Genomic DNA, 72,089 nt, shown 5'->3' with positions numbered 1-72,089 from the left:
TCCTGTAGGCAAACAGCACTGCTGCAACACTAGGTCCCAATCATTGGAGTGTTCATTTACAAATTTACGTATCATGGCCCCCAAAGTCCCATTAAATGTCTCCACTAGGCCACTTGTTTGATGATGGTAAGGGGTGGCAACCAAGTGGTTCACTCCATGAGCTTCTCAAAGACGTTTCGTGGTCCCTGCCAGGAAGTTAGTTCCCGAATCTGTAAGGATGTTGGAGGGCCAACCTACCCTGGCAAAAATGTCTGCCAATGCCTGGCTTACACTTTTAGCTCTGGTGTTGCTTAGAGCTACTGCTTCCGGCCATCGGGTGGCAAAATACATGAAAGTCAGTATGTACAGCTTCTTTCTGGGTGTCTTCATAGGGAAAGGACCCAGAATATCCACAGCCACATACTGAAATAGAACTTCAATTATGGGGAGTGGCTGGAGAAGGGCCTTGACCTGGTCTTGGGGCTGTCCCACCCTCTGGCATACCTCACAAGACTGGACATAGGTAGAAATGTCCTTGCCCATTCCCTCCCAGTGAAATGACTTCTCCAAACGGTCTTCGGTCCTGTTCACCCCAACATAGTCACTAGGGTGATCATGGGCTAAGCTCAAGAGCTTTCCTCTATACTTAGGTGGAACTACCAACTGTCTCTGAGGATGCCAGTCCTCCTTGTACCCACCAGAAAGGGTCTCCTTGTATAAGAGTCCTTCTTCTACAACAAACCTGGACCTATTGGAAGAGCTGAGAGGTGGTGGGTCATTCTGTGCCGCCGTCCAACATCCCTTGAGGCTTTCATCTGCTTCCTGCTCTGCCTGGAACTGCTCCCTTGATGCTGGAGACATTAGTTCCTCACTGCGTCGTGGACTTGGGCTTGGTCCCACTGGAAGCAATGCAGGTGATGTGGTTGTCTCAGTCAATTGTGAACCGCTCTCCACTAGGTTGTATTTCAGGCTCCAGTTGAGCTTCTTTCACTGGTTTAGCTGCCGCTGCAGGTGCAGGCTTTGTGGCACCCTTTGCTGCTGTCTTCCCTGACTCTGGTGGGGTTGCAAGCACGGGCTCTGATTCTGACTGCTCCGCCAGTTCTGGTCCTTGGGCTGGTGGTGCCTGGGTTCCAGGAACTGGATCTACAACTGCTGCCATAGACTCTAGTTTGGGGTCTGGTTTCACCACCTCTGGCTGGGTCCCTGTAGGAGGCTCAAGAATGGAGTTAGGTGTGGAGAGCTGTTTAGCCTGGCTGTGGGTGACTATCCCCACCCATTTTGTTAGCCTCACGTGGCTGGCTAAGTTGTCTCCCAGCCTTATGGGAATGGGATAATCATCATAGACTGCAAAAGTTCATATTCCTGACCAGCCCTTGTACTGGGCAGGCAACTTGGCTGTAGGCAAGTTAAAAGAGTTGGCCTTAAAGGGTTGCTCTGTCACTTGGGCCTCTGTTAGAAGGACTGTTAGGATGACCTGGTGGACCCATCTTAGCCCTTTCCAGCTCTAAGCGCTTCAGCTCTATATCCAGCTCCAAGCACTTCTCCTATCTCCTCTCCTCCGCTTCCGCCTCCAAGCGCATCATTTCCAAGTGCTTTGCCTCTCTCCTCTTCTCCACTTCTGCCTGCCAGTGCTTCGCCTCCGCTTCCAAGCGCTTCATCTATAGGACGAAATTCATTTCTGCCTGAGTTAGAACTCGGCCTGAGCTAAGGACATTCCTCCATTCTGGCATCTGGATCTCGATTGGGGGAGGGCTGACCCTTACCTCCTGGGAAGTCCCCATTCCCCCATCCCTTCCCTGCATTTCCGTCATGGAGCTGGATGTCTGGGCTGGATCTGGGTCTGTCTTCTCTGTGGCGTGCCACTTTGGGAAGACTGGTTTCTCTAGGGTTTCAGTGCCTGACCTCAACCTCATGCACAGGCTGCCCAACTCTAGCCTAATTGTTTCATTTCCACGAAGCTAGACAACTCCCCCTCCCCAGTTTGTTGAACTCCCTGGCTTGCAGACCGAACCCTTTGTGTGCCTGTTCCCCCTCAGGCAGCAAAGAGAAGAAAGAAGAAACACCCCCCCACCTCCCTGGGTTTCAAGCAGCCAAAAGGAAAAAATGTGTTCTTTTAAAATCTCGAGGTCTTTGTTTCTGGTTCAAAATGATCCCACCGTTCTGTCACCATGTCAAGGCTGATTCCCCACTCTTGCACTTCGAATGCAGAAGGTGGGGGCTCGCAAGGATTTTAAAAATTAATACTGGCCATTCCAGGCTGGTATTAAACTCCCAACGTCACAGCTTCTCTCTGACCTTGGATGGGTAGATGCTGCCACCACGCAAATGCAAAAAACCCCTTTGAGCCCAGGAAGATGCACTTGGGAATTCCTTCCTGTGGGGTACCCTCAAGCCTTTCATCCCTCCTCCAGGGAAGAGCTGAGAAAGAAAGACAAAGGAAATCAGCTGTTGCCATCAGCTAATTAAACAACATATGCACAAACCTCTTAAGACACCAAAAATCCAATCCTGTTGTTAAAAAAAGGTAAATTTTGTTAAAAAAACAAAAAAAGAAAATACATCTGGAATGTAGACTATTGCTAGATTTTAAAATATAATAATTAAGCCTCAGGAATGGTTTTCTTGAGGTCCAGCTTAAAGGTTACAAGCAAAACAAAAAGCAATTGGAGGTAGCACTAAGGAGTCCATAAGCCAATACGAAATAAACAGAGATAAACCTAATCACATCTTTCTAGACATTCCCTGATCTATTTACATATCTGGAGTTTCAGATAAGTAGTTTTGAGGTATGATTTGATGGGTTTTCATACCTGGCTTTCAGCTTCTCACAGCAAACTGCTCCCTGTTCCCCCTTTTCCCAGAGTACAACAACACAGACAAGGGGAAGTTTTTTCCCAATTTTAAAAAGTTCTAGCCCTCCCATTGGCACTTTTGGTCAGGTGCCCACTCCTTTCCTTTTACCTCTGGGCTTGTTAACCTTTACAGGTAAAGCAAGTAGAGAACACCAAGAAGGATTCCACAGTCAACTGGCTGGCTGGATGCTCACAAAAGGGAGCTATTCCCCCTCATTTATCACAAACATCTTATAAATAGTTTAGAAATTAACAATGACAAACTAGTCAGAATACAGCCAGTTTATAGTAGATGAGGATTCAGTTTAAACAGACATAATAATTAGTTCCCATAAGATATGATGCAAAAATCTATACCAACAGATGCAATCAAAATACCTAAGGATGAGAACACAACACATTATTAGACAAAACAAAAGAACAGACTATAAACAAAACATTACCAATCTATTACTCAAAATGAGAGCTGACCCCAGGAATTTGAAGGGGAGGATTTGTTATTGTCCAAAGGGCATAGATAGATATATAAACTTAAGAAAGTAACTACTACCCTCGTAACTTTAGGGAATATATCAAGAAGTGATTGGTTAAAGAGAATCCAGGCTTCACTTAACAAGAGAATGAAGGATTTTTTTATATCTTTATTTCTTGATCTGAAAATGTATTTAATAAAATATCAAACTCTACTATTACATGCTGCATTCCCGAAATGAACAGGAGAAAGGGCACTTTATTTCATTACTGTACTAAAGTATACGAGACCCTCTTTCTGATTTGTCTTTCAGCTCAGGGTAATGTAAACTCCCTTTGATTATTGTCTTCCACTGGGTGTGTCATTACAAGTGCCTTCATCGCTCCCCACTTACATTTATAGTTGGTCTTTATCACTAGTATCATAAATCTTTCTTCCCTGCTATTTATCATTTTGTAAAATTTAACATGTAAAGTAAGATGGTTTTAAAAACAAATTTTCTTAAAACAAGGAATTCTGGGGGTAATGGAACCTGCCTTATGCTTCTGGCAGTGCTGTGCACTAGTGTGTGTGAAATCAACAGTGCATGCATACAATAAAACATATTAGATACAATCTAATCTGGTTATCACTAGAGATAAGAGGTCAGTGCATCTGTCAGTACAGATGCATGATATCCAGTAAAAAGAAAAGGAGTACTTGTGGCACCTTAGAGACTAACAAATTTATTAGAGCATAAGCTTTCGTGACAGCTCACGAAAGCTTATGCTCTAATAAATTTGTTAGTCTCTAAGGTGCCACAAGTACTCCTTTTCTTTTTGCGAATACAGACTAACACGGCTGCTACTCTGAAACATGATATCCAGTAGTTAGGGTGAGGAGTCAGCCAGGAGTATTACTATTTACCTGTGAGGGCAATCTGAAATGCACTTTAGTACTTCTGGAGGATATTATCTTCTGGATTTCTTCAGGAAAGGTAAACATCAGTAAGGGGGATATTAAAGTGTTGGCAGCTTAAAGAACGGAAAGAAGATAATGTGGTGCAGGTTTTTCTTATTTGCCAATTAACATCATTTTTAACATTACAGAAGACTTAAAGACTGAAACACAGCCTCAAAGAACAGCTTTACAGAAATCTAATAAGACAGCGATCAATGGAAAAAACAATTGGTCCGAATAATTTGTGACCGAAGCTAATACAATTTGTTATGGTACCAGTGAATTTTCTATAAAGATTGTTTACTTTTATTGTAAGGTGTAATTGTACTCTTGTTTCAGTTGTCTGGTGGAGGAAAGCAAGTTTTGATAATCTCATATTAATGTTCAGAGAATGAGTCAAAGGATAGGTTTAATCCACCTAGGATAACATTCTTCCTGTTAGTGATTTCATGGCTTTTTCTTGGTAATCTGCATGTAAACATTTGCCATACTTTGGGGATAAGAGCCTTGCACTGTGTGGAATAATATTCTACATCATAGTCCAAAATGTTTGTTTAAACCTCATGTTACAGGAGCAAGGCAGAATTGGTCTATTTCCTGGGGAAAGCCAGTCAGTTTTTTGTAGTAATTTCCTTTAGTGCATATCTATCAAGCTCAGGGCTAGTTTTCCTAAGAAATCTGTGTACCAAAAATGGGTTTACCACAAACCTGGTTTAAGAATAAAAGAGCACTGAAGAGAGAGAGCTATGTCAGATTATACAGGGCAATGACTTTCCCCACCATCTCCCCTCTTGTTAGTTACTAATGATACACATGAAGTGTCTGAGAGGTTCTGTGCGGTATCCTCGTCTTTCATGTCTTAAAAATGCTGGACTCAACTTTTTTTTCTCCATGCAATTAGCTTTTTGCTAAATGTTTGTCTTCTCCCAGCTGTCCCAAACATTATGGATGTGTAGTTTCCACTCCATAGTTAAAGCAGAAACTAGCTCCCTATTATGTACCTGCCAACATAAAATTTGCATTAATTGTCCTAAACCAAAATTAGTTTAATGAAGAGGGCTGGTGCTTGAGCTTCTCAGTGGGTTGCTCAATGACAGAAGGTAAAAGTCCTACCACAGTAAGTAAGAGGGAACTGGTGGTCCCTGCGTAATGAGCAAATATTCGTATGAGGATTTATGGAAGAATAATGGGTGTTGCTAGAAGTTGACTCCTGTCTCCCATGTCCTCTCCATCACTTTTAATTTTATCTTCCTTCCTATTGTAAAATGAGAAGGAAAGGGAGGGGAAATTGCCAGTGTAAGAGGAAAACAAAGGGGAGGGAGAAAGAGAGAAAGTGGAAAGTGTGTAAAGAATAGTCTAGATTTTAAGTGGGAGAAATTAAGAGGGTCAGAGAAGAGACTTCCTGTCACCTTTCCCTCATTCTCCCCACCCTAGCAAAACACAAACTGTATCAGTTCTGCTCCAAAGCCATCAGCAATTAATTCCATCACCCCAAAGACTAATCCTATAATTCCCATACACAGGCTTTCCCAATTAATTCGGTACACCGCCTACATGCAAAGGAAGGATCCCCCAATTGACTCGGGATCTCCTCCCAGGTACGCAGGTGGCTGAAACTAATTCTGTGATTCTCTCATACTCGATTACTTTAGACCTCAATAACAGTGTGATTTTTTTATCTCCAGGGGCTAGTCCAGGAGTGTCATTACCCACACAGGTCCTCTAATTCTATAATTCCTGAACATACATGCGCAGGCTACCTTGTTTAATTTTGCTCTTACATACACACAGGAATCCTCAATTAATCCCACAATTCTGCTAATCAGTTCTGCCACCCCACAGGCTCCCCCCAGTCAGACCTGCCCTCCAACATGCCTTTTCACAGGGGCAGAAATCAAGTGCCACTTCCCCCACCCTCTCTCCCTTCCCCCCAACTTGAGGGAGGCAGTAGCAACAGGGTCATCTTCTTCACATCCTCCTAGGATGGGGAAGAACAACAGCAATGGAGCCTTTTCTCTTCCCCTTCCCTGCCCTGTTGCCCAGGCCTTGCAGGAAGGGGAGGTGGCATATCACACCTCCTCCCATCATTCAGGCCTGTCAAGGAGCAGGACAGCAGCCTTTTTACCCTGCTTTCTAGAGCCCAAACCTTCAGGGATAGATAGCAACAACAGGAGGCTCTTCACTCTCCTGCCCACAGGCTCTGGGAAGGTGGTATTAATGGAGGCCTCTTCGTCCCCCTCTCACAACCCAGGCCTTGAGGCCAGTAGCAGGGAGGGTGGGGGTGTCTCCCGGGCACGGTGTGGGGCAGCAGTGGAGGATGCAGAGCTAGCAGGATCTGCTGGTCTTGGCTTGAACTGGGGAGAGGGTAGCAGCTCTGTCCTTCCCCAGGGAGTGAGGAATGGGAGTCGAGCAGCCAGTCAGAGGGGTTTTCCTTGAAGAGCTGTAGTGGGTTTGGAAAATCCATAGCCTGCAGGGAATATGAGATTTTCACCACCCCTTCACTGTACCACAGATCCCTCAAAATGAACCAGCCCCTCCAATATTCCAGGTTATGTGGGTGATCAGAGCCAAACATATGGGGCTAAGGGGAGAGAGAAAGGTGACACCTATATGGGATGGTCAGGAAATTGTGCGGGAAATACAGAGGAAGGAATTGGCAGGGAGAATAGAGGGGGCAGGGCCCTGAGAGGGCCATGGAAGGGGTAGATAATGATTAGGGTCACATGGAGCGGCTGCCTGAACTCATGCTTCCTAACTTTACAGTGTATAGGGAGGGAGGTGGCAAGGGAGGCAGGAGGAAAGGAAGCAAGCATCTCCTTTGGCATGATAGGGAACTAAAGTTAAAACATAAACTCTCCATGGTAGGCACAGTTATTTTATATGGGACCTTGATCCCCTAGGCACTACTGAAATACAAATAATAATTATTACAATGAAGGGTAAATCTTCCCAAGGTGTAAAAATGGAATGTAGCTGAAGTGAAGTTTTTATAGGGGTGTGGAAAAAGGAAAAGGGTCTCTTTTATGATAGGGAAAAGTAAGATAAGAAACAAGGTGTCTATTAGTGTGTTAAACCAAATAAAATAGTGAGAATTGGATTAACAATGAATTCTTACATAAAATATAAGCAGGACAAAAATACCAAGGAATCTGCTTGATAGTCCTTTTCCTTGTTTTTACATGCCGCAGCTAAACTTCTGGTGGCTTCTCTGTCTATAATATATTGTTTTCCCAGAGAAGACTAATCATTTAAATAAATCTGGACAAGATGCACTGCAAGATGGTATTCTCCTTTTGAGAAGCAGCCTTATATTTTCTTCCAAAATGGCTCTGTTCCTTAGCTTGATACTAGGACATAGACTACAGTTTGTTTCTTGAGGGCTAAAATAAGATGAAAGGAAAATGTGTTTTAGTCAATAAGAGACAGGAACAGAAAGGAGGGTGGAACAGACAATATACATTGGTGAGCTGCTGTTGCTAGATGGGAATATTATTCCTTGGACAAAATGTAGTTGTTGCATTTGATAGGCAGCAGATGACAGATGTAGAAAAACATGACACACATGGAATGCAGTAAAGAAGAGTGGATTTGAAACTATTTGATTACCAATACTGAGCAACAGACTGTCCATTTTGAGTAGGACAGAAATACTGTTTTAGCTAGGTAGCCCTATTCCTTCAGCAATAGGTTTCTCCGGCTGAAAGTTTTCTCTGGTTAAATTATGAGGTCATTGTGTTAAGTGGACACATGTCCATTAGAAGCCTGAATGAGAGTATAATTTTCATTTGCCTTGTCAATTAATTCTATTTGGAAACAAAGACCATGTTTTTAAAAAACTGAGTGCCTGTTTAGGCTCCTAAATCCATACTTAGCTACTGAACTACTGTAGAACCTCAAAGTTACGAACACCAGAGTTACAAACTGACCAGTCTGCCACACATCTCATTTGGAACCAGTTCACAATAAGGAAACAGCAGAGACACCTCGCTCCCTCCCACCCCCCAAAGCAAATATAGTACAGTACTGAGTTAAATATAAACTACTTTCAAAAAAAAAAAGGAAATAGCATTTTTTTTTCTGCATAGTAAAGTTTCAAAGCTGTATTAAGTCAATCTTGAGTTGTAAACTTTTGAAAGAACAACCATAACATTTAGTTTGGAGTTACAAACATTTCAGAGTTACGAACAACCTCCATTCCCCATGTGTTCGTAACTCTGAGGTTCTACTGCAAGTGGCCTGATTTTAAGAAAGGGCAGAATTTCCAGTAGGTCCTACTGAAATCATGTTCCGTGCTCAGTCATGATGCCAACTGCTAAACTTAAGGCTGCTGGATGGTCAGTGCTTCTGAGAATAAGGACAATTAATTAGGTGCTGGATTTAGGAGCCTTATTTTTGGCACATATTTTTGAAGATATTGTCCTGCATCTCCACAAGTATAAAAAACCAAGCCATTATCACTTGACAGCTGTCTCATTAAACTAGTGCATTATATCCTATGTCTTATCCTCTGTTTAGAAAACAAAAATGGGCCTGAGCTGTGGAGTTTTGATCTGGATCTGTACTACCTCGAAATTCAAGTGGAGTTAGGTCAGGATTCTGCTTTGGGATCATCTCTCATTTAGAATTCAGCTACAGTCATTGGTAGGCCCTGTGTTTGTTTTCCATTTTTGATCGGTAGAGAGGCACTGACCTTGTGATTACCAATGTTCAACCACTTAGGGAAATGACAGACAGTTGTTCTCCTACCACAGACATAGAGTATGGACAGAAAAGTTCTCTCTTTGTTTAACAAAGCCAGTGTGATGGCTTTCAAGTTTTTCGTTTGCTAGCTAAAGGGCTATAACTCATGGCTTTTGCAAATGCACATTTAACAATGCAAAAAGCATTCATTTAAAAAGGGAAGTTGCATTTGCAAATGAAAAAAAAGACATTGTTCTTTTTGACATTGCAGGATTAAAAAGACAGCTATGATTACTTCATTACACCTGGTGTGTAGCATGAGCAATGTATCAGTCTATGGAAGTAATAGTTTGTGTTTTCCTTGCTTCAAAAAGGCTTTCAGTAGCTCAGATTTCATAATGAAACTGGAAACTTTCAGAAAAATGTACAAACCTATGACAACTGCATAGTTATGATCTCGAACATTTTTTTTTAAGTGGGTGCACTTTCCCTTAACTATAACCCAAAAGAAGGTGCATGTTGTTCATGATGCAGTGTTTCAGGGAAGAGGAAAAAAAATAAAAAGCAGGACAAGAGCATCAGCAAAATGAATAACTTCAGAATAATCAGTAAAATCTGAAGCTTTTTGTTTTCATCAGTGTTGAAATGTAGTCCCTCTCTCTTCTACCATGTAACAGGGTCCCTGCTCCACCCCCATCTTCTTCCTGCAGAAACTGCACAGAGTCCTCCAGGTATGTTCTCAATGAAGCTTTATTTCAAGTCCTCTTTACCAGTATCACCACAGTCCCGTATGTTCCCACCTATTTACAGTATTTGCCAAGGTTTAGGCCCTCTCAGCAGGAACTTGAGGGGAACAGAGGTCTCCCTACTCTGAGCCCTCTGTGTGACTGTGAATGCCTGCCTGCCTTTATTTTATTTTAATTTTAATTTTATCAGCCCTGGGCTGATGGGGCCAATTGAGTTCTTAAGCCTCTAGCCTGATTAGACCATTACCCTCAATCAGCTTCTCTTGGGGCACTAATTAGCCTCAAGTGATCAGATTGCAGGCTCACCTACTCGCTCCTTCCACTCTGTCACATGCCATCTATATACAGTCTAACCTTGACTATCCACATGTAACAGGACATCCATTTAGACCGTCATGGGGTCTGGTTAGGAGAATCACTGGGACTGAGAGCAGGCAGAATTTAGAAATGCTATAGGCTTAAGTGCTTGAGTGTAGAGTTTTCCACATAGGAAAAGTTAATGCAGTGAAGCCAAACCTTGGAGGTTTCAGTTAGAGCTGTTTCCCCCCTACTCCCATGAACACTTCATCACATTTGATTCCAAGATTAGCAGTATAGATAGTATCTTCTTATTGGAATGCAAACCCAGTATTGTTAAAGTCCAACTTTGAAATTTGCAGTGTTGAAATGAGGCAAAATGAATTTGTGCGACACTAGTTTAAGTGAGGTTCAGTATGCCAGACCTCACAAAACTGGGCCTGATCCATGGAAAGCAAAGCTATTGGTTGCCAGACACGAGGTTGCTCCAAAAATTTATTTTTGATCATGTTTATTTTTCCTCCCCATATTTGTGTTTCACATTATTCTTTGACAGAGGCTTGATTGCAACTTTTTCCATAACTGCTCAAGAAATTAACTAGGAGAGTAGGGAGACACATTACTAGAGGGACAGAATGTACTGGTTGCTCAGTAATTTATTAAGGCAATAAAGCGCAGCAGGGCTTGTGAAGCTGATCCCTAGAGTGTGACTGGCAGGTTTCCCCAGTGCCATACAAAAGATTTCATACATGTATTCTGAAAATTCAGTTACTGCTCTTTACCTAAGAAATCCCTTAGCATGAAACTTTTTTTTTTTTTTTTAAAGAATGGTAACTTTAGGAAGAGGGGAATACATTCACCTCCCTGTGCTAGCCTTGTTCACTGTGCTGGAGAGTGGGTATTCATTTGAAAGATGGCAGCTCAAGGCATACATTGAACCAGGATATCTTCCCCGCTGGCTCCCAGCTGCCAGAGACATGTCCTTTCTCCAGCTGGCACATTTTGAGTTGGACTGGCTGGTGACATGGGCCTCCTCTGTAGGGGTTATACCATATTCCTTATGCCATATGACTCCTGGTGGACCTTAAGTCACGTAGTGCAGACTATGGCATAGACGCCATCATAAATGGTGTAAATTTGGCATAAAGATATTAGATTCATATTTTTTTGTATTTTAAAAGCAACAAAAAATAAACTTCCAAAATCGAAAGATTGTAAAAATACATATTTAAGAGCTCTAACATGTTGGGCAAGTCCCACAATGATGTTTGGAATGTAAATTAGGAAAGTACTCTGCTTAGATGACTCAGAAATAATTTTGTATTGATTATTACATCAATGAATGTGTGGGGACTATAAAAGAGGTTGGGTTTCTGTGTGCTTCAAATATGGCATGAGCAACAGAGTGGACTTCATTTTGTCATATGGACTTGTAACTGGAACATCTTTGCATATGGTAGGTATCATTAAGTGTTCATGGCATTCTTCTAGTAAGAGAAATGTAATAGACATCCACCTGTTGCTTGCACTTGCAGCTCCCTTTTCCAGATTCCACTATCTCCTGCATATGGGTGCTACTTCATATAGTTAATTTGTATCTGAAATAAATAATAAAGAATTATTTAAATGCCAGCATCAATTTGAAAATCACACATTCTGAAAATGTTGTACTTACTGAGTTTATAACACCCAAGATAACTGGAACAGAAAGTAGTTTGGGTTGTTTTTTGTTGTTTTTGTTTTTTGCTTGTTTACTTTTTGCATTGAAATGAATACAAAGCAGAAACGGTGAAAGTGTCATACACAAAGTGGTGACAATCAGTTTCTTCCTTGCTGAAAAGATCCTTCTGGGTCCTGGTCTGCTGCCCATTGAAGTCAATAATAAGGCTCCTAATGACTATAAATGTATATTGGATCAGGCCCATACATTTCAACAGGAGAGTAGAAGCAGTCCATATGCATTTTTATGAAAGGATTAAAAAAATAAGGCATAGTATTTAAAGAGTACTTGTGGCACCTTAGAGACAAATAAATTTATTTGAGCACAAGCTTTCCTGGGCTACAGCCCATTTCATCAGATGCATAGAATGGAACATATAGTAAGAAGACAGAGAACATGAAAAGGTGGAAGTTGCCATACCAACTCTAAGAGGCTAATTAATTAAGGTGAGTTATTATCAGCAGGAAAAAGAAAACTTTTGTAGTGATGATAAAGATGGCCCATTTCAGACAGTTGACAAGAAGGTGTGAGGATACTTAATATAAGGAAATAGATTCAATTTGTGCAATGACCCAGCCACTCCCAGTCTCTATTCAAGCCCAACTTAATGATATCTAGTTTGCAAATTAATTCCAGTTCAGCAATTTCTCATTGGAGTCTGTTTTGAAGCTTTTCCATTGCAAAATTGCCACCTTTAAGTCTGTTACTGAGTGACCAGAGAGGTTGAAGTGTTCTCCTACTGGTTTTTGAATGTTATGATTCCTGATGTCAGATTTGTGTCCATTTATTCTCTACACAAAAGAGAATATATTACAATCTAAAGCATGTACCAATATTGATCTATACATGTGGTGTACTGTATGTGTTTAGGAAAATGTGCGAAGGAACTATATACTACAAGATCCAATAACCACTCTAATAATGCATGTTAATCACATAAAACCTCAAAACACAGGGAGTTATCTGTCCTCTGACCTCATTTGATTAAATTTGACCATCTAAATTTATATATAATTTAAAACTTTGTATTCATTGGACCTGCATCACAGAAGATAGTATCTGGAAAGACAGAACAAAAATCAGTGAAGCAGTGAGCTGTAGCTCACGAAAGCTTATGCTCTAATAAATTTGTTAGTCTCTAAGGTGCCACAAGTACTCCTTTTCTTTTTGCGAATACAGACTAACACGGCTGCTACTCTGAAACCAGAAAAGTAATGGTTCACTTATAAAGCTGGAAAGTAATCTGAACAATCTGGTCTAAAACAGCTTGCACTCTAGCATTTCTATCTCTGGATATCAAAGCCATAGAAAAACTATAACAACATTTGTTTGTGAATTAAAGGAAAAAGAAAACAAATCTTTATTGAGATTATGGGCTACATCCTCAGCTGGAGTGAAGCCAATGAAACTTTCTTGGTTAAAATCAAGTTAAAATAGGACTAGCTCCAGGAATCCCTGGATGAAGGTGTATGGTCTGTGTGCAGGACATTGGACGAGAAGGTCCCTTCTGCCCTTAAATCTTTGAATCTATGACAAGCTACAGATCTTTGTAAAGTTATTTTTTCAGAATAAAACATCATTTTTATGTTTCCTCATTTAAAGAATGAGAATAAACATGCTTAATCCAGAAAAAATCCAGCATGGAGTCAGTCATGGCTAGAAATGGCTTATCTCAAGTTTTGTTTGTTTCTGATCCTACCTCTGAGAGAGGGAGAGAGAGAGACACAGAGCTTTCTCTCTTTTATAGTATTTTATTGCACACTATGCATCTCAAAAGACACATTTTGTCCTTGTTATTTTTTCTCTAGAAATTGGAGAAGGAAAAGTCCTGTTTTTAAAACGGCAAATAAAATAAACAGAAAGGGGGGAGGGAAATGGAAATGCTCCACCTCAGTTATTATACTACCTATTTGGCTATAATAACTGTGAGGGCCATTTCTGGCTAGTTTGTGAAGGCCATTCCTGGCTAGTGTGTGTGACCATTTCACAATAAGGAAATTTCCAAGTGACTAGAGAAATGATTCGTTCATAGGTACCACCAACTGGCTATTGTGGAGAAAGTGCAGTTGGCTTTACTTCCTTTCTGGCTTCTTTTGAGCTGAAGGAAGGCAGCTCTATTTTGGATTCTGTCAGCTGTAGCAGGTGGTCCTTGTTATACGGGCCAGGGGCTAGAAACTGGAAACTTTTGGTGGTATAGTATTGTCAGTTAGGGATATGACATTTTACAATATTTCTATACCAGCAAAAGATCCTAGTGAAGATGCAGTTATACTGGCAAAAAAGACCTTTCGCCAAAATAGCTTAATTCACTCCGGGAACTTGTATGTTACACTGAAACAAGCGCACACTTGCTGGTTTAAGCTGTGTCTACAGTAGGACAGTTTGTTGGTACAACTGAAGTGGTAAATGTTTTCCAGCATAGTGTAGGCCTCAAGGAGTAGGGGAAGCAGGAGGGAACAAATGCACAAAGGAAGAAGATGCAGGTTCCACGTGAACAGCTTTCTGAAGAGATCATGAAGATAATGCTCCTGTTGAAGGCAGATTCATTTTGTTGTGTTCTTCCTAACCAAATCAGGAAGTAGTATGGCTCAGGGACTGGGGTCTTTTTTATATATATTTTTTTAATCTGAGTTATTGAATAAACACAGGGCAATTTTACAAAAGAAAGCTGTTTGTGTATGTTCCCCCTTGGTGCCGAACCCTGGATCATTTGCATTGTCCTTTTTATTTGCATTGCATCCTGTTGTTTTAATCCTGATTAGAACTTCATTGACAAACAAAAGTTACCTTTATGTCACATTTGATATGTGGGTAATGGTTTCAGGTGTTGTAGTTCATACACAGTAAACTCAAGGGGCTAAATTAATTCCTTCTGTAACTCCACTGAAGTTGCACCAGGATGGCTTTGGCCTACGGTCTACTTTTTCTGTCAGGTTTGATGGTGAACTACATATAGGAGGTTGAGGAAATAATTAGGGTTCTGATTATGAGAAATATCTTTAAATCGATTCCCAAATGAATTGTCATAGGGTTATTTCATTATTTCAATATGTTGTGTGCCCTCTGATTTTTACCTTTTTATTACTGATTTGTTTTATTCTCATTGGGAGAAAGGCAATCATTGGCAATAGGAAGAGGAGTTGGGATTTAGCACACAGACTTTAAACAGACAGAGAGAAGGAATAGAACATTTCTATCTCAGTGCCAATAGCTGATGAACTTTCAATCCTGTCTCCATGTCTATGATTCAGCTAATAAATTTATGAAACCAATCATCAAAGAAAGCTTGGCTTCCTTACACATTCCTGTTTTCTCGCATAAACAAACCTTCAAAATGAAAGTAAACCTCCACATATGTCACTCCTAACTGCTCTCACTCCTTTTTTAGTGAAAATCTTTGTTCCGTTAAACATTTTAACTTTTTAAAAATCTCCCAGCTATAAACAGTCAATGAATTAGTATCACTTCACTGTCTAATCCTTTTTTTGAAGTCCAGATGTGGCCTGAAGAGGAGATCCAAATTTAAAGCTATTTTCCCCCCTCCATAATAGGTCCAGAGTTAAAGCCACAAAGAGCTGCACTCAGCTAAAACACATTTATATGCTAATATGTGCATGGAATTGAATGACTTATCCTGGGGGTCTCAACTTTTTTCATTCCCATCAGCCACTTCCTGTAAAATATCAAATTGTTAAAATGGCTGCTAGTGTATCTACCCTTAGATAGCAATGCCAGAATGAGTACATACATACATTAATATATTCATGTATTATACCAATAACATACCTTTCTTCTGAGTTATAAGTCTTGAACCACTTACATCTGCACCAAACTGCATATAAAATGCTGTGCCAAAAGAAACCATAAAGTGATTATAACATTTACCTGTACATCTACTACATGTCCCTGGTTTTGATCACTCATGTAACTCATGAGTAAGTTTGCTGTTCACCTTCCAGTAGAAGACTTTTTAAAATACAAAGAAATAATTGAAAATGGTGTGATGAAAAGCTATTCCTAGGTTTCTCTCATTTATGGAGATTTTCTTAGTTATGGTGTCTTGTGAGACCACGAGAGTGGCTTGATCCATTCAGCAATGATTTTTTTTTCCCCAGGTCCACCATATGTAGAATGAAGACTATATAGGGCAGCTTCTTGACATCTGAAGGACTGACGACAGAGGTCCTGATTCAGCAAGAACTTAAGCACATGCCTAACTTCAAGCATGTGAGTAGTCCCATTGAGCTTATTGAGAATACTCACGTGTGGTTAGTCCTGTGCATAAATACTTTGTTGAACCAGGGCCTATATTATTCTGAGTAACATATAAGGGTTAGTAGCTATCTGGCTCCTGGGCTGATCACAAATGCTGCCTAATAACTGTTAAGTGGTTGCTAATACTTTTGCTTGTATTGTAGAATCTGTGTCAAATCTTTTGCTTGGTCTGTTTGATTCTTTCCTAGTTTGAGCATTGCTGCTGTTTCTTCCTCTCAGTGATGGGGATCGCATACTAATGTTCAAGCTATGATTAAATATGCCTAGCAGTTGATTTACCAGAATACCTGTTTTTCTAGCAGTCAGCTAAGCACCTCTGAGCTAGAGGATTTTCCTCCTCAGATTATTACACAGGGTATGTTCACATTTTAACTTATTGCAAGACTATCTTGGCATCTAGTGCTTCACTAATTTGCCAAGTGTGAGAAGGCCGAGTTTGTTCAGTGTGTGCCAACACAGGTGAACAGTTGTTGGTTTTCCTTGTTCTGATCTTTTCAGGTTACTGCAGGCCCATCTGAGGGACAAGGTACAGTGTCTGCTTGGTGGTAGTCCTGGAATTCTATGAAATATAGTTCTGCTCTGAAAAGTTACTGTGTAAACTGGCATCTTTTACTCAGATATTTGCTCCCTGTATTACTATGTCATGTCAGAAAGACAAGATGGGGGAGGTAATATACATAGGACCAACTTCTGTTGGTGAGAGAGACAAGCTTTTGAGCTGCACAAGCTAACTTTCCATCCACTACTTGTGAAGAGAATGAGAGCAAAATTTTATTAGTGTAAATGTTTGTAGAATGGAAACTTTATAAAGTGTTTCATTACAAAATTAAATGTGACTTTGGTTGGCAGTAGTTTATCTAACTTCTACAATCAGGACCAGAAAATATGCCATTTGTGGCGGAGGCTTCCTTTTTTAGTAGTTAGTTCCAAGCTCTCACCTCTTGCCTTTGGGTGGAAAAACGAGCTACAGTCTTTGGACGATAGCGATTCACCCCAACCTCACTCCAGCATCTTTATCAGCAAATGAACAGTCCGTGTGCCACCATTAGTTCCTTAGTCATGGTGGATCAGGGTAGCCTCCTTCCTTTTGGGGTCTGGATGATTCTCACATGCAGCGGGTTGCAGGTTCCCAGGGACCACACAGATGGGGTGCTCCCAGTCCTGAGCTCTGTGTCTCATGAGACTGTGTCTCTGCAGCAGCAGTGCCCTCCTACAGTCTACACAGTCTCATTCTGGAATGGCACGTCCATCCTCCAATTGGTGGATAGCTGCAGCATGAAGTAGGGGTTGGATTTCTTGCCACTTTACCAGCCACCTAAGGTTCTGGAAGCAGAGGGCTCTTTCACATTGTTACGGTGACCAGATGTCCTGATTTTATAGGGACAGTCCCAATTTTTGGGTCTTTTTTCTTATATGGGTGTTACCTGGGGTTCTTTCAACCCAAAGCTCTTAGTAACTTTTACTCTGTGCGAGGTGATGTCAGGAAATAAATTGGGGAGACATGGCCGTCCGACCTATAGATGGCTGGCACAAACAGGACAACACGTGTGCTTTCACTTAAAGCTAAACTTTACTTAGTCTCAAGCACTTACACATGTCTGCAACAGGTTAGTAAAACCCCCCTCGATAATTACCGAAGCTGAGTGTGGCTCTCGAGTGGCACAGCGGCAGCCCGTCTGCTGGTGGGGAACACAAGATGCATCCAGAGGGAGCGTCCAGTCCCGAAGAGTCCCATTACTTCAAACTTTTCCCCCGTATTTATACATTAGTAATAGAATGACATGTCCCTTAAAGAAAACTTGTTAAGCAAGCAGTTCCAATGGGCAAGCAAGGGGCTCCTTCTGATTATTGATTAACCAGGTGTGGGTTTTTCCAGAGTTTGCAGCCTTGAGGGCCCAATAGACATTCCTGGGGCACATCCTGCTCATCTAAAATGCATTATCAGCAATTTCAACACAATTCTTGTCAGGAAGGATGCTGGGTCAAGCTGCCCTTTCTGTGGCACTCCAATCCTCCTCCCCTCGCCTTGTTCAAGCTGAGTTTGCTACATGGCCACTTTATGGCCTGCTGACTTGGCTGCTTTTAGCAACAAGCCATAGTGGTTTCAGGCACTTTATGGGTTTGCTGACATCGCCCCATACATAGGTTCCTATTACCCCCCACCCCGGTCCCGATTTTTCACACTTGCTGTCTGATCACCCTACATTTTGTTGATCTGTGGAGTGGGAGCTCCCCACCATGTGACTTAGGTGACAATCATACAGCTCTAATATCAGAGCATAACAGCGAATAGATGATTTGTGAGCCACCGGCATGCTGAAATTTTGTAATATTGAATGTCTGAATAGGAACGAATTTTAAAACTTGCAGTCTGCAGACAGGGCACAAGTGTGTGAGAGCTAAATTCACTAAACAAATTATGCATTGTGAATTGTTTACTCACCCTCAACAGCTAAAGTAGATTATGACTGTTCCCCTTTTCAAGGATAGAATAAAGGGCAGAAACTCAGGAATATGGGGTTCTAGCCACTGCATGGATAGTAACTCACTGTGTGACCAGGGGCAAGTCCTTCAGGCCAAAATTTTCGAACCTGTGTGCCTGAAATTAGGGAGCTAAATATACATGACAGTATCTAAATAAGTGATTTGATTTCCCCTCTCCCTCCCCTCCCTTCCCCCGAGGTGCTGGGCTCTGAAATGCTCATCTGAAATGCTCATCATTAGCAATGATATTTATAAATATGGGGAAGGACTCTGGCAGCATCAAGAGCTCAAGGGCCAGCGTTATGGTGGAGGTGGTAGATCTAGAATGGCCAGCTGAGGGACTTTTTTATTTTCCAATTTGCAATGAAAACTAAGCAACTGGCTTTCAAATTGGCCAGTAGGACCAGGTGCAACATAACATGATGTGCAAATCACATCATACCTAAAATGACAGTGTCCATGTGAGGGTAATTTTAAAAATCTGTATGCACGAGGTTTGTCTAATTTTGAAAATTGGATTCAAGATGTCTGTGTTGAATTCGTGGCCTTTTGGATTCAACTCTAGAAGCACATAACTTCCTTCACATATGGGATGCTAAATTGGCTGTCATCAATTAGCCTGCTTGGGAGTTCAATTCATTTCTACACACTACTTGTACATTGTAACACACTTGTTTTAAAATCTACCAACATTCCGTGGAGAGTCAGAATGCTAATTAAAAATATTTATAGAGTACTTTCAAGTCCGTATCTAAGCATAACAAATACTAGTAAGATTATTTTAAAATTATTTTGCTTACAATTGCCTCAGTTGAAAGAAAAAATAAGAGTTTGACTTCTGACTTTTTAAAAAGGTATAAAACTAACTATTCACTTATATACATAGTAATATATAGTAATTCGTGACCCATCTCCAGGATTTCTGAGTCTCTAAAGGAATACTAAATAAAGCTGTATTGTTCACAGTAGCTGGAAGGCAAAAATAAGTTCTACCTCTGGCAGCACCAGCTTTTTAAAGATTTACTAAAAGGGAACACTAGTGACTCATCACAATGCTTCCTCATGAATATTTATCAAATGACTAGAAGATCACGAGCAACTTGATTGGCACTGCATGTTCTGCCAGCTGCACGTACACATTGCAACTGCAGAGGTTGTAATTTATTAGCCATATCACCTTTCTTCATATCAAATACAGGCACGCTAAGGGAGAAAACTGAATGTGAATTTTACTGCATATAGCTGTTCAAGCTGAGCTACACCCAACTAAGAAATTATACAAAATGTGACGAGATCAAGGAGAAATGTATTGTTTAAAAAGTCTTCAAATTTGGTCTGATGTGGGAAAAGTAGCTTTAAAATAGCTTTATTCCCCTTCTCTCATCCTCTAGAACTATATATGGATATAGATCAGTATTTAGGTTTAACACAGGTTTCAGAAGCTATTTCCCCATGGTATTTCTCCCTCCCACCCCACCCCCCACTGTTCCTCTGATATTCTTGTTAACTGCTGGAATTAGCCTACCTTGCTTCAGAGTAGCAGCCGTGTTAGTCTGTATTCGCAAAAAGAAAAGGAGTACTTGTGGCACCTTAGAGACTAACAAATTTATTAGAGCATAAGCTTTCGTGAGCTACAGCTCACTTCATCGGATGCATTACCTTGCTTGTCACCATGAAAGGTTTTCCTTCTTCCCCCCCCCCCCCGCTGGTGATGGCTTATCTTAAGTGATCACTCTCCTTACAGTGTGTATGATAAACCCATTGTTTCATGTTCTCTGTGTGTGTGTGTGTGTGTATATAAATCTCTCCTCTGCTTTTTCCACCAAATGCATCCGATGAAGTGAGCTGTAGCTCACGAAAGCTTATGCTCTAATAAATTTGTTAGTCTCTAAGGTGCCACAAGTACTCCTTTTCTTTTTAGGTTTAACACAGCAGCTCTTTCAAGCTGGAGCTGTATAAATGTGTGGCAGAAAATGTGATGCATATGATTTTTGAGGTCTTCCAGGGTCCCTTGATTTGTTTTTTGTTTTTGTTTTTGTTTTTTAAGCTTCTGGTGTACCTGCTGGGCTACGCATGAAAGCCTGTCAAAGTGACTCTACATCAGCTAAAGTAGAAGTCACCCATCTCACAGAATGTGAACATGTTTCCACCTCTTTCACAGTCTCTTCTAGTCTGGGATAGCAAGAAATCATGTCTGGTCCCAAACTTAGGTCATATACTTGGCATGCCACCTCCCACTCATGAGTGTCTTATTGCAAGCAGAAAAGTCCACCAGCCCTCACTCAATGTCTATTAAAACTCTGGTGGAGATCATATTGTCTGATCCTTCAACAGGAACCTCTGAGGTGAGCACCATGGTCTTAGCTGTAGGAATAGTGCAAGGCTGAGTCCTGCTATCGTCCTCCAAGGCTTCCAGAATCTTTCTTTGAAACACTGACAGGAGATTATAGGTATTTTGAGGAGGAAAATATGTTGACTCTGGTCCAATTCGAGACTTGTATCTCTAGATCTTACAATACTATATAGACTGCAGCAGACAGGAAATGTGTCACGTCCTAAGACCAAATGGACCCATAAGGATCTGACCCGGTTGAGTTCATCACCAGCTGGCCAAATATTGTTAAATCGACCCTCTGACAGGGCAAGGTCCCATCCCTGTCTTTTGCTCTGTCTACACAGACTATTTGGAAACCTTCAGTTGTTAAACATCACTGTGTAGTTTATTTACATTTGTCTTCCCACCACTACACTGATCCATATATCAAACCATTTACAGCATTAGTTTCTCCTCACCCTCTACAAGGAGCGGGAAGAGATTTTTCCACCCAGAGATTCTTCTTGGTTCTGGCTTTCCTAGCCTGTTTGCCTCTTCCCTTTCAGCATGTCCTTTCTGTGCTTTTCTCAACCCTCTGTTAATAGGATTAGTAGCTTGTTAGTTAATCAGGCACAGTCAGAGAGCTTGCTCATTTGTTTGTTCCCAGCACTCTGTCACAAATGCATACTAGCTCTGTGCTCTAACTCATTGAGTCCTTCCTCTTGTATTGTATTTGCCAGCTCTACATGAGAAGATTTGGAGACTCTAAGAACCGTGTCTGTTCTCAGGAGTGATATTTCTAAGGTCCTCCTTATCTCCAGCTCACTGAAGCACTATCTTTTCAGCCCTCCAAATCTGGCAGTGTCAATTTTGCAGCCACCTATAGTTGTGTGCCTGAGTTAGGACCTCCAAGTTAGAGTGCAAGAGCCCACAGTCTTGTAAAGAACTGTATTCCAACAAGATAAATGTTAACCTGGAAATATACCAATTTCCCCACCTCTACAACCACAATCTATGTGAAAGTAGTCCCTCTCCTACCACATAGATCTTATTGAGGTGAAGTGGGAATCATTAATCTGGCTCCTAGTAGTAGTTATACCTATCAGTTTTGGGTTAATGATTTTAAGACTTGTTTGTCTATTTTGATGTTTCTTATTAGAGGTCACTTAGTGCAGTGATTCTCAAACTAGGGCCGTTGCTTGTTCAGGGAAAGCCCCAGGCGGGCCAGGCCGGTTTGTTTATGTGCTGCGTCCACAGGTTTGGCCGATCGCTGCTCCAACCAGTGGCGGAGTTCACCACTCCAAACCAATGGGGGTTGCAGGAAGGGCGGCCAGCACATCCCTCGGTCCGGCCACTTCCCGCAGCCCCCATTGGCCTGGAGCAGCAAACTGTGGCCAGTGGGAGCCAGAATCAGTCAAACCTTTGGACACGGTAAACAAACTGGCCTGGCCCTCCCGGGGCTTTCCCTGAACAAGCGGTGGCCCTAGTTTGAGAACCACTGACTTAGCAGATAGTGGAGAACATGACCTGGTCAAATCTACTGACACATGCATTGGGTTTTGGGGAGATGCCCACATAACTGTCGTCAATTGAGAAGATCATTGGAGTGCTGTTTAGGGCCCTACCAAATTCATAGTCCATTTTTGTAAATTTCATGATCATAGCATTTTTAAAACCTTGAATTTCATGGCTTCAGATATTTAAATCTTAAATTTCAGTGTGGAACAAAGCGTGAATATGTATTTAAAAATGGCAAAATATAAACATGTAAAACCTGTAAGTTAGTGTTTCTCAAACTGGGGGTCCTGACCCAAAATGGGGCTGCAGGGTGTGTGTGCCACAAGGCAATTGTAGGGAGGTCACGATATTGCCATCCTTGCTTCTGTGCCGCCTTCAGAGCTCGGTGGTTGGAGAGTGGCGGCTGCTGGCCGGGAACCCAACTCTGAAGGCAGCATCACTGCCAGCAGCAGTGCAGAAGTAAAGATGGCGGTGGCAATACCATACCATATGACTCTTACTTCAGAGCTGGGCACATAACTAGTTGCCACTGCTCTCCCACCACCCACCTCTGAAGGCAGCGCAGAACTAAGGGTAGCAATATTGTGACCCTCCTACAATAGATTTGAGAACCCTTTTGGGTCAGGATCCCAAATTTGAGAAATGCTGGTCTCCCCATGAAATCTCTATAGTGTCGGGTAAAAGCACTCAAAAGATCAGATTTCATGGGGAAGACCAGATTTCACGGTCCATGACACATTTTTCATGGCCATAAATTTGGTAGGGCCCTTGCCATGGTATATCAGCCCTTTTTTTCTGCAGTACTTGGAGGGAAGAATTAAAGGCACATCAATTGCTAGGCCTCCATATGTTCTAGCACCTGGTGGGTCCTAATAAACATTCCTACAAATGGCTCAAATGAAGAGATGTTTTATTAGGGTTGGAGAAAAAAATTACAAGTACTATAGGCTTACCAATTTAAATGGTTACAATTTTTAAAAAGAATTGTTTCTAGTTTGGGCACCAGGGAGTATCCGAAGATAGTCAGGATTTCCCCCTTTTAGCCCATTCCTCCAGTAGAGGTCATTGGTTGTTCCTGCAGATCCTGGACGCCTGCCAGGATTCAGTTCTGTGGCAGGTCTCATTGGAGGCTCCTCTGAATTGTTCTGCTAGGCTGCTACATGGCTCTTACCAGCATGCTGCTCCACCTTCTCTTAGAACTTGTCTATACTACCTATTCCGACAGGAGGGGTTCTCCTGTTGGTGTAGGAAATCCACCTTCCTGAGAGGTGGTAGCTAGGTCAATGGAACAGTTCTTCAGCTGTCTATACAGGGACTTAGGTCAGCTTAACTATGCCACTCAGGGAGTGGATTTTTCATACCCCTGACCAATGTCGTTAAACTAACCTAATTTTCTAGCGTAGACCGTGCCTTAGCTAGATGTCCAGCTAAAGTCAGGTCTAGTGTAGCTGTTCTAGCATCTCACATGGCAGCCTTTACAACCCAAACACTACCTGATTTCTGAGTCCCAAAGACATTCTGTCTTGCTTCCTCACTCTTGGCCAATCATCCTCCCAACTGCACCTTGTTTTGACTTATGGCCTCTGAAGGTAATTAGCACATTTGTCACACATGCAACCTTGTAATCCAATAGGTTATCCCAGTGAATGACACCTGAGTTGAGGAGGATGAGACAGGTAACCAGCAGGGTTGGTTTCACTGTGCTTGTGGTCCAAATGGAATGTGTATGATTGGCCTTAAAGTATCCAAAGTTTGATGTGTGTCTTAGATTTAAGGTTATTAAATGTGTTCAAGTGTCTTATGGTCTTCCCTAAATCTCCTCTATTGACCGTCCGCCCCAAATCCATCTGTGTTCCTCCTCATTACCCAGACCAAAACCCCCCAACCCTGCAACATCCCACATTGTCCATCTCCTGTCCTACAAATTACAGAAGCAACTCAACTCCAGAAGAAAACTAGTCTGGACAAAGTACTATGCACTATAAAGCATTTCTCACTTTATTTTTGGCTGGAGTAGCCTTTCTCAAACCAAATTGCAAGATTTCCCCATAGTCACTTCTAATAAAAAACCATCCCTCAAATCCTTGAGCAATTTCTGCTTTTAACAATCCATCAGAAAAAATCCTTCCAAGCTCTCTCCATGCTGTGGGAATAGTAATGTCTGATCCTCAGTAGCAACTGCTGGGGCCTGAAACTCCCAGCTAGAGTTGAACTGGGGTTGGTCTGATCGGTGGCATGTGGGGAGGCATCTCCAAAGCCAAATGCAGATGGGAGATGAAGCATTGGTCCTCCATCTTGTTCCCTCTGGAGGATTTGCACCTCCAGGAACATTAGCATGGATGAGCCTTGTTGCTCGCCTGAGTGTGTCTTTCCACCAAACATTCATGTTTTCTGTAATCTTATTTGTCAGCACTGAAGAGGTTAATCGGGTCTGTTACTGTTACTTGGGATACCAGGAGACGGTGCTGAGTGATAGAATGATTTAGGTTCAAAGAAGCAGGCCCAGAATGCTGGGATCAGAAGGTTCCTGGGTGGTTGGAAATGGCAGTTCTGGGTAGGTTCTTCCTGGCTGCTGTGGTATCAGGGAGCAGCAGAAAAACTGTTGCTGTTTGTTTATCAAGCAGTAAGAAATAGTGTGCTGACTCAGTGTCTCACAATCAGTGGTGGGAAGTTTAATTTATTTCTTGTCCTTTCTTTGGGATAGTTTTGGTAACAGTGAGGAGACGGACTGGGCGGAGGCTAAGATTATTGCTAAACTGTTAATTATCTCCAAGGAGAGAAAATGTCTTTCTTAGTAGCGAATGTGTGAATTAACTGCTGGTGATAGCAGACCCGAGGGACAAGTTCCTAGAGCACATGCAGCCTCCATATGTCCATCCCTACAGAAGTCCAGTCCCCAGCCCTCCTTTTTCTTGTCTCTTCGAAATGGATAATCCATTGAACTTCAAACCCACCCAGACTAAGCCTGGTGTTCAAGGTCTGATGCATTAGTACCTTAGCCTTTGCTCACTGAGCTAGGAATTATTAGTCATTATCTAAGATCCTTATATAACCCACATCACCACAGTATCTCAGCACCTCACATTGATTAGTATATTACTCTTCACAGTTCCTTTGGGATGAGGTGTAAAGAGACTAAGTGATGTGCCCTAGGTAACACAGGATGTCTATGGCAAAGCAGAAATTGAACCCAAGTCCGTAGAGTCCCAGTCCACAACCTTAATCATAAGTCCATCTTTCCTCTCTCCAAGGTGAATGGCAAATTAACCATCAATGCTACCATGGTTGGGTCCTTATTTGATTTGTTTATAAAATATCCAGTGAAGTTATGTGAGATGCTGCACAATTAAGGCAGTAATTAAAATAAAACTGGACCTAATGGCCCAAGAACCAAACAAAAAGAAAATTCCATATAATCTACAAACAAAAACAGATATTTACTATAGATGAGGTTATTTTATTAGGAAGATATCAAGGTAAAAATAAGTGTGGGTAATATTTTTATAGTATTTATAGACTGGTGAGCTGCAGGCTTGTTAAGCACTAGGCTTAACAAGCTAGTCTCATTTTCATGAGCTATTATCCTAACTTCTCTGCTTTCTAAATGTGGTATTTTCAGTGGTCTCTTAAAAATTTAATATTTGCCTAAACCTATCCCATGAGTGCTGATTCCTGCCAGAGAATTATGTGGATGGGCCCCTGAACCCACATGGAGCTTTGTTGACTTTAGGGGTCCACCTGTGCAATTCCCTTGGCAGGATTGGGGCCATGGTTACAACAAGTATTGTAATTTCCTAATTTTAATTTGGCTGGCAGTGGAGGGAGCATTGTGTCTCAGTGTATGGTAAGTGTTGTCAAATGCTGACTTTTTACCAGTGACCAGAGTCTGGGAGGTTTGTTTACAACACCACCATTATCCCATCAGCAGGGGCAGCAGGTTTGTATAATTTTTGGTGGTGCCCAGAATGGGTCCAAGTCTGCTCCCACCACCTGCCTAAGGCTCTGGGAGGGAGTTTGGGTGCAGGAGGGGATTTGGGGTACAGGCTCTGGGAGGAAGTTTGAGTGCTGGGTGTGGGCTCTGGGCCGGGACAGGGGGCTGGGGTGCAGGAGGGGATGCGGGCTCTGGGAGGGAGTTTGGGTGCTGGGTGATAGCTCGGGGTGGGATGGGGGTTGGGGTGCAGGAGGGGGCTTGGGGTGCTGGGTGCAGGCTCTGGGCTGGGACAGAGGGTTGGGGTGTGGGAGGGGGTGCAGGGTATGGGGCTGGGCCAGGGATGAGGAATTTGGGTGCAGCAGGCAGGCTGCCCTGGAGCTGGGGCGGGGGGCCAGAGTGGATTCCCCCCACACCCAGCCCTCCTCCCGCTGGCAGCAGCGAGCTCCAGGGGAGGGGAGAGGGGACCCTCCCGGCATGACACTCACCCAAGCCCCCCTGGCTGTGCTCAGGAAGTCCAGCCAGGATAAGCCCTCACCTTGGAGCCTTGGAGTTGCTTGCCGGGGAGGGGAATGCGCTTCCTCCCCTCCTCCCTCTGCAGGCGCAGCAACTGCCTCAGCCTGCCCCAGCACCGCTTCCTTGTAGCTGGCAGCTGCCGGTGAGGGAGCGCAGTGCAAGCTGCAGGGGGCAGCCATCCGCAGCCCATGGCAGGCAGGGATGCCTGGGGGTGGCAGGTGGGGCCAGAGACCCAGCCCCAAATATTGGTGGAACCGGGCCTCTGGGGCCTTAATTTTCAGGAGCCTGGGCACCACAGGCCCATACAACTCACCACCTCTGCCCATCAGACCTTTTGCCAACTAAGTTTTGGAATGGAAGGAAATAGGATAAAAGAAGTGAGAAATGTACCTATTAATTTATCCTCTTGTAGCTGCAGGGTGTATTGTCATCTGAAAGAGAAACCATGTGAGTTTTGGGTTTTATTTTTCTTAAATCTAAATTTAACAACAGCTGCAATCATGTAATATCAACTGAAAGAATGTAAAATTGGAGGTGGGGAGACTTCCAGGATTTATTTAAAAATTGGAAATTCTTTAGGAAAAGTTGGTTAAAAATACTCAAGTGAGCTAACCTAGACCATCTGATCTATTTCCTGTCAACATTACATCATGTAGTTTCATTGTGTTTACATATCTTTTAATGAAACAATATTTTTGCATGTGGAGAAGGGGGAAGTTGATAGTGGTAAGTGTAGAAGAGGCTTTACTGTAATAGAAGTGAGCAGCAGTGAATGCTTATGAGGAACTTTATTTGAAACTAGGTAGTTTCAGATGGGAACCAGCATTGAAAAGGTGAGCCACTCCTTGCCAAGCGGCTCATGGTGAACTGTCATCAAAAAACGTTGTGGACAAAATGGCAGCAAAGTGCACAAGAACACTTTTTAAAAAAAATCTGGGGTAAAATCCAATTTTGCCATTCATTTCAGTGGAGCCAGAATTTCACCCTTGGGCTTTTCAAGCTTGGCCCTAATTTTGAAATTTTGGATTTGTATGTGTAATAGCTCTGTTTTTATGTGTGAGGTGGGAAAGGGGTAGAATTATCCCTAAAATTGGATCCTCTTCTGGTACAGGATCCTAAACTGATTCTCTGTACTACCCACTGGATATGCAATGCACCCCACAAATCTTCAAATCTACCAATGTTAGATATAGGGGCAGAACACCATTTAATGATGCTTCCAGAGCATTTTATCAAATCAATAAAGTGTTTTTCTTGCATGTCTATCTTGGAAAAATACAAACAGTTGTAGAATAGAACAGGTGCAAACATATTATAAATAGTGTGCTCCAATCCAGCTAATTATGACTAACCACCTTTATTAACAGATTTTAGGTATGCAATTAATTTCCCATTATTTATACATTCATTCAAGAGTAATACATGACCAGTTTACAGGATGTTGGAGGCGTTGTTAAGAAATGCTAAATAAAGCTGCATTGCTCATAACAGCTGGAAGGCAGAAATAATTTGTACCTCTGGCAGCCCCAGCTTTTTAAAGATTTTCAAAGAAGAACACCACTGATGTAGCTCAGTGATTCTCACTGAATATTTATCAGGCAGACGAGTGCAAGTAACCTGACTGGTTGATCAGTATTCCTCTAATCAAATACACAAATGGAGAAAACTAAATAAGTTTAAAGAGAATAACCACATAAGTCTGAGCTACAAGTAAATCATCTAAAATTTGAGCATGTCAAGCAACTGTGTTGTTTTAAGTTTTCAAAGGTGGGTCTGAGACAGGGAAATAATACGGCTTTAGAAAACAACAGGAGATGAGAAAAATATGACCACCATTGCCCCTCTGACTGAGGACCAGGATGTTGTTAATCATAAAAACAATTATGTCACAAGTGGTGTCTGATAGTGAACTTTGAGAATTCATTCAGTTGAGGAGGAGCTCTCTCTAGTACCCATAGTAGGGTTGCCCAGCATCCAGGATTGTCCTGGAGTCTCCAGGAATTAAAGATTAATCTTTAATTAAAGATTACATCATATGATGAAACCTCCAGGAATACAACTAACCAAAATTGATAACCCTAACCCCATAGGTTCTCTGCACACAAGGTTTGTGGAACTACTGCTGGGGGTCTCTGCAAAGCTGTGTGCTGTGAAGGAGGGCTCTGCATTAGTTTTGAATAGGCTAGAATGGAAGGAGTTAATGGGGGTGAGCTAGGGGAGGAAATCCTGGATCTACGCTTACATGGATCCAGTGGTCCCAACATGGGGTATGTCTGGAGTAGCAAAAAGGTGTTAGCTAAAATGTTTGTTTTTAAAGAATACCTTTTATCTTAATTTAGACAAGCCCTTAGGGAGAATGAAGGGGCAGTGTTTGGTGTTCAGCTCCATATGCTGTGCCCTGCATTCTGCCTGTAAGCTACGGCTGGCATGTCATTCACTGTTCCCTGTGGATTTCTCGCCTTCTTGTGGTTTTGCACTACTGCCAATCACACAAGTATTGGAAATCTACACCATACTTGGTTCTGGCTATGTGCATGAAGTTTGAATTTCATCTAAACTACATAAAATATTATCTAAAATCCATTGGATCGTTTTGGATTTATTGCCTACCCAAATGGTTATAATGGAAGTGATGGAAAGCTAAGGAGATTATGGAATAAAGAAAACCAAGACAATAAAGTTAACAGTTTAAACTAAGGAATTTTTGTCTTTCTGTTTCACAGACTGTAGTGATTATATGACAATATTATGGATACTGCAACTTCAAGTGCTAAAAGTGCTTTGATATCTTCTATTACCCAGATGTGATCGGTTTATCATAACACTTTGGTATGTCACTGCTTTTTTTAATTTTTGACCTAAACCCTTATATTTCACCCATGTTTTTGAACAGGAAATGCTATTCAGTGTTTGTTAATATAGCCTGCAGTGTAAAGTATATTATTCCAGGAAGAAAGTATTACAAAAGCTGCATACCTTATGTCTTTCATCTAAACATTACCAAAAAGTGTAGGAGAAGACGGTTCCCTCACTGAATGTGTAGCTTCCATTGATGAGAATTCTGCCTCCCCCAAAGAAAGCTATTCCTACCCACAAGCCCATTAAACTGATCTTAATCAGATTTTGTGCCCAACTTGGATTAAGTGTAAGTGGGTGAAACTCATGGAAGTCAGTTCCTCAAGCACAGGATTGCTGTAAACGGTGGCTTAAGTTACACATCAGTGTAACTGTTAAAATAGAGTAACATTGTTCTCCTGCCACACACACTGATGCAACTTCCCTGAGAGGCTGGAAGGGACATGTAACATGAAAAACATCTAACAGGATGATATGGGATAAAGCCTAGGAGCTCGGTCTCTCCCTCCAGCTTCCACACCACTCTCTCCCATATTCTTAATACCTTTTGTTAGCTGTTCTACCTTCTATATCTCCCTTCCACCACCTCAGGAAATTTCTCTTTTGACATACCCACTGAATGCTTCAGGGCTACTTTCTATCCAATTTACAATAGATGTTTAACTTACATCAATGCCAAACACTTCCTAATTTGGCGCTCTGAATATAAAATGCCATGTGTACCTATGGTTCTAATAGGGACCAAATTTTATCCTGATTGACAATCTACATAACTCCATCCAAGTCAATGGGACTGCAAATGGCACAAGCCAGGGCCCTATATTTTGTCACTTCTTCATTAATAATGTTAATACATTTTGGTGTAAATTCTGCTCAGGATGACATGTTTACAACCCCTATTGCCTTATACAGGATCTATGCTAGTGTAACTGTGTGCCATTGTTTTTCGCCTCCATGTGCTTTTTAAAGTATCAGCGACAATTCTTAAGATTTCCCACTCATTAGCATACAGGAATCAACTGCAGAGCTTATAAAAGAACAAGGCATTTTCTGATGCACACAATATCAGAAATAGCTCTCATTGTTAACTAGCTGAATATAAATGACTAGCAGACTTGGTGTTGCCACTTCTTGATAGTGTTCTTCAATAACAGGCACTGAAGAAACTGGTTGCTTGGTTAGTGAATCTCTGTGCTGACGGCTGCTATGAGGGCTTTGTCTCCTACATGCTCTGTCATGCCTGTCCTTCCAAGTGGTGTCATTGTTGGCATATCTTCTGGTAAAGCTGTTTGGCCGAAGGGTGCAGGATGGAGTGTCAAACAAAGGAAAAATAACTGCAGTGCAAGCCTCTCCACTTCTTCATCTAAAGGAGTATGGAGTTTCTACACTGATGGTTCCCATGGGATCAAAATCGGTCCCTTTACAGTACTGATCATAAGTATTCTTTTTATTGCTTTTGTAATAATATTACACATCTGGGCCAAGTATACTCGTTCCTAGACTCAGTTGTATCCATGTAGTCTTTTTTACTTGCATTAATGGACAGTATGAGTTAGGATGGGCAGAGAAATGGGGAAGCACCTGTCCCAAAACTGTAGTGGATTTTAAATTGTTTGTGAAACATTTGAAAGCTTTCTGTTTAGACTGAAAGGGGAATCAGATTTTTTTAAAAAATGGTGAGGATTCTATTCTCTCTTTTATTTGGCTCTTGTTGTTTTTGATCTTTAAAAATGTGTTTATACTTAATATCTCTGGTTCCTAAAGTTTGTCAGTTATGGGACTATCCACCTGTAAAAATGTGGGTTAGAACACATTTTAAATGCCTAAAACAAGGCACTAAGAACGACGTCTTATGCAAGTTTGAAACAACAGTCTTCTGGAATGAGTGATCTACTGGATGTTTAATTCTGATATATGTTTAGAGGAGTTAGCGTTGCAGTTGCCTTATCTAATTATTTATATGTATGCATAAATAAACTTTGATTACATTTGATATGATTTTAGACAACATACTGTACAGATTAAAAAGTATGTAAAATATGTTCTGATATAGGAAGATATAGATTGTAGCATCTATAGCAAAAAGGCATGGTGTGACATAGCTTGCCAGAGTGTTATGGTTATTTTGGATATGTTTTTATTTTGAAAGTTGGGGTTCTCCCAATTCCTTCACTTATTAAATATTTAAATAAATGTTTCATTCTCTGAGTGAGTGTTTTTCTTTGATTATTCAGCGTAAGTAGTTGGGAATAATAGAAAAAACTCACCGGTAACTTGCCTATATATTTCAATATATCTCATCCATCTCTGGGGTTAGACTGTGCCATTCAATTTCTGCTAACTAATGGGTGCATGGTATGCAAAGGAGGAGCCCCAGTTCTCCTGAAACATTCTTTCCCTCCCCAAAGCCTGTAGAACCTTCTCTGGAGGACTGATACTCTGCTGGATTTTGTGGATAAAACCTGGGGCACAAAGGAGATGGGACAGAGGACCAGCCACTCTTCCTGTTGTTGTCTCAGGCTTACTCCATGGATAACCCCAGAAGAAGTCCAAGCTGTGAAGTGTTCCCATTATTGCTGTATTGAAATTGGCTAATGGCACAAGGATCCTTCAGAAGGTAAAGGGGCATTTGTCTGCATCCACATGTTGGGGGCTATCTATTGCCAAGGATCCTAGGATGTCCTTATATCCTCCATACACTTCACAATCCCTTCCCTTTTGAGAATGTGATTCCCTGGAAATTTTGCAAGGTAAGTCTCTAGTTGAATTTCCAGCCCCCTCTGTTCCTCTTCTATGGGTTTTTCTAGAGCCGGACACAATTGGGCCCCGATCATCAATGAGGGACTTTAAGCATTACTACAATACAAATTAATAATAATGGTGGAGATTAGCTACAATGATGTCCATAGCTAAATGATAGCTATGCTTGGATTGTGAGGCCTTCATGCCCTTATGAAACACAGGGCGGTGACAATAAACCTTTGTGTGCTAGATGGAAAAGTTATTAACAGACAAATGGGCTGCTAGGACCCAGAAAGAACTGGAGATTAACTGAATTATTAAAGTACATATTTACACTATTCTGGGAAAAAATAACTACAGTATGTAAGATACTGTGTTACATTAGCTTGGTGTACTACTGGATAACAATCAGTCAAACCAGGTTAAACTGCTAGGGGGCAAATAATGAGTGTGCTCTATTAAACTGTTTTGTCCTTTCAGCTACCAGGGTAGATAATTTGATTTTTATATATCATCTTCACTGTTTGATCTGGCCTCTGATTAGACCAGGTTCTACAAACCCTCAAATCTTTTATAACGTTATACTTAGGTAAGTTTATCAGTGAAGCAACACTAGAGTTAAACTAATTATTTCATCAATTGTTCTGATTTTTATGGCAAATTAAGCTTTATTTATTACTGAGTCTAGAGATGAAGATTGCCTAGTCTGCAATGTTTAGCAATGTAAAGTAGCTGTTTTGTAAACATCAATGATATATTTATGTATGATTACATAACAGTATAGTCTTCTGCGGTTTATCATGCTTGAGTTAATTGAGTGAAACTATAATTTGATACCAGACTTCATGTTGCTAGCAATTACGTCCCAGCATCTGTGATACTATAGTCTAAGTTTAGGTAGAATAGCCCCCACTGTAATATATTCTGTGAATTTTCAGAGGAAAAACTTCCTATGCACTACTCATTTACCTCTAATTGCTAGTGGGTGATTCAGATCTCCATTTTCAGAGAAAGAACTGAGGGAGAGGATGAATCCAAACTTGTGGATGATGATATAAGTTGTGACAGCAGAAGCAATGGTACTTTTTGATGAAATGTGAGATGTTATGTAGATGAGCACATCAGAGGCAGACAAGACAGGAAGAAAAGCCGGAGTAACAAAAGCCTTTATCTTTCATTGGTTTTATGGAGTTTTCCTTCAGCATCAGGCAAATATTCCTTCATATTTCTGACTGCAGCTTGTCATCCCTGATTAGCTGGCATTTGTAATGTTTTTAAAATTCTTAGTTTTGGGCCTTGTGGTGTCATGTTGCACCTAAAGCCTGTTAGATAGTACAGCAGAGCTCATGCCTTGAGTTACATCATTTATAAAATCAGTGCTGCTTTTGTGTATGTGTGTATTGCGTGTGCACACACACTTCTAAGTAAATATCTCTCTCCGGTGTGTTGGCTTGTTTATTTCGGGTAGCTGCTTCAAGGACCAAATTGCTGCTCTCTATCCTTAAATCCATCTTCAGATCATGATAATTACTGAATACCCCATTTCTGCCATGTTGTAACTTTTTATAGTAATATTTCCCTTTTCTGCATTACACCCCCACACCAGGAAAAACTCAGGGGAAAAAAAATTAAAAAAACCTGCTACCATCATTAATGCTAGGTTAGGACTGAGAAATCAAGCTCCCAAAAGGCAAGCTCTGCTTTACATTTGCCCCTGTACTGATGCATTCAACTATGGTTTCCTTTTATATCATGAATTATGTAACATCAATTGGATTTTTTAAATAAAATCTTGTGGAAGGTAGGTTACAGGTTATGCAGTCATGGAGTTTGGCTTGACTTTTAAGAATCCTGTAGAGATTCTCTGTGGCTTGCCTACACCTGGGCAGTGAACCTTCATGCACCTGCCTTTTCAAGTCACGTGCCCTCGAAGGCATGTCCCTGGAAGCCAGGATTAGCCCCCAACTATTTACAGTGCTGTCTAACTGTATGGTACAATTGCACAGTATCCCAAGAGCATTGGTGGAGAGGTGAGAAAGGAACTTTATAAATATTCTCTTCCTCCTCTTCTTTAACAGGATGTTTGTTTGTCCTAACCAAGGACCATTACACCCCCACTAAACATTCTTAAAAAAAGAGTAAAGGATAGAATACATAAGCGTAAAGGACAGAATACACAAGTCTATCTGTGATGGCTTAGCCCTTGTAGCTCATGAGGTGAGACCAGATAATTCACAAATTCTGTAACACTCATGATTTATCTGGGGCACCGTGCTCTAGAAGATAAATGGCTGAAAAGAAATCAGCCATAAAATACTTGGCTGTACTATAATCTGTCCCAGTTTGTAACTTGCAATTTACAAAGGAGGGTATAAAACATCAAAATAGCAACCCATACGGGTTATACTTTGTGTAAAATTGTTTTCCTGTACATTAGTTTTGTCTGTTCCTTGTTTATTCCAGGGCTGTATTCCAGAATCAGTGGCAATTTGGAAGGAGTCACTTAAGGTTAAAGAGGCACAGTCTCTTTACTAACTTTCCTTTTTTGTTGGTGCTGATTAACCTGAGGTTAACATGAGTTTTGTATTCATAAAGATTTATTTAGGCATTTCTAATGCATCCATCCCAAATGTGATAACCAACACATTTATGTAAAGTAGACAGTCACTGGATGTAGTCTAATCTCCAGAAAACTAATTTACATGTGCTTGTGCCTTGCATATACCTTAGCATATCAGTACCAGATACACTTACTAAAATTCCATTTAGACCTGGTTCCACGGTAGCCCACTCAGTCTACTCCACATTCCTTTCTGTAGGGGGACCAGATGGGTGAGTCCCATTTCTATGGAGAGGAAGTCTTCTCAATATGAGGCTCTAGTGGTAATAATCCAACTATGTACAAGGATTACAGATTTTGGCCTAATGAAAAGAGGTTTCCTTGCAGTAGGTTGTATATTCCTTTTTGGCCCTGACTAAAACCATGCATGGAGTACAATTTTTTCTTTCCTTAAAAAGTCAAGTAGCTTTTTATTGACAGGAAGATTTCCAGTGGGAAGCCACTGGGTTATCATCATGGGGGTTAGCTGTCATGTGCCAGCTTCATCTGGAACCACCAGAAGTAGGATGAGCAGATATTCTGATTTTATAGGGACAGTCCTGATATTTGGGTTTTTTTCTTGTATAGGCACCTATTACACCTCAGCCCCCTCCCAATTTTTCAGACTTGCTATTTCGGCACTCTAACCAGAAGGAACACTCTGACTGCACTTCCTATCCTTATCTACATAGACCTCATATTCCCCTCTCCTTGTTTTGTGTGTCTGTAAACTGGGTAGCAGCCAAACTCTGGCAGAAGGAGAACCACAAGGCAGTCCTGGTTCCAAAACAACCAGCAGCAACGCATTTGGGCACAAAAAGGAACCCTGAGCTTTTTCTTCCCCCATGATCTTCAGCTTTCAGAACAGAATTGCTGTGGAAGAATGAATGATAAGAGGGCTGCAGAACCATGCAGGTGCTGGTCTGAAGAATGCTGGGGGTGGGAAGGATGCCAAAAAGGGAAAGGAGAGGAGTTACAGCTGGCCCAGTAGAATGCCAGAGGAAGAAAGGCAGGGAGGAGATGAAAAATGGAGTCCCCTTTCAGGCAGCCAAAGGAAGGGGCTGTATGCTGACCCCCATTTGTGTGTGTGTTTTTTTCCAGGTTAAATTTTCAGCTTGCAACATACTCCAACCCAAAATATGGGGAGAGTCTGGCTGTCAAGGCTAATTCCCCACTCTGGCACTTCGAGTGCAGAAGGTGGGGGCTCACAAGGATGCTAAAAATTAATACTTGCCACTCCAGGCTTATATTAAACTCCCAAGGTTACAACTTTTCTCTGACCTTGGATTGGTAGATGCTACCACCACCCAAGTGCAAAACCTCTGAGAACCCAGGAAGGTGCACTTGGGAATTCCTTCCTGTGGGGTACCCTCAAGCCCTTTCACCCTCCCCCCCATCTGGGGAAGATCTGAGGAAGAGGAAGAGGAAGAAGAAATCAGTTGTTGCCACCAGCTAATTAAACAATGTGCACAAAACTCTTAAGGCACACAAATCCAATTCTGTTCTTAAAGGTAAATTTTATTAATAAAAAAAGAAAATACATCTGGGGACTTAGACTTTTGCTAGATCTTAAAAAAAGGACAACTACAAGGATTAAGCATCAAGAATAGTTCTCTTGAGGTCCAGTTTAAAGGTTACAAGCAAAACAATAGCACCTGCGTTTAGCACAGAGGAATCTACAAGCCATAAAGAAATAAAAGGGATAAACCTAATTGCATCTTCCTAGCCATTTCCTGATCTACTTACATATCTGGGATTTTACATGAGTAGTTACTAGGTATGATACTGATGATTTTTTGTACCTGGCCCAAGCTTCTCACAGCATAAATGCTCCCTGTCTGCCTCTCCCTGAGAACAGCAACAGAAGGACAAAAGGGAATTCTTGTTTCAATTTTAAAAAGTTCTAGCCTTCCCATTGGCTCTTTTGGCCAGGTGCCCACTCACTGCCTTTTACCTATGCATAGCAGTGAGACTTTTTAACCCTTTACAGGTAGAACAATTAGAGAACAGTTACTAAGAGGGATTTTATAGCTACTGGCTGGCTGGGTGTCCATAAAAGGGAGCTACCCCTGCCCCTTCATTTATCACAGTGGCTTTCCCCTTAAAGGAGTAATCAGTAGGTAAAGAGAACAGCCCCCCCCCGCCCCCATCTATACGGTTTAATTTTTCCATGCACAACTTTATGAGTTTTCTTATGATTTGTTTTGACCCGTGTTATGATTTTTGCATGCTTGAGGCTGGCAATGCTGCTTTAATTTTTGGGTGTTCAAGTTTTCCTTCTGCTGGAGAGAGAGAAGAGATATCTTTTGGATGGTAAAGATAGAAAATCAAACCAAGCAAAATAGATAAAAGCACCACAGATGGGGTAGCACAGTTGTGTAAAAAAACAAAATAATCCTAGGGTAAGGGGCATGTCTGCATATCACTCTGGGCCTTGAAAATCCTGGCTGCACATGCACTTTCTATGGCTAAAATGGTAGCTTTGGCAACCCTGCTTTATAATCTTAGAACTTGATCTGAATTGTTCCATTTCTCCTCTGTGTCATCTCATGAGTATTGGTACTGAATAGTCAACTACTATTTTAAAGTGCCTTTAACTAGTCAAGTTAATTATGCATGGATGTTTTTTGATAGTATCATTGGGGATGCATGAATGGGTCAACTATTTTTAGCTATTTTACTAAATATTTCCCTTAAAATGGAGACACAGAAACAGTTACTATATATGCTACAAAATGTTCTAAGTGAAGTAGCCAAAAGTTACAAATGTATTGTATATAGCATTTTTGTCAATATGCCAGAAGTCCCCCCTCCCTGTCACAGTCATCAATGTCTGGTTTAAAAAAGAAGCTATGAGAAAATACTTCACTATCAGTATAGTTTTATGTTTCTGATTGTAAAGAATGCTGGGAGACAGTAGTTTAATCATTGCTTATCATGGTGAGATATTAGGAGTTTCTAGAGTTTAGTTATGGCACTCAGGGGATTATTTTGCTTAGCTGTGTGAAATAGCCACATAGACGTAATAATCAGTATCTTATGGTAACATTTACATAGTCACAAATATGGGTTGAAGTTATGTTTGGCAATCTGAACTTTTGTAGAATGAACTACATCACTTTCTCCCTCTGCCCCCAGATTACATGAGCGGTTTTCCCCCACAGCTTTGTGCCGTGCATTCCTAGGAATTGTTGTTGTTTTTAGATTTTTTAATCTTGGGCATCTAGGCTATAAAATTATTCTCTAGTGTTTAAAAAAAAATCTTTAAAAGCTTCCTATGAATTTTAAAGGGATCATCAGTTTTTTGGCTTTTTGTTGTTCTGACATTTGAATGATGAATTTACTACTTTGGAGCTTGAAGCCCAAGACTTAAAATTCAGAAGCTCTGCTTTAAGAAGAAGAAATACTGATTTATTGCAATGCCAGCTTTTCTGAATCAAGTGTTTTTTTTTTCTCCTTTCCCCTCCTGATTTGTAGTAGTTTCAAACATCTACTAATAGAACCGCCCTATTTGAGAAACATTTAATTTCATGGATTGCTTAAGCTCCTGCAAGGTTAAAGGTATATGTATGTTTCAGATTCTTGTCAGCAAGGTTGATAGTAAACAGGATAATTCTGATGACAATTGATCACTAGGCAGCTTCTGTTGTGCTTGGCTCAAATGTAGAGTCTCTGTAAACATACACAGTCAGCAAGAGTTCTGTTACTTTTTGCTCTGGTCCCCCAGTGCATTTCTCTTTACACTGGTGACAGCCCTCCCAGTCTTCTCTGATTGATGGATTTCTCATCCTGTCAGGGAAGCAGGGAGTTCATTTCAGTCCCAAATGTGATCAGAACATATGCTTCTGGTTGGAGCTAAGGAATACACCAAGAGCTGACAGTTTAATCAGTGGAATGTGGGAGGAATGTTCTGGAATTGAGAGCTTCAGTATTAAGTGGGTGGGCCATAATACCTTTCTTGGGCCATGTTGTTCAAGTGCTCCTAGATAACAGAACAGCCATGTATTACTTTTTTTAAAAAAAGTTGCTTGCTTCTAAAATCTCTGTGGGGATGCATGGCTCAATGAGACTGGTGCCTACCTCCTAAAATACATTCCATTACTCTGTATCTGCCAGGTGAGTGGAGGACTTCAGTTGCAGTCTACAGGAAAACATGAGTGGTTCTTGAAATAGATCATAACTGATCTGCTGTTCAAATAGTGGGCTCATTCACAACCATTTTGACAAACAGCAATGCAAACTGTCCCCAGTTCTGCTCCACAGCAAGTATGGATTGAGACTTGACCACAGATACTTTCAATTTGGATGGAGGTAAGGAATTTTTTGTTTCTTCATTGATTCCATGGATGGTTTTAGATATAAGTCATGTGTGTGTGTGTGAGACACAACATGACAGAGCCTGGATCATAGTACTTGCTCCAACATGGATCAGGCAGTGCTGGTATAAAAATGTCTTGGACTATCTAAAGCTGGCATCATCAGCTCTGCTAACTCAGGAAGACTGTTTGAGTCTACATCCCAATCTGCATCACAGGATAATGATATACTACTCTCTCTGCTTGGCCACTAGATCTGATACTCACTTTGGGAGGGTAGTTCTGAAATTCTAGTTTAATTAAACTGCCTTAGCTCCCCTTCTCTGGGATTATACTGCTTGCTAGGCTTTTTTTTTTTTAAAAAAATTATGCAACCTTTCTGCTGGGAGATGTTGGAGTGAGAAGGGCCAGGTTCAATATCGAGGGGTTCCTCTTAACATCACAAAACAGAAATGGCTCAGACCCAACCTAGTAATCTGGGAAAGCTGACCTCCACCCCGGGAGCCTCTAGGAAGCAATCCTCCCCCACTCCCACTCACTGAGAAGAAAACAAGCATTAATTTGGAAAAACCCTGAAGCAATGATTTGAAAGTACACAACCAATAAGTAAAATACCCACCCCATAGTATTCTGGGCAGTGTCCTTTGCTTCTGTTTCCTACCTTGTGGTGTGAAAGTTCAAGGGACAAATTGCTCTTTAACATGACACCCCTTCCCTTTCCGTCTGCTGCACCCCACTTCGTTGTCTGAGGAAGCAACATTCTAGAGACCTGGAGTGCCTTCAGGTGTGGAGTTCTTCTGCCCCTGAAAGGTGGTAGTGGTTAAGTGAAGACTTTGCCTCTGCTCGTTGCTATCTCTTTGGTTTCTGCTGCATTCACTCCCATTGCTCGCTGCTGCTGCCTCCGCTCCCCACTGCCACCATCACTGCTGTCTCTAGAGGCGATGCTGTGCTCTGAGGTTCTATCACTTAGTCCAGTTCTTAGTGACTTCAGCCTTTTAGTGATTTCACTGGCTAGTGGGGAACCTCTCTTTTGCTACCTCTTCTGTGGTGTTCTTTCATCACAGTACTGTCTCCATACCAGGCCTAAGATATAGGCCCTAGATCATCTTATCCACGATTTCCACCTTCGTGATCACTGAGAGAGAACCAGGACTCTAAACTGAGTCTAGTCAGCTCTCTTGTTACACACTAGAAGGGGAGGATCAAATGGATTCTAGGATTCCTTAAACCAAGTTCCTGCTATCATGTAGGAACACCTGTTTGGCATCACTACCATCTGGTTAGTGAGTGAGGCTCAAAGTAGGGAGACCCCCTCAATTAGGACAGTAAGGATAAAATTTCTTGACCCTGCATTCAATAGTAAAGTGAAGTTCCACCGAAAACAGCCAATTGATCCCTTTGGCAAAGCAGGTCTGTCTGCTGGTAACCTATGCAGAGTAGCTGTGTCTATGCAAATACTTTCTGCTCCTGAGATTGTTTCCCCAGTTCATCACTAGATGTCGGGGAGAACTCATTCACATCCTGCTTACACTTAACAGTAATGATGTGTGCTTTGAGAGTGGTGTTCTCCTGTATATTTACACTGTCCACTAGCCTCCCTTCTTCCTCTGAGTTCTACTCTACTCTCACAGGCCACCTGAGTTTAGCAGAAGGAACTGAGGCATCTGGGACTACATGGCCCTTCTGTAATCCTGCAGAATTATAGACATTCAGTGCTGAGAGAACACTTGCAGTGCCCAGCGCGGATCACACTTTTCAGAACTATCCCAAAGTGCAGTAGAACAAGAGGGTTCATTCCACAAGATGAATCTGCAGAGGCCACACTCAAAAATTCAAGTGATATCATGAGTCAGGCCATCTTAACTATTAATGATTATATATTAAGGGTTTCCCGGATTTGAGACTCCATTGTGCTAGGCTGTATACAAACACACAGGATGATGCAGTCCATGCCTGGATAAGACCAAAATCCACAGCCTGTTGAAGGTGTGGCTGAAGTAGGGCAACAAAATGTTCTCTTCTCGTTATCAGAGACTTCACCCAGTTCCTTCTTTCCTGTGTCTGTTCAGCACTCAACCAAATATGATGCAGCTGTAACACTTCAAAGGACATCCACAATTGCTGTGTGGCTGTACTGTATCCCTAGCGCTACAGGGAATGATACAACGGTTTTCCTGCACTCCAAGGCTGTGGATTCCAAAATGTTCCTGTCTGTCTAGTTAATTTCAGAACAGCTCTGTCCATAATATTTATTCAAATGTATAAAGCCTCTGTCTAGAGCATTAAGTGCAGCATAATCATTTCTTACTGACCCTAGTAATAAACTGATCACAGTGTCCTGGACTTCAAAAAGAAGAACTAAATATTCACAGTTAATATGAAAATGTAAACGTATTTGGAAATACATGAGAGAAAAGGTTGTTTGTGCTGTGAAGGCTTTTGATGTTCCAGAAGCATATTGAAGTAGAAACTAGCAGTTCTTTATATCATCCATTAGCACTGTTTTTTAAAATCTGTCTGTACTAGCCTTGCAAGTGTGTTCTTGCCAACTTCAGCTACTGCTCTAAGCAATTCTTTATCTAGCATCTCTTTGACCTGTGTTTCCATCTGTTTGCTACCCCCCATTTATCAGCACCTAGTCACCTACTGTGAATGCAGAGCTGATTGAAAACTGCATGCAATATTAAAGGGATGATCAGTACTTTATCTCTCTTTCTTTCTTTTATTCTCAGTGTCTGTATTTTGCCAGTTTTAAATTATTAATTTCATTTTGGGTTTGTTTCTCTGAAGAGAAGGAAAGAGGCCTAAACTAAAGATGTCACTTTAAAGAGGAGGAATAAGTGATAGAATTTTCATTTAGGCTTGAAAGTTAGGTTAAGGACGAGATTTCCCCAAATGGAAATTTTCTCATTATTTTTAAAAAAGAAAATAGCTACAGTATATTTAACATTGCTCTGTGATGGTGGCACTGCATTAATGAACTATACTGCTTAATGTATGGTAGGTCAGTGAGAAACAATCAACACCTAATTAACTGCATGATCAGCTTGCTGTGTCTGGCCTGCTAAGGCTTCATAGACTTGCTCAATAACATTCTACATTGGAGAGGAACACAAAATGGTGGCTGCGTCACAGTTGCCCTTCCAACAGACAGAGAAACTGTTCTATATTTAAGGATGAATACTCAGAAAACAGGATGACAGCTCTTTTCAGCTGACTGGCAAAAAGTGCCAGAAAGGAGGATAAATGTCAACTTGATTGTTAATGCTTTTAGTTTAGCATTTACTAATTTAAGGTGTTAACTGGTATCAGAGATAAGGATTTTTAAACTATTTAATCTTGACAGCATCCATTTAGCTGGTTGTGTGACCTGAATTTAACTTGACATACTTATTAATCTCTTACATTGTATTTGAATATTTTCAATATTTATCACTTCAAATCTTTTACTTTTGTTCTTACCTGTTTAAGAAAACAGTTGAAGAATAAAGAGGGAGAATTGACTACTAAGGTTACAGGTTTTTAGATTTCATTTTCTTTCTTAACAGTAGTCCTTAAACTGATGATGATTAATGTGGACATACACTTCTGAATGCAGTAAGCAAATAGAAAGTACATCTAAACTAGCTATTCAAGTGCTATTACTGACAATGATAAATGCATGAGGTCGGTGGTTTTTTTCTTGCTACCATTAGTTACTGTTGTTATGAACCATATGACCTGATGAAAAGCATTGTGATTGTTCATCCACACAATGAGGAAAGGGAATCCAGAGAGAAATCAATTGCCATGTTTCCAGTTAATAGGACTAAGCTGTTTAATAGAGAAAAGAAACAAACTCTGAAACCTTTAGTCATTCCCGACAGACAGAGTCTCTCTGCACTCGAATATTAAATAGACAAACCCTAAAGTTTCATTCTAGATAGAGGAATTTTAAACGTATCTTGAGTAAAATAACTATAAGATGAACATGTTTTAGGCCAAAAAATAATGCTGATTATTAACTGAAACTTGTCATAGTCCTCCCTATGGACCATTTTCTTTCCCAAGTGTGAGGAATGTTGTATTGTGAATGGCCCCAGCCTCGCTGCACTACTGTAAGCAACCCCACTATGGGTATCAGTTATGGTACATTAAGCCCTTTCAGAAACTTGGTGGTGTGCTCCTTGTACCATGAACTTGGAGGCAATCATTGTGGGTGATCTCCCTAAAATGTAAACTGGTCCATACCTACTTCAAACCAAAAGCGACACACTTGTAAGATCAGCAAGTCCTTCCTCTTGGAGCATGGTTTTATTAACAAAAAGATAGTTTCAGACTAACCCACATGAAGGAGAGGGCTAGGGAGCTACTGAAAGCCATCTGCTGTAGAGGAAGCTCTCATAGTCACTAAAAACCAGCCTGAGCAGAGGCCAAAAGAAGCTGGACTAGTTGTAGCTGAGGACACATGGTAGATGCAGAGTAATTTCTAACAGTGAAAAGGAAGCAGACAGGCTCTCTCAAATAAAATGCTGAACAGGGCCTCTGATTTACGGATATCAAAGATGGAATTGGGGAAGTATCCAGAGAATGATAGGCCTATGATAATGGCTATAGGCTATTAAGTATGGAATACCCAATACAGTGAAGGCAGGATGGATCTTGCAGCGTGTCATACAGGAGGAGAAACAGTCAAGTAGAAGAGACAGCTAAGAGATGGCATGGAAGATGTGCTACTGCAACCACTATGCAGCACCCGGACACAAGGAGGTGATAATGCCACACCTATTTGCATGAGAATGTGTGGGCTGAAAGTAATTTACCAACATTGGAATTTGTCTAGGACACACATTTATCATTCCTGTTTGTGGAGTGCATGTCTTGGGATCTCTACAAAGCCTTTGCAAACTAAGGGGGTTACATTTGCTCTGAATACTGGGACCTCAACAACACAATATGCTTCAATACAGTGCTGGGGCATTAGGTCGATACTGATGGAGAAGGACACCTACAACGTCAGCAACTCTCCCTGTAGCACCTAGGCTTCTGTTGGAGATCTCCCAAATGCATACAGATCACCAATGCTTAGTTTGTCAGATTGGACATGATCACAGCCTGATGTTTTATATTGGAAAATATTGATTTAAAAGAGACTCGAAAAGCTATAGTTATACAACAGAATCACTTATTATTTAGTGTGAGTGTGAGAGCTTATAATTAGTTTAAACATTAGAACATGTTACACTCAGCTGAAAACTCGTATCTTATCTTTTAATTGGGGGTAGCACCACTTCTCACTAATCCAATCCATTACCCAAGAGAAGGACTTTTATTCTGTTTATCCAAACTAGCAGCATGCCCTAGACCTTTAATGGACAGTTCACAGTAGTCCATTGTTTCCCCTCTAAGCTTTCTATATGAAAGATTTAGAAGAAACGTTTTCGTTCGGATACGTTTGTTTACGTCACTATCAGGCCCTTGCACAACAATCTAATTATAAAGGGGCAAAAGTTACACTTTCAATAATGCAGTGAACAGGCAGATCAGGCGAATCTGCCAAAATGTGAGTGGAATGAAATATAGGGCTATCCATAATAAATGTTGTATTGTGCTGTGAAAACACAAGTCAAGCAGAACTAATCTAGGTGTTTGTTTTCTACCATCTGCACCTGGCTAGCCAGATTTATGAAGCTGTTACCAATATGACTTATTAAACAAAAGCATTCCATATCTCTCCTTTAAGGTTTAATAAGGTGCTTTGTATCTCACTTTATTAATCTAAGCACATTTGGGCACCAAATGCACAGTTGCTTAAATATGCCTGGATATAATTACAACGATCCTTGGAGCCTTCTGCAAACTAATGCGTTTTTTGTGTAATATGCATGTGTTTCTCTTTACACTTGAGACTGTTTAGTTGATTAACTGGGCAATGTGCTGATTTTTAGCTTGTGAATTACAGAGTTTACAATACGGTGCGGTAACTACCATTCCAAACCTTAGTACTTTTATTTCTAACACGGACGGTGGCTTCTCTTGGATAGTGGTGGATGTTGATGAGGGTGTGGAAATGGTCTTCCCTGGCTGGTAGGAGAAGGAAAAGAGGCAGCTAATTTTCCTGTGGATTGTGATAAGTGAGTGGGGTCATAGGTTTCTTCCCTCTATTGACTTTTTAAATTCCAGACAGACTGCGGTGAACTAAAAGTGGCTTTCAATTTTTTGACAAAAAGCTGAAATTTTCCACCAGGGCAGAGGGTGGAAAGTATTTTAAGTTCAGCATAAGAACAAACTACCATTCTTTGTAAGGCAAATTCATCCATTGGCTGATTTCTTCTGTTCTTCTTTTATCATTTGAAAACATTAATAAACCAGAAGGAAGTCTCTTCTGCTAAAGCCTTGGTGCCTCTCTTTTATGTATTAATGAGTCATTGCTGTCAGTCTGAAGGCCTGTGTTTCAGTTTCTGATAGATTTCTGATCCAAGAAATCTGGAATATGAATCCCTTTCCATGTGCATGTAAACTATTCTCTGAGCTTCATCAAAACAGGACTGAGTTGGTTCTTGAATATTCCTGATAATAGCTTCCCTTGCAGGACTATCTATGTTAATCTGAAAAATAAAACAATATTAAAGAAAGTTACAACAAAAATACAGAGGACAAAAATAGGGTACTGCAAAGATGAAGCTTGGTAGGCTGCAACCTATGCCTTGCATCCATATGATCAACTTTGGAACCATGTTCCCTATGTTGAAAAGGAGCTACTGGAGAAAAGTTATTAAGAACAATAAAAATCTAGTATTTAAAAATCTTGGTATAAAAGTGTTCACCTCCCCCCCACTTAAAGTTAGGTTCCTATATCTTTTTTTATATATCTAAATGGAAGGCCTGTTTTTCAGATGTTCTGACCAACTGAAATCAGTAGGTGCCATTGGATGCTCATCACTTTTGAAAATCAGGCTACTGAAGTCGCAGTATATTGTACAACAGAGACTGTACATCAATCCTGATTAGGAAATGGGTTATTGTGTAAGAGACTCAGGAGTCATATGGGGATTTGAAATGGATGAGTGGAAGGTTTTTTGGATGTCTAAGAGCTTAATGTACTGGTGGTGGTTACCTTTCTGATAGAAAGGTACTGCAAATAAAAGTTGAACCTCACCATGATCTAGGAGATTGACTAAGGCAATTGCAGTTCAACAAAACATTTTGTAAGTTAGATTTGCTCTATTAAGTTGCATTTATTAGAGACTGAAAGAGCTGGAGGCATATGAATTAATGAGTGTAACCGCTGATGTGTGGAGACTTTGCTGTACTCAGGGGGGTTTTTAAGGTGCAATCTACTCCTTTATTTTTGAATACAGACTATGTTGAGATCACCATCAGCTTCCATTTAAAAAAGAAAGTTTCAAGCCCTCATGTTTGTTGAGAAAAACTTGAAAACAGGAAGCAAGCCTGATCCCAAAGACTCAAAACCAGAAGGCAAATGAAGAATTCACAATTTATTATTTAAATTTTTTATGCTGATCTCATGATTTTGAGAACTGACTCATGATTATTCAATGCTTGAGGCTGGCAACACTGATCAGCAAATGGGAGGTTTATCCATCTCTGAGCATGTGTATTTTTTTTGTGCATTTCTGATTCCTATAAAAGCTCAAATGAAAAAACTGCAGGCTGGCCTATCAATTCCCCCCCACCCCAAATCCTAAAAACAAAAAACCTCTCAAATGCATCATAACTTTTAAAATTATCCCATGATTTTTTGAGCCAGTCTCAAGAATTTTTAACTTGCAGGGCTGGCAATATTGATGTTTCTTAATCAAAGCTGTAAACTGTCACCCTACTCCAACCTTATCCTGGCATCTGAGGGCATGGCTACACTTGCAGATGTAGAGCACTGGGAGTTAAACCAACCTTTGGAGACCACAGCAGGGAAAGCACTGCCGTGTGTTCACACTGTCAGCTGCAAGTGCAGTGGCGTGGCCACATTAGCAGCTCTTGCTACGCCACAGAGAACAGTGCATTGTGGTAGCTATCCCAGTGTGCAAGTGGCTGTAGTGTTCTTTTCAAATCCGGAAGCGGGTGGTGGAGTGTTACAGGGAGTGTGTTGTGTGTATGTAGGGGGACAGACTGTGTTTTGGGGGGCTGAGAGTGTGTCAGCATGCTGTCTTGTAAGTTCAAACAGCAGCAGACCCTGCCCCCCCCAGCCCCTCTCTCTCTCTCTCTCTCTCACACACACACATGCACAAACGCCTGTCTCTGCAGCAGGACCATTTCTCAGTAATGGTTCGCTTTGTCCCGCAGCAGAGAAGCATGCCGGCTGTCAGAAACTGAGCTTTGAAAGGGGATATCCGCATGCCTGCAGCTGAGCTCAAAACAATGAGAAGAGTGGCCACTTGACTTCAAGGGATTATGGGACATTTCCAGAGACCAATCACAGCGCAGTAATGCAACATGTCATCCACACTGACACCTGGGCATTTCAGATGGGGCGCAGCGAGCTTTATGCTTCTCATGGAGATGGATTACCAGGAGTGTTCCAGTTGCAGAGTCCAGGAGCTCTACGTGCCTCGCCAGTGTGGACACCTCGGGAGTTAAGACGCCTGGGGCTGATTTTAATGCGCTCTAACTTGTAAGTGTAGCCAAGGCCTTAGAATCAAACTGGGTTCTTTCTAGCCCTCACATCTCCAGTAATTTGCATTGTGCATTTGGAATTTAGTTATCAATTCTGTTGCTGATGCATGAGCCAGAAAAAAATCTAGCGCGCTGTGTTGGACCTGCAGTGGTAATGAGTAAAAAGTAGATTGATTGACTTTTTTTGTCAGTGAAGTGAGAAGATATGATTCTTAAGACACCTAGAAATGATCTGCTGGGTGTGATGTTTATAGAGTGTTTCAACAGAAAAAAACACACTGTAATATTAATCCCTGTTCATACAGCCAAATCTGGTCTGTTTTTCCTAAAATTTGTCCATGTTTTTATTAGAGGATTATTAAGGATTGATTTATTGAAGTAGCTTAACCATTTGGGATGAATTACTCCCTTACTCTTACTCCCTTACTCTTACTCTTACTCTTACTCTTACTTCTCCAGTGCTTTTGGAACTTGATGGTCTTTTAGCATGCTTCTGCCATCTCTTAAGAGATGGAACTGGGTAGAGATCTCACTTAATTTCCAGGTACTTATGGAAAGACTGGACTAAGTAAGAGTCACGTTCAAAGTCTACTGGTGTTTGGAAAGACTCCCATTGGCATCAACAGGCTTTGTACAACGCTCTAAAGGAATGGAAAAAAACCCAGGACTTTAGTTCTAGACTCTGTTCTGGCACTGACTCCCTCTGTGGCCTGGGGCAAAGAATTTTACCTATCTGCTTCAGTTTCTTTTCTGAAATGAGGTTAAAAATACTTAATTACCTGCTTCACAGAGGTGCTGTGAAGATGATTGATCAAATAAACATCTTACACTGCTTTGTACAGTGAGTGCCACTGTCAATTATTTATTGTTGCATTTTTCAAGCTGCTGCTTTCAGTTTCAACAGATACCACATGCATGTTTTTAATATAAACAAGGGTGTGCACACACATGTGAGGGAGGGATGGAGCAGTTCTTGCAATGTTAATTCACCTCTTTAGGCGCCTGGGGCTGAATGTAATTTTTAAATATTCTCCTGGCCACAGAAATTCTTTTCCTCCGTGATTCAATCTTCTTGTAAGTTTCACATGCAAGCCAGAATTCAATGTTCTCATCACTGTATTCTGTCTTCAGGTAGGTCTTGTAGATTATAGGCCCATCTGAAAATATTTCAGAAGTCAAACTTTATAAACTATAAATGATAGCATTTAGGAAGATAATTGTCAAACAGGTTTTGCTTAGCTCTGAGTGAAAAATGACTAGATAAGGATTATGGACCAGTTTTGGTACTTTTTCTCATGTTGAATAGTTCCTGACTCTACAAGAAATCTTACAGAAGACAGTGGGGCTACTCATGGGATAAGGTACTACCCATACTGACCATGAGTATCTGAGACTACTTCAGGGGTGCTGGAACAGTTTTTATAGTGAGGGTGCTGAGAGTCATTGAACCGAACTGTGAACCCTGTATAGATGCCCCCCGACTTACACAAGGCTTTCCAGAATGGAACAATTGTGTAACTCGAATTTTGTGTAAGTCGGAAATGTATACCTGTACATTACAGAATGTTTTCCGCAACTCGAAAATCCTATTTCTGGCTTATGGAACTTTTTCCGTAAGTGCAAATTTGCATAAGTCAGGTCTTGAGTAACCTGGGGAGCATCTGTATATAATGGAAACCACTTCAGTCCAGGGGGTGCTGTGGCATTGTTAGTTCCAACACCTATGGACTACTTTAAAAAAAGTAAGGAAATCTTCTGGCCCTTTTTGTTTTATATTTACATAAAATGTGAGACTGTTAATAGAATGGTTTTAAAAGAATATTTAGGGGATAACTGGCCACTCAATGTGACATATAAAAGTTTCAGACTTCAATATTCTTCGTTTTGTACATGCGCAGGACTCCCTTAACATCGGTGAGAGCTGCACATGTGCAGAAAGAGCAGAATGTCAAAGAAAAAATTTCCTCTTCCTGTGGTTTAAAAATCACACAACAAATATGCATGTTATAAGGCTGATAATTATTTTAAAAATTCAGCTCTGCATCAGAGTGAAAAACTTCTAAACATCAAAAAATCATGGTCAACTGGAAAAAAGGGAAGGCTTTTATTTTTTCTTTTCCATCTTTTTTCCCTGTCATCAAAAGGAAACGTGACTTTTGTTGCTGCCATCATCGTAACTAAGAAAGCTGTCAGTGTTCTCTCCAGCAGATAAAAGGTTTTGCAAATTGTGTTCTCTACCCTTAATGTATACCAGTATACCTTTGCTGTAATGAATCTCTGGGGATCCAAGCCATTTGTTCAGCATAGTCGGGGTTCGTTATAGTGAAAAGAGTGGAGGGAGACAGAGCTTCCAGGGCCATGGCAGGGAGGGTGAGTGGGATCCAGGGACCATGTTCGCTATAGCTCAAGGCTTGCTCTTGCAAAGGCATTATAACGAACGTCTTCTGTACTTTGTCCAAACATCCCAACTCCCACTAATTTTTGGCTTCACTGGTGGTAGCAATTGTTGGAAGCCGTAGTACACTATACCTTAAAGAACTAGCAGCTTCAAGAATTTAACACCATGTCATTTATACCTGCTCTGAGCAGCACATGATGATGCAGTGGCTAAATTGGCTGCAGCCATGAAAATGTTGACGTTTCAAACGCTGTTACCACTTGCTGAGTAGCACCTTTGTCAGCAATGGTGAGAAATATTTTCCAGTAAAACCTAGTGTAGGCAAATACTTTAAGACCAACATAGTTCTGGGATAAGCAGTTGCAGCTCCATTGACTTCAAATGAAGTTTCTCACGGTTCGTATACTTGGCCCTTTGCAGGAACCTGAGAGCAACGTGGAGACATTTCATCAATGGCAAAATTTACATTTTGTGAGTGTTTCATAGAGCTCTAGTTCTAAAAGCAAATTTCTCCAGTGGTACAGATCACAGAGTTTTCTGACTTCTGCAAGAGATGTCAGCATGCCACAAACTGCTGGTGGTGGTTACAAGCACTAATGCTGCTTGTGTGTGATTTCTGATATTTCAAATTGCCTCTCTATAGCACAGTGCATTCCAGAGCTTCCCTTGCACAGTAATACGCTATATTGCCCCCACTAAAGGCTGTGCTTTTATTGCACAACTTGGCCCTTGACTGACTGATATTTGCTTTTCAATGTATTCATAAATGATCTGGAAAAAGAGGTGAACAGTGAGGTGGCAAAGTTTGCAGATAGTACAAAATTTATAGTTTTACTTATAGATTTCCTCCAGAACTTCAAGTACCACTGCCCATCCATCAAACTCTCTTGAACACTCCCATACTAGCACCAACTTCCTGGACACAATGATCAGCCCTATAGATGAATATATATAAGAAACTCCTGGATCCAGAAACCACCCTGAACACAGCAAATAGTCTGGTATCTACAGCCAGGCACTCACTCACCACAGAATTTGCTCAGAGGAGAAACTGCGTGATATTCACATAAATGCCTTCACCAAACAAGGATATGCCACCAGAAAAATAGATCACATCATGTAACGGGTCACCCAAATACCTTGGGAGAACCTGCTTCAATACAGGGGAAAAAACCCAACCCACTGAACTTACACCCCTAGTTTTCACCTACCACACTGGAACCCACATGGGATGTCATTAAACTACAACCCATACTTGAGGGGACCACATCCTGAAAAATCTTTCCCAACCCCCCTCTTCTGGCTTTCAAACAAGCTCCCAACCGCACCAAGATCATTATCAGAAGCAAGCTTCCCACAGATCAGGACACACCAACTCAAATGGCCTCATATCCTGCCATAATAACAAGTGCAAGCCTGCAAACATATCTCCACTGCTACAATGATCAATACTCCACAGAACACACCTTTCAAGATCCATGGCTCCTATATCACATGCCTCTGTCAACCCATGGTACACCTCAACTAGCACATCAGATGTCCCAAAACAACTATGGGGGTGAAACCAGACAATCACTACACTCTTGAATGAACTGTCACCAAAAATATGACAAAAATGCCCTATGACCCGTGGGTGAACACTTTTTACAAAGCGATCGCTCCATGTCTGACCTCTCAGTCCTCATCTTCAAAGGAAACCTGTGGAACACCTTTAAAAGATAATCCTAGAAACATAAATTCATAACTTTGCTGAATACTAAAAACCATTGACTTAACACACATGCTGGATTTATGGCTTATTACAACAATTTGTAATACCCCCCCCCCCCACTGCCTGCTAACCCTTAATGGCCCACTTCATTTTAAGTGGTCTTCTACAGCACGTGTGAATCCCTTTATGGTTATTGGTCTGTACCAGTTTGTATTTAATTCTCCAGGCCGGAGGAAGAGCTCTGTGAAGCTCAAAAACGTGTCCATTCCCCAACAGAAATTGGTCCAATAAAAGATATTACCTCACCTACCTAGAGCAGGGCTGGCTCTAGACACCAGCAAAACAAGCAGGTGCTTAGGGCAGCACATTTCTAGGGGTGGCATTCTGGTGCTGGCCATGCTGCCCCAAGAAATGTACCCCAGCTCGCCTCCACCTGCTCCCCTGAGCACGCCGCCGCTGCTCCGCTTCTCCCCCCCGGCTTCCCGTACACGAAACAGCTGTTTCATGCTGCAAGCCTGGGAGGAAGGGAGGGGAAGCCAAGCAGCAGCATGCTCTGGGGAGGTGGCAGTGGTGGAGCAGAGCTGGGACTGGGAGCGGTTCCTCCACCCCCTCCATTACTTCCTGTGCTCCCTCCCCCCCCCGCTCATATCTGCTCTGTCTGCTCCCCTGAACATGCTGCCTCTCCTTCGCCTGAGAGGGAGGGGGGAGAAGCGGAGCGGCGGCATGTTCAGGGGAGCAGGTGAAGCAGAGGTGAGCTAGGGCGGGGGTTGCAGGGGGAGCCACAGGAAGCAATGGTGTGTGTGTGTGTGTGGAAATGCAGCGTGCCTCGGGGAGGAGGCAGGGCCGGGGATTTGGGGAAGGGGTTGGGAAGTGGTGGAGTTCGGGCGGGGGGCCACGAGGGAAAAAAAAAAGCAGGGGTGGATAAAAATGTTTTTGCTTGGGGTGGCAAAAATCCTAGAGCCAGCCCTGCTCAGAAGGATTCATAGTGACTAATTATATTGCAATGGGCATCAAGGGCATTAGTAGTGATTGATTTGGCATTAACATTTTTCATTTGCTTTCCTCCTTTAATGGAGGTCAGTAACCATAAAACACAGTGAATGGAGCTATTCCAATGCATCACATATGCTCTCCCTATCCACACATTTCTAAAAAAGCATTAGATAGCTTCTGGTAAATTAACTCTGCTGGAGTAAAAACATACAACTACTTACATTTAGTAGTCATCAGCTTTTCAAAAGATTGGGACCACTGTAGCACTTCCTCCAATGACACTCTTTGCAAAAGGGGGAGAGGTTATTGTGGGATTAGAGTTGTAGTTAACTGTGTGACTAATGCTAGGTTTAAAAATAAAGCTAAATTTCATTATCTAAAATACAGTCACAAATTCAGTGAATCTATATGCATTTTGCTCTCTACAAGTTCATTTTTGGATGTTTCAGATCTCATGCTTACAGTTTTGAAGAAAAGATAACTTGCAATAACTATGGACCCAGTTCTGCACTAAATTACACCCATATAACTCCCTTTGAAGTCAATGGAAATTGTGTGTGTGAGTGTGTGTGTAGGCAGTGCAGTACAATACTTCAGAATGGGAGAAGAATAAAGAAAGCATTTACAGTTCAGATTGTCAGCTCTCTGAGGCAGGGGTGATTATGTAAGGTTGCTTTGTGTCTAGAGACCCTGCTGTAGTTCAGGACTTCAGGTGCCACTGCAATGTTAGGTGGTACTATTAAAGTCCCTGAGTATGATAACAAAACAATGTAAAAAAAATTTCTTCTCACTAACACCTTCTACCTTTATCATTAGCTGTGAGGATGAGTTCTAAACATTATGCAGTAGAATCTCAGTATTATGAACGCCTTGGGAATGGAGATTGTTCATAACTCTGAACGAAACGTTGTGGTTGTTTCAAAAGTTTACAACTGAACATTAACTTAACACAGCTTTGAAACTTAACTATGGAGAAGAACAATGCTGATTTTAACCATCTTAATTTAAATGACAGTTTCCTTACCTTGTCAAAAAACGTCTTTAAACTGTCCCTTTATTTATATATTTTTTAGTAGTTTACATTTAACACAGTGCTGTATTGTATTGCTTTTGTTGTCTCTGCTGCTGCCTGATTGCATACTTCCAGTTCCAAATGAGGTGTGTGGTTGATGGTCAGTTCATAACACTGGTGCTCATAACTCAGAGGTTCTACTGTAGCTGATAAATGATGGAAAGACTAATAGAATCTTGACTGCAAAAGACACTCAATCCATTTCATTCATCTCCTTGTTTGTAATTTAAAATTAATCAAAGTATTACTAATCAAGAGGAATCTTAGAGGGGGGGAGGGATAGCTCAGTGGTTTGAGCATTGGCTTGCTAAACCCAGGGTTGTGAGTTCAATCCTTGAGGGGGCCATTTAGGGATTTGGGGCAAAAATTGGGGATTGGTCCTGCTTTGAGCAGGGGGTTGGACTAGATGATCTCCTGAGGTCCCTTCCAACCCTGATATTCTAAGGTGACTAACAATGGATTGTTTGTTTTTTCTTTTATGCTCGTTATTCTTACGTGGCTATTTCCTGGGTTTCTAGGGGTCTTCCATTTATTCTCTTAATTCTTAGTTCTGTGAAAGCATCAGAGAGAACTAAACATCCTGAAGAAAAATAAACTTATAAGGGCCAGATCCTGCATTGGTGTAAATCAGCATAACTTTATACAAACCACCTGTGTCTCCGGGTCTTATAATTTTTAGTATCCTACCACTGGTAACTTGAAAGAAATGCCTATGCTAAATGTTCATGTCCATGTAAGAGACTGGAGAAAAAATGCATTGTAATTCATTAGGCTCTACTCAAACTGGAAAGGGAGTTTTCATTCTCCCTTGATCCTTCCATTTTGGCATCAGTTTCTGAATCCCAACTAAAGCCACTTAATTACCATAAAATTCAATAATAATCCGTATTAGATTAAAAGCAGTATTGGTTTGTGGATAGTGGGTACTAATGATTGATTTGTAAGCCTGCTCTGCACAGCAGCTGTTTGCTGGTTTTGTAGTCAAGTTTGTGGTGATTCCTTAAGTTTGTTTCAACATAATTCTAGGAAGGAGACTACTGCTGTGTCTTACTGTCTGTTATAGCAAGCTAATCTTTTCTGGGCAGAAAAATGAATGTCAGTTACTTGGCACATTTCTGGATACTTTAACTCCTATTTTTGGTAGAGATTTTGCAACCACCAAACTGTGGTCTCAGCTCTTCTGTAATTTCTGGTCACACAGTTGGTTCTTGTTCAAGTAAGGCTTTTCTCATGCCTAACTGACCTCTTCTTTACATAAATACTTGAAGTGTGTGGTTATGGCAAGAGAGGTGGCTCTGCAAAAGTTGCATCTTGTTCCTGAGAATGCTTATTCGTTGACAGAGCTGCTTCTGAGTCATATCTGCTGTTACTGACACAGACACATTTTTACTGTTGTCAGCATTGTGACTCTTGTACAGAATAAGTGATGTTCTTGTCTGTCTCCTTGAGTGCCAACAAAACTGCCATTTTATTTCTATTTCTGAATATTTGCCTCTAGTGTTAATCTGTGAAGCAGAACAAACAGCCTGATTTTAGTTACTCTCCATGGGTAAGTTAACACTTAGGGAAGATGATGTTTTACTGTAGACTGAGGAAATATATGGAAGTCACTGAGGGGAAAATGGATATGGGCTCTGAAGATGTTTTCCCCCCACTTTTCTGACTATAACCCCACTTAGTCACAGTAATTGTATCAGTAGGATCTGCTGCAATGAGAATCCTTATGTAGAGGAAGAAGAACTGGTCATGTCTTCACTATCCAATGTATACTGCACAACTAGAAAAGAAAAAGTACTTAAGGGACCATGGTGCACTGCAGAAGGCCTGGGACTGGGAGTCAGGAGACTTGGCTTCTATTTCCCACTCTGCCACTGACCAGCTGTGTGACCTTGGGCAAATCACTTGATTTCCCTCCCAATCTTTTTCTGTTTTTTTTTGTATTTAGAGAGTCCCTGCCCCGATGAGCCTACAATCTCTCACTGTGTTTATACAGTGTCTTTCACAATGAGGTCCCAATCTTGCTTGATGTTTGTTTGTGCTACTGTAATAAAAAATAAATACTATTACTAGTAGTAGTGAGACTACTGGCTCAGTGAGGTTGTTTTGGATGCTCGTGTATTATTCTGTGGTGATCTGGAAGCCTACTTTTGCCGTCTCCAACTCAAAGAATACTTTCAAGATAACACTGAACAGCACACTGATACCCTCCCACCAACAGTCCAAGAAGAAGAACTCCACATGGACTCCTCCTGAGGGTTGAAATGACAGTCTGGACCTATACATAGGATGTTTCCGCTGACTGCAGAGGCAGAAATTGTGGAAAAACAACATCACTTGCCTCATAGCTTAAGTCGTGCAGAACACAACGCCATCCACAGCCTCAGAAACAACCCTGACATTATAATCAAAGAGGCTGATAAAGGAGGTGCTATTGTCATCATGAACAGGTCTGACTACCAAAAGGAGGCTGCCAGACAACTCTCCAATACCAAATTCTACAGGCCACTTTCCTCAGATCCCACTGAGAAATACACTAAGAAACTGCACCATCTACTCAGGACACTCCCTACATTAACATAGGAATAAATCAACATGCTCTTAGAGCCCCAACTGGGGTTATTCTATCTACTACGCAAGATCCACAAACGCAGAAATCCTGGATGCCCCATCATCTCGGGCACTCTCACTGAAGGACTATTCGGATATGTGGACTCTCTACTCAGACCCTATGCCACCAGCACTCCCAGCTATCTCCGTGACACAACTGAATTCCTGAGAAAACTACAATGCATTGGTGATCTTCCAGAAAACACCATCCTAGCCACCATGGATGTAGAGGCTCTCTATACAAACATCCCCCACACAGATGAAATACATGCTGTCAGGAACAGTATCCCTGATGATGCCATAGCACAACTGATTGCTGAGCTCTGCGACTTTATCGTCACGCACAATTATTTCAAATTTGTTGACAATATATACCTCCAGACCAGTGGCACTGCTATGGGCACCCGCATGGCCCCACAATATGCCAACATTTTTTATGGCTGACCTGGAACAACGCTTCCTCAGCTCTCGTCCACTCATGCCCCTTCTCTGCCTACGCTACATTGATGACATCTTCATCATCTGGACCCATGGTAAGGAAACCCTGAAAGAATTCCACCATGATTTCAATAGCTTCCACCCCACCATCAACCTCAGCCTGGACCAATCTACACAGGAGGTCCACTTCCTAGACACCACGGTGCAAAGAAATGATGGTCACGTTAACACCACCTTAAACCGAAAACCCACCGACCACTATGCTTACCTTCAGGTCTCCAGCTTCCATCCCGGACACACCACAGGATCCACTGTCTACAGCCAAGCGCTGAGGTACAACCACATTTGCTTCAACCCCTCAGACAGAGACCAACACCTACAAGATCTTCACCAAGCATTCTCAAAACTACGATACCCACACGAGGAAATAAGGAAATAAATCAACAGAGCTAGACATGTACCCAGAAGCTGCCTGCTGCAAGACAAGCCCAAGGAAGAAACCAACAGAACTCCACTGGCCATCACATACAGTCCTCAGCTAAAACCTCTCCAATGCATCATCAGTGATCTACAACCCATCCTGGACAATAATCCCTCACTTTCACAGGCCTTGGGAGGCAGGCCAGTCCTCGCCCACAGACAACCTACCAACCTGAAGCATATTCTCACCAGCACCTACACACCTCACCTAACTCAGGAACCAATCCATGCAACAAACTTCAATGCCAACTCTGCCCACATATCTACACCAGTGACACCATCACAGGACCTAACCAGATCAGCCACACCATCACTGATTCATTCACCTGCACATCCACCAATGAAATATACGCCATCATGTGCCAGCAATGCCCCTCTGCTATGTACATTGGCCAAACTGGACAGTCCCTACGTAAAAGGATAAATGGACAAAAATCAGATATTAGGAATGGCAATAAACAAAAACCTGTAGGACTTGGGTACTTCAACCTCCCTGGACACACAATAGTAGATTTAAAGGTAGCCATCCTGCAGCAAAAAACTTCAGGACCAGACTTCAAAGAGAAACTGCTGAGCTTCAGTTTATTTGCAAATTTGACATCACCAGCTCAGGATTAAACAAAGACTGTGAATGGTTAGCCAACTACAAAAGCAGTTTCTCCTCCCTTGGTTTCACACCTCAACTGCTTGAAGAGGGCCTCCTCCTCCCTGATTGAACTAACCTAGTTATCCCTAGCCTGATTCTTGCTTGCATATTTATACCTGCCTCTGGAAATTTCCACTACATGCATCCGACGGGTGGGTATTCACCCATGAAAGCTTATGCTCCAATATGTCTGTTAGTCTATAAGGTGACACAGGACTCTTTGCCGCATGTATTATTTGTACACTTTTTAAATCCATTTGCCTTGCAAAGTGCTAAGGAGAGCTGGTTGGTGTTTGTTTGTTTTGTTTTTTTTTTCCCCACAAAAAAACTTGACTTTACTGAGAAATCAAAAACTGGAAATTTTGGACTGAAAGATTTCAATTTGGAAATGCCATTGTGGTACTTCATGTGAGCTGTAGTTTGGTTGCCTCATGTTCCAATTCTCTTCTATGGGCTGGGCTCCCTGGCTATGAAGCACCACAGTCTCCTCTTTCTTGCTGAGCAGTTGCAGTGTACATAGGAATCTATGGCATCATGGGAAACATAAATTGGCTAGAGAACCTGTCCAGCTGAGAGAACTGGGAGCATAAGGCACAATTTTTCAACCTCTGGCAGTGGGGCTGAGTTTAAAAAAACCCAAAAACTAACACCCCTTCTGCCCCCTCTCCCCAAACATCCTGTTTTAAATTCATCCCAGGTATAGCTCTATTGACTCAGTGGTTACACCAGGGGTGAACTTGGACTAAGATCTCTATGCCTGAACAGTTCAAATTAAAACAATCCTATTACTTATAGCCTAAAGACACTGTGAATATATTGAAATTGATCTACTGTGAAGAAACAGCATGAATCAATATGTGTAGCTGTGATGACAACATGCATGGGTAAATATTCAGCATAAAATTGTATCATAAGCCCTCCTGACTTTTTTTAGTCAGGAGGCTAAATCCCTTCATACCTTGTAGGATTATGTCACTGCAAAATTATAGTACTACTTACTTAGAAGTGATCCCATTTTCGTCTTCTCTGAATAGCTTACAAAGACAACAAATATTTGGGCTCATTCTCCTAAATAAAGAAAACATATGAGTTTTGAAACCTGATATAGTACAGCAGGTGCACTTGAGTCCATCCTGATTTTAGAGGTCTGACCAGTTCCAACCGTGTTCCTCGTTTAAAAATATAGGAAATATAACTGGAATTGGTCAGACCTCTAAAACCAGGATGAACTGTTTAAATTCACCCACTGTATTTATGAAAATATTTGACAGGAATGAGGCATTTCCACTCATCTCAATGGAGATTTGGCACTTAAGCATTAAAGAAAAGAATAATTGAAAAACTTTTTTTTGAATGCTTGTTAAGGGCCTAACTGAAACATAAAATTATTGAATTTTTAAAAGACTTGTTCCTTTGGTGCTTTTTTTAGAAAAACATGAACATAACAATTTCTCTTTTATAAAATGACACATCCATAACTCCATAGTCCAAGATATGTGACTCTAAAAAAGCTTCTGTCTCATTACAATCAACTGCAATGCTATCCCTAAATTTGACACTTCCCTTAACCTTTTTTCAGGGTTTTATGTTTTTCATTTGCTTTTGTTGAGAAGTAAATTATTCCTCCTCTCAAAATGTTTTGAGGGACACCCTATAAAAATGCCTGAAGAGGTTTCGGAGAATTGGGGCCTGACTCAAAGTACGTTGAAGTCAATGGGAATCTCTCCACTGACCTCAGGGCTTTACATCTTGTATGTAAGAGCTCAAAACTTTGATTTTAAACTGAATAACTTTGAGTTTGTGAGTGAATTATTGAATCTCCAACACAAATGTCTGGGACATGCTAAGTCAATATTAATCCGAATTATTGATCAGACCTGGTAAACTTGTTCTGACATATTGGATCCTCCAATAATTAAAAGCAGTACGTGATCAAATTTGATCCAAATACTTTCTTTCCCTATCTGAGCCCAACATTATTACTGTTCGTAATAAATTTCACTTGTAGGTTTTCAGCTACTGTATCAACACACAAGTCAGTTTATAGAATTACATTCAGAAACAATATGAACATTTCTTTGATAATGCTTTTAAAATGCTGGAATGCATATAATCCGATTCTAAACACAAGGATAAGATTAATGAAATATGCTACCTTGGACTAATGTGATGACAGAAATGTGTAAATACTCAAGACTGCTGTGATTTAGCACTGTTCTTCTTCATCAGGTTTCCCTTTTCTTTCATAGCCCTGCTCCACGTATGGACCTGCAGAGAGAGAGATATACGCTGGTATACTTTTTGTTTTGTTCTGGACTAGCCCAAGGATATTGTATACTGTTTAAATTCACATGAACGTAACAGTTATCAAAGGGGTCAGTCTTCAACTGGTGTAAATCAGCATAGTTCTATTAAAGACAGTGGAGCTATACTCACTTACACCACTTGTGGATTTAGTCCAGAATTGTGTTCAAATTACACAAATCTGTTCCTTGGTTTATTATAAAGCTCTTCCACATAAGCTCATGAAAAGTATTTTAGGATGTAGGATTGTGCATTTCCAGCAGATTTCATCACCCAAAAGGCAAATCACAGGGCCCTAGCTGAGTTAGTACAATATATGAATGAATGAAGTAGTCCCCCACATTCTGAGAATTACACTTCTGATAGTAAATGAATCTACGATCTAAAACTATTCACAAATGGAAAGGATATGAGTAATTTGTTTGAAAAATATAAATCTGGGATGACTGTAATTACAATTATCTATAATGAGAGAATATCCTGTCAAACAGAAAAATGTTTTGATAGATCAAAGAGAGAGGCCTTTATTTTGAATGAAACTGTAATGTACATTATTTTTATTTCAAGCATGAGAAGATTATGCCATATGAGGTTGTAAAGAAGCTATTTACTTTTTTAGTATGCAGCTATTTTGACTGTACAGTGAAGTCTCCATAAAGAAACCTTTATGGTAAAAGTTTAATTGCACTCTAACCTCTCCCTTTTCAGTTTATTGCATAAAGTTTTATTGATCTTAATATATTGAGAATTTAATACAGAAGATTGACATAGGCATACATTTGTCTACACATTGTACATATTTAGAAAATAGGTGCTGTTGCCATTGTAAGATCAGCCTTAGAATGGCAACAAGTGTGTGTGGGAAGTATATCCTGGACAGAAAGATTATGCCCTTATCTCTACATTCGCTGTTTATGCTGAAGGAAATACTCCAATTTAAATTCTGAAAAGAGTTGTACATAATCTTATACTTACAATTTTTTTCTTGGATGTCACCCCCTTTTAATGTTTCATTAGTAGTAGCACTTGGCCAGAGGTCAAGTTTCCAAATTCCATCCTGAGTGTTTTTCTTTATATTCTTTTAAAGTAAAAAGTCTTGTCACACTCGGTTGTATCCACACCGTGTGCTGTTGCCCGACTCCTTTCGTGCAAATATATATGCAAACTGTGTGTGTGGTTAATATGAAGGGGGAAAAAAATTTCCATTGGGCTCCTGATACACCACTGATAAAAACAGGCTGTGTATTGACACTATTGTGACCTCTGCAATGATGAACTGAAAAGAAGTATTTTACAGTATTGAAATCCTTTAGGTATTCTCTGACCCAGCCAATTTTGTGACTAATATTTTCCATCTCTTGATCAAATGACACTGTACAGAAAAAGTTAGAAACACACTGTTGAAAAGAGATAAGCATCCCATCACTGAAAAATGGCGCATTCATGTTATAGTTGCGATCAAGAAGTGATTATCTCCAATTGTTTTGTTAGTCTTACTTTTCTGCTCTAAAAGTAAGTTTTTCTCTGAGTTCCTTTGTATGATATGTGTTTTTCATGTGCATTTTCAATTAACTTTAATATGTTGCACGGTGGTTGACTCTGAAGCACTATGTTAAAATAGGACTTGTTTTTACATTTTGTGAGATCCTTTTTCATAGGTCCTTATCCTAGTTGGCAAGAAGGGTATGTAATCAATGCAGAGTTAGCTCAAGTTATCTAAACTACATCTCGAGTTAGCCTAAGTCAAATGAGAATGGCCACATGACGACAAAATAACACTTGAGTTGCTATGTCCACATTGGGGCTGCACTCCCTTGTGTGTGGTGCTAAGACTTCTGGGGCACACTCCATAGTTCGTAGTGCTGTAGTAAGCTGAGCCACTCTATGAATTCTTTCCCAGTGAGTTATGGAGGACTTGCCTGTTGTTCCTGCACAAACAGGGGAATTGTGGGAAGTCATTGGAAGATTAATGGTACTTGAGTGGCACCAGCTTGTGTCCACGCTACAGAGTGCTCATGTTAGCAAATGAGTTGTGGTTACTTGAGTTTTAGCCTGCATTAGTACCATATAGGAATGAATGAAGTAGTCCCACACTTTTCAAGAATTAACTGCCTGGAGTGGCAGATTCTCCCTGGGTTGGCTTAGCCACCCCTGCTGCCCTGAGTAGCATTATGACTCTGTGCTCCAGAGCTCTCGTGACATTGGGATGGCTGGGACACACCTGAAGGAGTGGCTCTGTGACCTGCCACTTGGCTCCGCCACTTCTACCATAACCACTGAACCATCGGAAGGCTTATTCAGTCCCCCAAGACATTCAGATGTGCCATCCCCTACTAGTTTCGAAGCTCTGTTCTAGGAGGTATGAGAGGGACAGGGTGGCAGATTCTTTTGAGTACACTCTCAGGGTTTTGACCTGAACAAGTGAGTGAAATAGACACTGATTTGCAAAAGATTTTGGAGAGGACCGACCCACCGCTACGTTTAATTTTTCATTGGATCTTTTCTTCTCTGATCTCCCCACTCTTTTTGTTTACTTTGTCTCTTGTAGCAAAACATGAACCCAGTTCATATAAGTTAAAGTCAAGTTTTCAAAACCATAATCATTTTAGTGTGCTAGGCCTATTTTATTGCAGATGACTCTGCCAATGTATGGCCCTTTGATTCGTATAAATGAGTACATCTACCTGGTCTATTCCAACAGTGATTCTGCTTAAGCGGGGGGGGGGGGGGGCGGGGAAAGATGGTCCCAATCCTGCAATGTGTAAATTGGCAGAGAACCCTTGGCAGATTTCCACTAACTTCTTTGGGATTCTAAATGGACATAAAGGTCTACCTGTATGGAACTCATTGAACAACTGGGACCTCTTTTTACAAAGAGGAGATTAAAAATCTTCTGAGTGTAAGTATTTCATGATTAGCCCAACTGTGTTGGAGAAGGGAGTTTTGTGGGGAGAAAAAGGAGGGAAATTTCAAAGATTCAAGTTCAAATAAGCTTCATAGCGGGGTCTGAACCTGCTGGTGTGCTTGTCTGATTAGACATTCTGAACCTTCCAAGATTCACGTCTCCTAGTGCAACCCCCTTTCTCATGCATTCATTATAAAACAGTATTTTCATTCCTCTTTTGTTTACTCTCTCTGCGTACCTTTTCATAGCTTACAGTACAGGTCATTTAATTATTTTTCACACAGACCTCTGGACAAATATTTGTGCAGTGTAACTTGAGCTCCTTATTTGCCAGAATAAATCATAATGATGCATTGCCCAATTTTATTTGCATGCCTGATCAAAATAACATGTATTTGCACAAGCTGCAGGTTATAGAGGATCATGAATTCGGAATTCATAACTAGAGTAACATGAAGTAGGCAGAATATGACAGGAGGTGAAGCACCTCACCCTTACAATTATATTCAGAAACCTTTTAATTAAATAATATTGAGGCAGTGGAACAATTTTACCAAACTTGCTCAACACAAAGCACAATTAGGCTGTTTAACCTTCAGCAGTGAATTTAGCCTGTGTCACTTAGACATTTCTGTGTATAATTAATGTTTTTTTAAATAGAAAAATATTTTATAGATCAGAAGAGGTTAAATATCTTATTCATCAAAAGATTGAAGTGTCCTGAATACATTAATACCTAAACTGGAACCCTAATTGACTTTAGAAAGAGTTACACGTTTTTTTACTAATGACTGAATGTTGTTACCACCTAATGGTTCCTTGTTGGCTTATATGAAATGAATGTACTGGTCTCAGTCCAGTTTCTAGTGGACAGTTGTCCTTTTAAAAATGATATCCTTACATTGGCACGCATTGACACTCCCATTGGTGATCTCAATGGAGGCCCAAGGTCGGAATGGGAATGTTGTTGTTATTATTTGTATTTGTGGTAGGGTCTGGAGACCCAATCATTGACCAGAACTCATCCATTGTGCTATATGATATACAAACCCACAGGAAAAAAAAGGAAGGACCCAAAGAGACCAAAGATTCCCCGCCTTGTCCCAAAGTATATAAGGGGGTGGATCACAACAAAGGGGACTGCAGTCATGAGAAATCCCCAGCTATCACCTGAGATGGAACAAGGACTGTATAAGGGGAAAGGATTGTGCCCAGACTAGGAAGGTGTCCAGTCTGTGAAAGAAGCCTACTGGAACATCTCTGAGGCTCAGATTTTTATCTGTATTCAGTTTTCTTACTGTATTAGGCTTAGACTTGCGTGTTTTATTTTATTTGGCTTGGTAATTCACTTTGTTCTGTCTGTTATTACTTGGAACCTCTTAAACCCTAACCCTAACTGTATTTTCCACTGAATGCATCCAAAGAAGTGAGCTGTAGCTCACAAAAGCTTATGCCCAAATAAATTTGTTAGTCTCTAAGATGCTCCTTTTCTTTTTACTGAACCCAGAGTTAGTGTCTAATACCTGGGGGAGCAAACAGCTGTGCATCTTTTTCTCTATCAGTGTTGTAGAGGGCAGATAATTTGAGTTTATCCCGTATAAGTTTTATACAGAGTAAAATGGATTTATTTGGGGTTTGGACCCCTTTGGGAACTGGGTATCTGGGTGCTAGAGACAGGAGCACTTTCTAAGCCGTTTTCAATTAAGCCTGCAGCTTCTGGGGGACGTGGTTGAGACCTGGGTCTGTGTTGCAGCAGACTGGCAGGTCTGGCTCAAAAAGATAGGGCACTGAAGTCCCAAACTGTCAGGGAAAATGACCTCAGAGGTAGTCTCAGCACATCAGGTGACAGTCCCAAGGGGGTCTCTGTGACCCAACCCGTCAGAGTTGGACTCTTAAGAGACGCTTGCACTGCCTATACCGTATCTGTTCTGTGGATTAAGAAAGGACTTTATTCTCTATAACAGGTAGTCCAACGTCCTTCCATAGTTGAAGACAATGGAAAAGCTCTTATTGATTGCTATGGTGCATGATCAGGGCCTAAATTCACACGCAGTTTTTAAAAATGTGTAACCTTTCTGCCAGGTGGAACCAGCAGCAACCAGGGCTGGGTTCAATATCTAGGGCTTCTTTTCCATTGATACAACACAGAACCATCTCAAGCCCCTACCCAGTAACAAGGGAAGTTTACACAGCACCCCTGGGTGCCTCTGAGAGGCAATACTTCCCCACTCGGAAGCACAGAGTCTGAGTGTAGAAAAGAAACTTTTAACAAAACGAGGTAAATAACTCCCCGTTAATTTGGGAAAACACTGCAAACAGGGTTCATAAACAAAAATCATGAGTAAAAGACCCATCCCCAAGTAGGATGAGCAGTGTCCTTTTCCCCTCAGGTTCTTAAGTCCAGCAACCCAAAAGTCCCTTTCACATGCCCAACCCTCCTCTGCACCCCACTCTCAGTTGCTGTCCTTGGTCAGTGCTGACCTAGAGTTCAGAGATGTGTCTGCAGAGTTCACCTCCCCACCTGGATGGGGTAAAGAGGTACCTTACTCATTCTGCTGCTTGGGCATTTGCTCATTGCCCATCTCTGCCAGCCACCCTGCTGGCCACTATTCAACTGCTCCTGCAGTCCATGTGCTTGCTGCTTCCGCCGGCCACCTGCTCACTGCTCTTGCCGTGCCTCTCCACCAGCTGCCCTGCTGGCCACTCACCATGCCTCGCCTCTCTGCTGCTGCTCTGCTGGCCACTCGCCACGCCTCGCCTCTCTGCGGCTGCCCTGCTGGCCACCTGCTCACTGCTCTCCCCATGGCTGCCCATCAGCTGTCCTGCTGGGCACTCATTGTGCCTCTCCACTGCACCAGCCACTCGTTCACCAGCTGTCAGTCACCTTCTGCTGCCACCTGCTGTGACCTCTGCACATCAGTCTCTTAGGGCTTGCCTACACTTGCAATTTACAGTGCTTCAACTTTCTCACTCAGGGGTGTGAAAAAACACACCCCTGAGCGCAGCAAGTTTCAGCGCTGTAAAGTGCCAGTGTAGACAGTGCACCAGGGTCGGAGACCTCCTGGACTACGACCGGGGAGACTGACGCTCGCTCAGCGCATGGGTCTCTCCAGACCTCATACTCCCCTGTGCGTATTTTAGGAGGTGAGGGCTGCTTTGCCACCCGCTACTTGGGTTTACCTCGACCGGGTCCTAAGGGAGGGCATGCCCCGCCCACCCTCCATGCCAGGCCCTCCGGACCTTTTCATCGGGCCCCTGCCCCGTGGACCCGACCGCCCCCCCCCGCCCCTTCACTGTGAGCCGGCTACACAAGCTGCAGCCGGTCCATTTCCAGACCACACCAAGGAAACATCTATACATGCTCATGCTCCACACCCTTCATGTCCTCACTCTCGCGTCCCGCCCCGACAAAAAGTGGCGGGACCTCCTGCTGCCTCTAGAAAATGAGGAGCCCTGGTGGGCCGACCTATATTCCACCTTGGTCCTGAAGCCCGCTGGAGATATCAGTTGGTGGCTCCTTCATGGGGCCGTACGCACGAGTGTATACTTGGCACGATTCACACCAATCCCGGACACCTGCCCCTTTTGCGGCGTGAGGGAATCCCTGGCGCACGTCTACCTGTAGTGCGCCAGGCTACAGCCCCTATTCCGGCGGCTCACCAATATTTTGTTAAGATTTTGGTTGCACTTTTCCCCTCACCTCCTTATCTATGCGCTCCCTGTCCATGGCCTGACTAAGTCACGGGACCTCCTGGTCAACCTCCTCCTGGCCCTAGCTAAAGTGGCCATCTATAAAATCAGGGTGAGGAGGTTGGCTGATGGAGTCTCCTGTGACTGTGGGGCCTATTTCTGATCCTCCGTTTGTTCACGCCTCCGGGCAGAGTTCCTCTGGGCAGCGTCCACTGACTCCCTTGACGCCTTTCAGGAGCAGTGGGCGCTGTCCGGGGTTCTCTGCTCGGTGTCCCCATCCGGTTCCCTTCATTTGACTCTTTGACCGCACTCATGTCCCTGTTATTCATTAGTTGTCCCCCATAATTATTTGGTTTTCCAGGTCCTGTGGACCTCCCTCTTAGGCTGGGGGGGGGAATCCTTTAGCAGTGGGGGATCCCAATAAGACAACTGATAATCAGCTCTGATTGGGCATTTAACATAACAAAAAGGCTCCCAATGAAGTCTGTTTAGCTCTATTCTTTCAACAGTGGGGAAGAACAGATTAAATCAATCTAGGGAGGACTCTTGAGGGTGCAAAGCTTCCTGGCTGTGGGATACCTGTTCCCACTCCTTTTACTTTTACAGGGCTCTGACATTTGAGCCACTGACTTAATGAGGCTCTTTCCACTGAGGGTGACAGGTTAAGCAGAGTCCTGCTTTCCTACAATTATTACAACATTGGTAACCATATTTCACTGCCCCGCATTCAGTATTAAGATGATTTGTATCCAACACCAGCCAAAGTTGATCACTTTTTGCTGAATATGTAAGCAGAGGAGGAGAAAACTATATTTACATAAACTCACCCAAGTCTCTCCCACTCCCAGCTAGCTGTCAGGGAAGTAGTCATTCAGATCCTGCTTACAAATGTAAGCTATTGATTCATTCATATCTGCTGAAACACTGCAGAAAAATTGTATTTATGTCCAACCTAACCTAAAACTGGAAATTCTGGGAATTAAACACCACAACCTGATCTCCTGAGACTTCCAGAACAAAGAATGTATATAAACAGAGTTTGGATAATCATTCAGGCTTCTGGATACTTTCTTAAACTAATCTTTGCTAGTTTTTATTTAGGTAAATTACACCATTTTGTCTGTCCTTTTGTGGTCATTATCTGTCCCTTTTATGCAGAGAAGGCAAAAACCCTCTCTCCATTCTTTTCCCAGGGAACAGTTCACTAAAATCATTCTTCCCCCTATTTTATATTAAAATAATTAATGTGTCTCCTGCTGAAGTCTGTGGGAGATCAGAGTAAAATTAGTTCCGAAACAAGTTTTCATGGGCACTCTGTAAATTTGAATAATCATGTCTGGAGACTGAAAACAGATTTAATTTGGAGACATTCAACAATTGTGTACCTGGAAGCAAGCTAGCTGTTTGTAAACCGTAGCTGCAGATGGGCAGACCTCAAACAGAGTTCTGGCTGAACATAATGAATCCCATCAGGCAGAAGCAAGTTTTCTCTGGAGGATCTGAAGAATCCTCAGCTGTTTGCACTTTTACAGATGGTGGTCACTAACTCTTCCATACAGTGATGTTGTGTGGTCTCTCGGGGATGTAGGTGCGATACATCAGCCCCAGGCAGATGCCATAGCATAGAATATTGTGCAGCCGGAATTATTATATTGTGCAGTACGTTGTGCAGCTTAATTTTACAACAGGTTCTTTGGACTCTTGATCACAGCCAGATCCTGATCTCAGCTCAATGCAAAGAGGCCATTGTCTGCTCAGTCGAGGATTCTCCAAAACAGGGAAATTCCCAGTTTGTGTAGACTTATGTGCTGCACACCTCTTCCACCTCCCCACCCCAACCACTGATTATCTTACCTATAAACTTCATCTCGGTGCAGCCCATGCTCGTTTCCATTTGTCTAAGAGAAACATTATTGCTGACAGATTGCTCCCTTAAGGTCCATGTAGTGTTATTTCAGTAAAGTTTATTACATAATATTTTAAAATTGTTTCTTTCAGAGTGCTCACTTTAACCCTCGTCCCTTCTTTCTAGACTGTTGGATACCCATAATGTAGCCTTTCCATGCCCTTTCACAGGACTCAGTTTGAGTTTTGATCCTTTACCAGGAGTGATAAATGAACTAAATCTTCCCTAGTTGAAAGGTAATGTGATCAAGTAAACTTACACTGTAGCTTTCACTTTTGTTACACAAATGCCCCACTAGATGTCGTCATGAATCATCTTAAATGAGAACAGACAAATTGTCAATCGTATTAATTTAAACAGAGGTCAATGATGGGGTTAGAATCGGTGCTCCGAGTTTCTTAGAGAAGTTCTGCCACTTGATTATAATGAACCAGCTCTTTGAGTTAGTCCTGAAAGAGACATTCTTGTATATTACCTAGAGCTTTTTATTGCTAAAGCAATAAACATTGTTGTCCGCATAACTTTTAATATAGTCTTGTTCATTAGAGTCCTTTCTTCCATGTTTTCTACTAGTAGGTGTAAGGGAACAGGAATGCCAAGTTCCATGAAGGAATCAATTGTGGCTTTAAGTATTCAGTAGGAGAAAATGTCAAGTTTTTTTTTTTGGTGTGCTGCAAAAATTTTCAAAGAAAACAAACTGTAGAGGAACCACAACAGAACATCTTTGGAGAAAATACAGTTATGCCATAGCTGATACATCAATTGACTTTGCCTCCTCCAGAGCTGGACTGGCAGATACAAAGTAGCCTAGGAAATTTATTTTGACCAGATCAGGACATAGTGACTTTGCCTCCCCTCTAAGACACTGCTCTCGTGCCTCTTCACAAGCCCTAACTATCTTTCTCCTTTTGTCCCTTTCTCTCCAGGCTTGATGGAGATGCAGATGTAGTCCAGGCAGTATCTTCTGTATGGCTCACAAAGTTCCGCTATGACTCCCTTAGGGCTTCAGAACCATTTGTGTACGCTATTCAGAGAGAGATCCTACACAGGATCTGACTAACTGAAAGAAGTTGCAGCCAAAATTTTATGGGCCACTCAAAGAACTGTTTATGTGTAAATCAAACATTTGTCTTTTTGTTGTTGTAGCATTTTGGCAGTGAAAAGTATTGAATAAAATTAAGTTGTTTTGTCTCTCTTGCTTGTCCTCCTCCTCTCCCTTTTCTGTTCCTTCATTCCATTTTTCTCTCTCCTCTGTTTTATATGGTATCTCATTTTTGTTCCCTAATACAATTTTTCTTTCTCTCCTCCCTCCACTTTCTTTTCAGTTTCCTTCTTCTTTCCTTCCCTTTGTTTTTTCTTATGTGCTTTCCTCAATATTGTTTTTCCCCTCTTCTTTTTTAATCTTTGTCCCTTTGCTGCCCAATGTACACCTCTTTCATTTTCCTCCACTCACATTCTAGTGCACACCCACACTTGCCCCCATCTCCCTCTCAAATTCTCTCACTCATGTTGCTGCCCACTCTATTCACACCTACCCACACGGATAAATGTGTTCACTGATGCCCAGCCTATTATCTCACTCATACTAGTCTCCCACCCCTCACCTGAAAGACATTACAATCTCTATTATTCCACTGGTGCCTGCCTCCTTCATGCCTACATACCTGATGTTGGGGGGTATGTGTGTGTGCGCGAGTGCACGCATGCGTGCGCGCACCCAAGAGCATGGAAAAGGTACCTGGATGATCTTCGGTCTATCTGAGGCTGAGGGGAGACACTAACTGCTGGGGCACCCATTATCAGTTCAAGTGACAGTCTTTATGGGCACTCCATTTCAAATGTGCATAAGCCCCATGTGCCTTTGATTGGAAACTTCTTGTCAGCAGTGCCCCCACATGGTCTATGCATGTGTTCCAGCTATCCTCTTGCCATGTACTGAGAGAATATAACGCAGTGCTAGACCAGTCGCTGATGCAGTTCCTTCTCAACCAGCTCTGTATGACTAAGTTCCTATAGTTTCAGACTGGAGTATACTCAGGGGAGCTAGCCCATCCTGCCCACACAGCCACAACTACACTGCTATATTTAGTGTACTAGCTCAACCAAAGTAGCATGGGTATGCCTACATCAGCATATTACACATACCCTTACACATACCCTTAAATTACACATACACTTAAATTAATTTAGTGATTCTGCCATTACTTCACTCTCTGTAGAAGAGGTGTGAAGCAGGGATGACAGAGACATACCAACCACTTTTCCGTTCATAAAACTTTTTACTTGTTCGGAAGATTTAGACACTAAATGTGTCAACTGATTGGATTTTTAGAACATTTACTGTCAATGCAACATATTTGCGATTAAATATACATGAGTAGGGTATGTCTACACTAGTTATTTTTTTACTTAACTGCCAATTCAATTCTGTTAGCTCACCTGAGTTTACATGCTAAATGGGCTGCTTCACAAACATTTCTTCCAGGATGCAAGCACGTCTGGTTTAACCTCGGGCTCAGTTTGAATAAACCACACACATACGTGGAGTGTCCAGACTACGTCTACTAATGTGTTAGCTGGCAATTAACTTGAGTTAAAAAACAATCTCTCTTGTTGGTCACTTCTGTGCATCTTTAAGGATATCATGTTGACCTTTTCTGTTGACAAGGAGTTTGTTGCACTAAATATAGTACAGCCTTTTTCCACTGGAGTGTGACTGCGTGGGGCTCTAACTTACTATTATTAGGTACAAGGCACGTTTTGAAGAAACAGTCCTCAAATTCTGCAAAAATGCTTCAACCACTGCAATTTAAGATTTCAGAGTAGCAGCCGTGTTAGTCTGTATTCGCAAAAAGAAAAGGAGTACTTGTGGCACCTTAGAGACTAACAAATTTATTAGAGCATAAGCTTTCGTGAGCTTATGCTCACGATGCATCCGATGAAGTGAGCTGTAGCTCACGAAAGCTTATGCTCTAATAAATTTGTTAGTCTCTAAGGTGCCACAAGTACTCCTTTTCTTTTTTGCAATTTAAGAACAACTCTCGTGGCTGTTTGACATTTTCAGAGGAGCTTGATTTACAAGTAACCTTAGTG

General features: G+C 41.5%; 1 protein-coding gene and 1 long non-coding RNA gene across 2 annotated transcripts; both read right to left on the bottom strand.

The window, feature by feature from the left end:
* Positions 1 to 11,262: 11,262 nt before the first annotated feature.
* On the bottom strand, positions 11,263 to 17,806 carry LOC122455476. Its single transcript, XR_006273697.1, has 2 exons — positions 17,595 to 17,806; positions 11,263 to 11,563 (listed from the first exon to the last, which is right to left on the bottom strand). It is a non-coding gene; the product is annotated as an uncharacterized LOC122455476 (long non-coding RNA).
* A 25,223-nt stretch (positions 17,807 to 43,029) lies between these two features.
* On the bottom strand, positions 43,030 to 61,634 carry RGS13 (regulator of G protein signaling 13). Its single transcript, XM_038414789.2, has 6 exons — positions 61,471 to 61,634; positions 60,347 to 60,459; positions 59,191 to 59,259; positions 53,170 to 53,231; positions 48,837 to 49,003; positions 43,030 to 45,820 (listed from the first exon to the last, which is right to left on the bottom strand). The coding sequence occupies exons 3-6, from the start codon at positions 59,253 to 59,255 to the stop codon at positions 45,647 to 45,649; spliced, it is 468 nt and encodes a 155-aa protein (XP_038270717.1). The 5' UTR covers positions 59,256 to 59,259; positions 60,347 to 60,459; positions 61,471 to 61,634; the 3' UTR covers positions 43,030 to 45,646.
* Positions 61,635 to 72,089: the final 10,455 nt, after the last annotated feature.

This window comes from Dermochelys coriacea, chromosome 8 (genome assembly GCF_009764565.3).
Source record: "Dermochelys coriacea isolate rDerCor1 chromosome 8, rDerCor1.pri.v4, whole genome shotgun sequence".
NCBI classification, from domain to species: Eukaryota; Metazoa; Chordata; order Testudines; family Dermochelyidae; genus Dermochelys; species Dermochelys coriacea.
The sequence above is the reverse complement of the archived record's forward strand: the minus strand, read 5'-3'. Positions and strand labels throughout refer to the sequence as shown.

Coding starts and splice junctions, on each gene's coding strand:
- RGS13 (XM_038414789.2), bottom strand. CDS start 59,255: ATGAGCCCAAATATTTGTTGTCTTTGTAAGCTATTCAGAGAAGACGAA. Junction 49,004..53,169: donor AAAGCTGATGACTACTAAAT/GTAAGTAGTTGT, acceptor AAATATTTTCAG/ATGGGCCTATAATCTACAAG. Junction 45,821..48,836: donor AGCCCCAGGCGCCTAAAGAG/GTGAATTAACAT, acceptor TTTATTTTTCAG/ATTAACATAGATAGTCCTGC.